At 39.5% G+C, this 60,948-nt stretch overlaps 2 protein-coding genes across 4 annotated transcripts; both read left to right on the top strand.

Moving 5' to 3' along the window:
• Positions 1-17,608: 17,608 nt before the first annotated feature.
• SLC39A10 (solute carrier family 39 member 10) lies at positions 17,609-51,759 on the top strand. 3 transcript variants are annotated; one of them, XM_053982609.1, is made up of 11 exons: positions 17,609-17,675; positions 31,024-32,094; positions 32,984-33,185; positions 37,206-37,375; positions 38,309-38,527; positions 39,794-39,914; positions 41,158-41,526; positions 43,304-43,384; positions 45,145-45,335; positions 48,580-48,748; positions 49,601-51,759. In XM_053982609.1, exons 2-10 carry the CDS (start codon positions 31,033-31,035, stop codon positions 48,736-48,738), a joined length of 2,574 nt encoding a protein of 857 aa, XP_053838584.1. In that variant the 5' UTR covers positions 17,609-17,675; positions 31,024-31,032; the 3' UTR covers positions 48,739-48,748; positions 49,601-51,759. The 3 variants fall into 3 exon arrangements, with proteins under 3 accessions (XP_053838584.1, XP_053838583.1, XP_053838582.1); XM_053982608.1 differs by lacking the exon at positions 17,609-17,675 and adding an exon at positions 17,953-18,059; XM_053982607.1 differs by lacking the exon at positions 17,609-17,675 and adding an exon at positions 30,741-30,786.
• Positions 51,760-57,622: 5,863 nt separating this feature from the next.
• LOC128810067 (baculoviral IAP repeat-containing protein 5.1-like) lies at positions 57,623-60,217 on the top strand. Its single transcript, XM_053982610.1, has 4 exons — positions 57,623-57,760; positions 58,399-58,508; positions 58,808-58,922; positions 60,029-60,217. Exons 1-4 carry the CDS (start codon positions 57,623-57,625, stop codon positions 60,215-60,217), a joined length of 552 nt encoding a protein of 183 aa, XP_053838585.1.
• Positions 60,218-60,948: the final 731 nt, after the last annotated feature.

Here is a 60,948-nt window from a genome sequence, read left to right on the forward strand (position 1 = left end):
GCAATAAACATGGAAATTCAGGCTCATACTTTTAGATTAAAATTTGTTGAGGGCATAAAATACTCTTCCAGGAAATTGTTTCTCAAATGGGAAACGTGCTATCAGATGTAATAATGATATAGGGGACCACCTCTTGCATGAATTCAAAAGTGCTGTAACTTTTGCAACATCTTCACTTGGGAGGGCTGGGTGCTAAAGCTCTACGCAGAGCTTTATGAGATGAAAGCATGTTACACACTAAATGCACTTAGCAGCTGGATGAACAGCACAAGGCTGGCTCCCAGTATGTGCCATTTACTTTGCAAACAGGGAGCTTGATAAGTAAAGACCTGCTGGATGACTGGAAAAAAAATTGAGTAGGCATGTATGGAATAAGAGAAGAATATAGCTGGATCAGCTGTATTGTGTTTGAGCAGTAACAAATGAGAGAAATATTCTATCAGTGTGTTCATCACCAGCCTTTAATGACACACCATGACTATTTTCACGTCATTCATGTATAGAGTGTTAATGGCATGTGCTCAGAAGCAGCTCCAAAAGAAACAAGCAAACTACATCACTTCCTCTTGAACAGCTCTCTAGGGTTGGTTTAGACACTAAATAAATTAGCAGTAATGTGAAAGTGGTGGAGCAGAAGGTTACATAGTTGTCAAAATGGACTCATCAAACACCTGCATTTAAAAAGGTTTATTATAAATTGGTTACATTCTTATGAGGAAAGGAATGTTTTTAAGTGTGCATAAAAGTGATTTTTTTCTTCTTTTTTTTTTTTGTTAGATTAAAAAATGTGTTATGTAATTAAAAATTGAATTTGCCAGTGATGCATCATCTGTAGCTAAAATCAAGCAAAGGTAAGGGCTTCCACCTCAAGTCAGATGCCAAATCTAGGAATGTCAATATCATAGTGTCCCCCAAAAACAACTTTTGGAGAGAAAGGGTTCAGAGAGCAGAAGAGATTGTCTTCACAAATGCACTTCTACAAAATGCAGCGTTTGATTTCATGTAAGGTCTGATCTTGGATAAACTGCAGGTAAACTGAGTATGCAATTAAATCAGACTGGCAGGTTGCATATGCACATGAAGTACCAGGTTGCATGACAAGCTGTGTGAAAACAGTGTCAGACTGGCTCTTGAATTGCTCGAAAAGAAAGGGTATTTTACATCACAGCAGGTTAAAACTTTAGCTGGGCTTCTGGAGCACCATCAGTATAATCTGATTACTCTCCAGGCAGGTGATGGCTGCTCCTGGATAAGCCTAAAGGAAACGAACATTTAAAGCATAAAGAAGTGCTCAGTGGAAGGGAGGAGGAATTCTGAAGTAATTTAGGACTGAATGAATACTACAAAATAATCAATGCTGATAAATTTTAAGTGTCTTGCTTGTTCAGATTTCTTAAGGCTTTAAGTACTGCTTAACCTTTCACTCTATCCAACTTGTTCTTATAGCCATTGCCCTTATGATTTCTTACTTGGCCCAAGAGATGTATTTGAGGGAGGTGCTGTGGTGGGGGGAGCTCTGTATTGGGTTGGTTGGTTTGGGGTTTTTTTAGTATTTCTGATTATTATGTTCTCTCACATCACATCTCACATTTAATATGTTCTCATTATTCCCTCAAACTAACTCTATTAAGCTCCCATTTGGACACTAATATATCATTCCAGGTGTTAAAGTACTGGCTATTAAATTCTTTCAAAGAAAAGCCATGAATGAGTTGTACTCCTTCCTTCTAAAGGAAATTATGATTTACTGGCAGAGAGCCAGGGTGAAACTGACTGTCAAAAACCCTATATTATGTTTCCAGTTGTGCATCTCTCCTGGTGTGTAACTTACTGGGATTTTCTTGTGCTTTTAATTTCAAGCTCCAAGCTTAGGCATTGCAATGCTTATCTTAATTCTTGCAAGCATGGTCAAATTATTTGCATTCATTTACAAGCCTTGTTCCTAAGACCAATAGAAATTATATTGCTAATTAATTGTGTCTAACTGAAACACTAAGTGGGCTTTTAGGTCCATACAGGAAAACTAATAAAAACCAAAGACATTAAATTTTTTGAATACCAGATACATTAAATGGCTTCTAGGTTTTGCATTTCTCATCACTGGTTTTAAGTCACTTTTAGTCCCTCTGCATAGGGTTTGAGTAGCACCAGAAATGACAGTGTGCCGTTCCTTTTTTTATGTCATAATTTCTAATACAGTTAATGTTAAATTGAAAAAGTTAATGTTCAGAACATGATCTTTTAGACATCACTGAAAGAGGGCTCTAGAAGAATATTTTTCCTTTATGTCCCTGTCAGTTAAGGCTCAGTTTTCCATTCTGATTAAGGGGCAAAGACAACATCTCTGAGGTTTTATGCAGGTTGAAGGGCCTGTCTGCAGACAGCTATGACTTTGCAAAGGCACCCTTTTCTGTGTATATAATAAATGTGACACATATAGGGAACATCAACTTCCTGCATGTAAGCTGCAGGAAACTACCACATATTTCCAGATAAAAACTAATCCTGCATGAAAACCCTTGTACACTACACAAATCTGCATGTGAGGAATCTGAAGGCTTTCACTAAGAATGGGACCAATATGCCAAAGCACTCATTCTCTCAAGAAAAGATTCTATCCAGGACCTGAAGATTCCTGGGAAGCACAAAAGTATCACTGGCCAGATCATCTCAAACCAGTAGATATTCATGGGAATCTCCATGTATGTCACACTTGAAGTTTAAGACTGTTAGAGAGTTTGTCACTGCTGAGGTAATTCTCCATTCCTAAAGGAACTTGTTAGACTTTTCCTCAGAGATCTACCAGTGAGAGAAATCTGGATCTGAAATCTTAATCTACTCAAAGCCCGAATGTGGGAAGAATGGCTTGTGAATGATAAATAGTTAGAACTGCTTTCCAAGAGATTCAGGGTCAGTACTATACAGCCTGGAAATTGCTGAAACTGAGGATAGAAAAAATCTCTCATAACCTGTGTCCCTTGGAAAATTGGTTAAGTATGTCAGAAGAGATACTTTAATGTTCTCAAATGCTTCCTTTCAGGCATTCTTCCAGGCCAGCAATGGCATTTGAATTTTCCCTACAATACAACTTCAGTACATTGGCCATCCACCTGTGCAAAGGGGAAGTTGGGAGCAGAAAGCTTCTTGACACTGCCAATTCCTTTAGGAACCTGACTCAAGTGACACGTGTATATTGCAGATTAGTTTCCATTTCAGGTCAAACCTTTTATTTTCTTCTATTAAAGCACTGAACATATAATTATGAGTATTTTCTACCTCTTTAATTTTGTCTGAAACTGATCCTGACCCTTCTGCTTTTAATTTAACCCTGAGATGATCTTGAACTACATTTTAAAACCCTCTGTGAAGCAGACCCATGATGTACATCTTAACTGTATTTTTCAATGTGAGGACTCCTGCTGTCCAGTCTTCAGCTATATTTGAACTGCATCCCAAATTTGAGGTTTGTAGTTAACACACACCCACACTTACACCTCCCACCCCCACCAAGCCTTTCTCTAGAGCAGTACCTCCAATCAATCAGAACCCAGCTCTAGTTCAGGTGTGGAGTAGCTGGTAGAGCGATCCCTTCAATCCTCTCAGGAGAGAATTAAGGGCAAGGCAGTGCATCTGGTTAGGAACATTAGTTGTTCACTTTGTGCCTTTCTTTTATTCTGACTTTTAAAAGTGTACTCATCAGTGTAAACAGATGGGGCTCAAAAGAGCAATTAGATTAGCAGAATTTCAAAACCCATGGCTTTTTATGACTGTATCTGTCTTGTCTTGGCCAAGGAAAATCATTATTATAATTCCATCTGCATAAAAGATGCTTACCACCTCCTCAACAATTTGTTCACTGTTATCTCTATTGGTATGCACTCCCAAAGCCTTCTCTGATTTCTTATCACTGGTTGCTAACTCTGAGAAAACAGCAAGAGGCAGGACTAACAGGAGAATTAAATTAGCCCACTTTCACACTTCACCTCCAGTAAATCTGCACGTGAATAAAAGTCTTCAGTAACCAGAAGAGATAATAGAAGAAAAACTAGAGCTCAAGAGAAGCAAATCTCTGGCTGATTTCTCTGATGAAGGACTTTGCAGGTGTTCCCTGCAATGCTGTTCTAAGTTCATATCCTCTTCTTATAGACCTAATACTACTCAATCCATATAGCTTTGGTATAATTATTGGCTTAACCTTAAACCGTCCTCTCTCACAGAAAACAGAAAACACCTTGCCTCTGCACAGGTGAGGTGTCAACTCTCCACAGCAAAGCACTACTCCTGTTACTGCAAGGAGAAACCTCATGCAGATAAGTGGAATTAAGCTGGTCTAAAAATATATCCAGCATCTTCTCTCTAACAGAGAATGACAGATCACTGCTGGGATTAAAAATGCAGCTTTACTGCCTGAAAGGGTTTTTCTTATTCCTGTATTTCATTCTGTGTCCAAAAATGTGCCTGGAAAACTCTAAGCTTAGAGTTGATTGAACAAATAAATGTTCTGAATAAGGAAATAGAAGAAAATATCATCATTAATTTTATCTAACATGAGGAATCCTAAAACAAACCAGTTACTCCCACAACACATATCACACTCTGGAAAGAATATGGTAATTTATGCTTGACAACACAAAGCACAATGCATGTATTTTCCAGATTTATACCAGGTAAATAATGAACCTGTCATTTCTTTTCAACTTATTGATCATTACAATCATCTGGTAACCCCACAACCTTCTAATAAAAAACAGCCTGATCATAAAAGAAGTGTCAATCATTGGAGACAGAGTCTATGAACAGGCTGAGTGCTGTGTACCTAATTAGGTTTGGCTGAGCTAACTGCACTCTGAGCATATCTTCCCCTGCTTCAGCTACAAAACCATCCTCAAGGCACAGCTAGTTTTCTATTCCCACTGTGCTGCCTTAATCTAGTAAACTTCCACCTCTGACCTCAATAAATATTTTATTTTCTTAATAGCAAGATGCTTGCTTCATTCCTCTGCAAGACCACTTACCCTGATTCCATCTCTGCATTAAATGTTTTTAGATTTGGGCTATCTATGAAGATAGAGACACAGATATAGACTAGATAGATATAGATATATATATGTGAACATATGATATATGTAGGATTATATCATATGAACATAAGCAAAAGAAGGTAAAGCAAAGAGACAATGCAGCAAGGCAGACAGCATAATTTCTGGAATAGCAATGCTGCAGACTTTTCTGCAACAGCTTCTGGCATTTGGAAGAAATCAAACACAAACACCTTGCTGCTTACAACAAAATCAGAAATATTCTGTGATGGCTTCAAGAAACTAAAAACGAAAACAATTTTCATGAGGGGGTGAGGGGGAAGGGAAGCTTTCTTCCTGTGCAAAGATTTCTATGTGAAAGAAAGCAAGCCATGACTTTTAATGATAGCTGAGCATTACTGCTTCATTGTAAATGTTAGGCTTACCTTTAATGTTTTTCTCTGTCATTTTCATCTAAAAAAAGTCTCTATTGAAACTGAACCTTGAGAACCAAAACTAACATTGAAGTTTATTTCAGAGCTGACTGAAGCAAGCATATTGATTTTCAGAGATTTTGTATCAGCTTCTTGGTATACTACATTTCTCATTCAGCCATGTAATATTTGGGATAATATTTCTCTGCATAACAGAGGGTCCTAAATGTTTCTATCAAATAGAGAAGCAAACACTGTCATCTTGGTCCATACTGAATTGAGTGTGTATGAAGCCTTTCCTTAACAAAGCAGATTTGTTATGTTGGTGGTTGTTATGGTGTCACATACCTGGCAGAAATCAAAATGCTGTTTTGGTTTGTTTGTTTTTAGGGTTTTTTAGTGTGTATGTAGTGTAGCTAAAGAAATAACATGGCTTTCAAAATGCCTGGATTCTAGCATCTAGGATTTTTCTGGAAATGGCAGAATTTGCTAAATATCTAAATGCTTAGTAGTCTCACAGCTGAAAACATTCATCATCCCTCTTCTCCTACCCCACCAGCACACACCAGCCTGATGTCACGGTATGTTCTACCTTCCATAACAAATTCAGTGGATGGTCACAACCACATTTTTCAGTAATGACTGTGACATGCAAAGGACATGATTCAGCAAGACTAAAGCACACACTAATAGCACATTTACATTCCTATTGATTTGAAAGGAGCTCCTAAGCAACTGAGTGAGGTAAATACTTTCTTGTCTGTGTAAAGCCAGCAAAATGCTTTAAACTCTTGAATCAGAGCCTGATAAAGGGTAAGTACCGTGTTCCTTTGTAAACTTGTTTGATCATCGTTTTCAGGGAAAAAAATTAAACCAAGTGGACTTCCTTTGGGTTCATTAGGTGTCTACTGAAAATGGTTGTTTCAGGGTAATCGAAACCTTTAGAAATCTTTTTTCCACATTCTCTTGGAACTTCACCAGCCACAAGCACAATGGGAGGCGGAGGGAGGAAAGTCTTACATCCCATTGTCTCTACAGGACTCCCTGTTCCCTACTGAACACCAGTGTCAATTTTTCCGAACAGCTTTGTCTTGCTGCCAAAGATAATGGACATGTTTGGAGTGCGTGGGTAAAGATTAAAAGCTTGTCACTCACATATGGCTCGCTTGCTTTTTAGGTATTTCAGTAATCATTCCTTCCCTGTCGTTTGTGGATGCTTTGTAGTACTTAAGACTAAATTGTACTAAATCCTAGTTTCAAACATCTCAATGAAGTAGTAGAGCTATAGGTATCAAAATGGTGTACATCACACTTTATAATTTATTTTTAAAAATTAATGTGGAATTAAGTTCTCTAAAAAGCTCTGACAGCTTTTTCTTTTTTTTTTTTTTTTTTTTTTTTTTTTTTTTTTTTTTTTTTTTTTTTTTTTTGGTGGGAGGCTTCTGGTGTGCAGTTTTGCTCCTCCTAGAACGTGACAAAGTGAAACTAAAGGAAAATAATTTCTGCCTCCTTTCTGAACTTAACAACATAATTTTTTCCAAAAACAGAAGAGAGTTCAAGACCATAAAAATATTATTGCTAAATTTTAATCCCCTGAAAATAAGCTCAGGCTAAAGCAAATAAAGTCCATTGAGGAGAAGTTGTTTTTATTAAGGCATTAACTTCAGTGGTGCTGTGAAAGCCTGCTCCGGTGTAGGTGCACTATGCAAATGTCAAATAGGAATGTGTTCTCAAGGTCTCTCCCTGCATGGTAATTGAAGGATAAAACTTAATTCTGGGAAGATTATTCCTCACCAGTATCTCAGGACCAAATGCATACATATAGCATGTCCTCTGTGTCACCAGGGCTTGGCTGGCTGAGAGACACTGTGTGATAGCAGTCAGTGGTGAGAGACTTCAAGGTCTGCAGTGAGAAGAGTGACTGGGCAGTGAGAAGAAATAGTTACCTGAAGTCTCATATTTGAGCCCTTATCAGCAACAGATTTTTCTTATTCATCTCTCTGTACCTGTTACTATTCAGTTACAATTCCACCTTGGCAAGCGTTGCCACAGAGGAACCATCAGCACTAGTTTAGGTACTGTGTTTCCTGTCCTTCAAACAACCTTGCACTTGGCCTTGCTGAGCCTCATGAAGTTCACATGGGCCAAGCTGTCCAGCCTGTCCAGGTCCCTCTGGATGGCATCCCTTCCCTCCAATGTGCAAAGTGCACCACACAGCTCGGTGTTGTTGGCAAATTTGCTGAGGGTGCACTCAACCCCACTGTCTGTCTCACTGATGTTAAAAAGTGCCAATCCCAACATCAGCCCCTGAGGAGCATCACTCATCTCTGGTCTCCACCTGGACATTGACCTGTTGGCTCTGAGGCTGACCATCTAACCAATCCATTACCCACCAAGTATCCATCCACCAAATCCATGTCTTCCCACTTCAGGGACAAGATGTCGCTGTGAGGGACAGTGTCAAGTGCTTTGCACAGCTCCAGGCAGATGCTGTCAGCTGCTCTTCTCTCATCCATCACCATGTGACCCCATCTCAGCAAGCCACCATATTCATCAGGCATGACTTGCCCTTAGTGAAGTCATGTCCTCAGGCTGTCATCACTCTCCTTATTTTCCACAATGCCTTAGCATAGTTCCCAGGAGAATCTGCTCCATGATCTTGCAAGGCACTCAGGTGAGACTGACTGACAGGTAGATTGTGTTCTTTTGAAGAATACACTGTCAGAAAAGGACATGGAAATACTGCCCTCAGAAGAAGTAGAACTGCTGGCCTGGTCTCCTACAACTGGAAGCCAGAATGTCCCTTTGGGGCCTCTACCCAGGAGAGACCGTGCACTTAAGTCATGTTAGGAAAAACGAGGTTGGTTGCTTTTGAAGATTCTTGAAAATACAAACTGCCTTATAAAGACTGCATCAGCTCATGGTTAGTGGTACTAAAAGGTTGATGGTTGGACTGGATGATCTCAAAGGCCTCTTCCAACCTTGATGATTCTATGATTCTGCCATCTCTGAAAAGCTTTCTGTGGCAATTCTCACTGTATCTGTCACACTTCAGGAAAGCAGATTTTCTGAGGACAAGAGAGCAGAGTTGTGTGTTGTCTTTAGACAGCATTATAACCTATAATCCAAGGTAGCTGGGTGACTTCACTGGTGGCTCCAGCCAAAGGGCTAAACAAGAGCCATACCAAGACAGAAAGCTCTGGGATATGTCAGGAAGACACAAGTGTTATGGTGCAATGAATAGACAGAGATGTTTGGGGGGGCAATTTCATCTGCCTCTGCTAACTCTTTGAAGCCCTATTCTTTCCTCCTCACTCAGCTTTCTCAATGATTGCTGATCAGGCTATATTAAAGCTAAGAGTGGACTTACACAGTCCTTAACAAAGGACTGTCCTTTGGCCTCAGGAGATCACTGATTTTTGAAAAGAACAAATTTCTGTGCTGTTTTGCTGTACAACACAAGTGGCATTAAAAATGGAAAGCATTGCAGTAATATTGATCCACCAAACCCTCCCCTAAAAAGTCACTTTTTTCTATGTTTTAGACTACAGTTAAACTACCAGCAATAACCTCTGAAAAACTGTCTATTGCTGCTTGGCTGTTCACAATAGCTGGGGCTTGTACACTGCAAACCTCTCAGTGTTCAACTGTCAAAGGTTTTGTGCAGCAATTTGAAGTATCCTCTTGTGAAAACAGCAGCTCTGTTTTATAACTAGAGCACTACCATAACATTGTTTTTACTAGCTCAAGGTTCAATTTCAATACAATAATAAATAACAAAACCCTCTTCAAACAGCTCCTAAAAAATACAGTAATTTAAAAAAGAAACTGCATAGACAGCAACTCTTCCTGTTTAGGGAAATGGCTAAAGGCCATGCAGTCTCTCCCTCCTGTAAAGGAGGAAGAGGAGAAAGACAGAAATGACAAGAATCAGACACTGCTGTCCTGAATGATGGAGCTGGCACCCACCATCGTGTAAGTGGCCTGATCTGATCTGTAGTGTGTGCATGCTGCTCTCAAGAAGGGGATGCCTGCAGGACTTTGAGGCGCTGGCAGTTCATTTTCTGATTCACTGTTTTTAGAAGCTGCTTACCCAGTCTATTTTTCATCTAATTAGTGATAGCTGTGATATTGTTAATGTCTTCTGAGACAATGGGGCCAAAATTTGTATACTTCTCTGAGAGTAAGAAAAGCACATTACCTTAAAACCAAAGCCCCTTGGAAAAACAGGAACAAATATTGGTCATTCTTATGGTATGAATTTGACACATCCCGTAATATAAATAATGTTATCCCAGAACCACAATGTCCAAAATCAGTGCTTTTCTGTCATCTGAGATAAACTTAAGTAAAACTCTGTGATCTGGTTTTGGGTTATGAATTTCCTAGAATCTGGCAATGAGCCAGCCCAACTTAGGTTCATGTGAGCTCAAGAGCCCCAAGCAGTCTCTCTTCAAGTACCTGGCTTAACTAAAATATTCTCATTTCAAGCTTCTTTGCAAATCATTAGCAAGTATTGACTTTAGTTTTAGTTTCTGTTTATCTTTAAGAAGCAATGTCTTGAAGCTCCAGTGTACCAATTCTTTCGTTTCATTATGTGTATTGATTTGCCAAAGGATATTATGTTGTGCTTTGGAGCCTCATTCTCAGAATTTTAGTAAACTGGAAATCTGACAGATTATAGGCTTTCAAATTTAAGATTGCACTTGCAATTAATCCAGTGGATTTCTCTTATACATCTAACAATTAATAGAAAATTAATTTGAAAATGTAAATTATATTATAATGCTTACCCAGCTACAAAGATTTATACTAAACTGCCCGCAAAAAATAGAGAATGGTGACTCTCTGAAGTAAATACTGTTCCAAGTGAGGTTATGATTCTATGAATTGTTTAAAGGTACTGGATGTAGGTAACTACATAAGTGGCCTGACAGCCAAAAGCTGCTGTGAGTTTGCTTTCAGTAAGAGCCACCACCCAGTTACTTTAATGGATTAACAGGGTCAAGCACCTTCATGGGTAATTTTTTTTTCTTCTGAGAAATACTAACAAACCTGAGCAGGAGAGAAAAACTCTTCAGAAATCATACAGATATACTCTTCATATGTTTAAAGAAAGCCACCAGTTGGAAGCAGTTCCATGAGCAGACAGTTGTTGAGAGATGGCACCATGGTTAAATGAAAAAATAAGTTAGAGTTCACTCACAAGTCCTTTAATTTTGCCCCATCTGTCCAAAAGGCAGTAGTATTTGGGGTTTTTTTCGATTAATATTTAGCCTTGAATTACACCACTGCATGCTTGTGGTGCATTTTGGTATACATTCAATAATGTAAATCTGTTATAAAGAACAAACTGCATTTGCTGTTCAACATTTTATTTCGAACATTCTTGGGATGCTCTCCTTAACCAAGAAAAGGCATATACTTGTGTTTTTCTTGGAGAAGTGCACAATAATTTCATTAGAGGTACTATAGAAGATCATTAAGAGTTTACCCTTTGTGTGTATGGGAATGATTATTCATTTGTATTTATGAAGAGAGGGGTAAGAAATACAAGGCAAGGTTATCTGAGAGGAGTAGAAAGACACTAACAGTGCAAGTGAAATCAAGCATTTTCAAACGTAACACTTTCTTTCTTTCTTTCTTTCTTTCTTTCTTTCTTTCTTTCTTTCTTTCTTTCTTTCTTTCTTTCTTTCTTTCTTTCTTTCTTTCTTTCTTTCTTTCTTTCTTTCTTTCTTTCTTTCTTTCTTTCTTTCTTTCTTTCTTTCTTTCTTTCTTTCTTTCTTTCTTTCTTTCTTTCTTTCTTTCTTTTCAATTTCACTGTTGACAAAATTGGCATCAAGTTTTGTCTCAGAGTGATTTTCTTTCCCTGAGCTTGTGAGTTCATTTTCTTGCATTACATATCCATGGATGGACAGACTGGATGTCAGCCCAACACCTCAGCAAAATTAGTCCAGCCCAATCATTGCAGAAATGCTTTATTTTCTCTCTGTTTGCTTACTGGCTTACTGGCATTGCCACCCTTGAGTCCCCTCAGGGCTCTCAAATGCTCTGACACATGAAATGCATCACCTGATGGGTCAGCAAAGACACATGACCACATCCCCTCTGTCACGAGCAGTCTCCTTAGTCCCGTGCTTGAGAAAATGCTTCAAAACGTCTCTTCCTTTCTAAGCAATAACAGGAAGTATTCATCACCGTGAGAGTCTCTCCTGCTGCTGTTGCTGTACTAGCTCTCAGAGGAGTTTACTGGTTTACAGAAGGGGGTACAAAGTGAGGTTGCTAAGTCATGCAGATCAGAAATAGTTATGTATCAGGCCTCTCCATTTCCCCGTTCTCTTCCCAGTTCTACTGTCCCACATCCCCATGATCTGTGTCTCCCTGTAATTCCACTGATACTCATCTCTGGTTTTTACATTTCTTGTCATTTAGACCATATTTAGGTGTCTCCATGATTCTTCTTATTGTGTATCAGCTGAAGTTTACTCCCTTCTTCATAGAAGGGAGTTTACTCCATTCCTTATGCTTAAATTCACACTTCTTGCATCATTAAAACCAAAAGTTATCATCCAACTGTGCAAAGGATCAGGGCAGCAACATGGAAAATAAAGCTGCAACACCCAAAAGTACTGTCAAATGGTTGTACTTAAAGGTTTGGAAATTGGGGTGTTCCCTAAAGTCATTCACACTCTTCCTGCTGTCTCCTTATTTTCTCTAGAAATCATGAAATACAGGTGTAAAAATTTACATCATTTACAAAAGTAAATGATGGGGGGAAATTATCAAACTTTAGGTGCATACCAGCATTTCAAATCAAAGGCCACATAGTTTTAATACTGCCCTAATGGCCAGGAGCCTACTGGTCCTTTCAGATGACCTTAAGTTAATTCTTTCCCTAAACTGTGGGCCAGCCTTTGATAATTTTGATTTTGAGAGCCTTTCTCTTGATTTTAGATTTTGTTACTGGTACAGTTTATTTAAAGAAAAGCAAACAAAACACCCATTTCATAATTTGTTTTATTTCTGCAAACAATATCTTTGTTTTCCCTGCCACTGCATGTTCTTGTCACACTTGTTCTCTGTAGGTGTCTCTGAGGTTTTGGATCTGTGCAAAAGATGGGATGAGGCTGTATGACATCCCTGCCCATTCATTCAAGCTCATATTGGCTTCCCTTTCCACTGCCAAAATTTCACAGATGAGCAATGGCCCAGAGATGCCCCAAACAGGCAGCCAGCAGCTTAAGGATGTTTTGGCTTCCTGATTCTTCCTGCTGATAATGCTAGAATTTCAGGAGTTCAAAATTTTTCATTTCCACTTCCATGCGTAACAGAGGTGAAAGAAATGGGGAACTTCACCCCAGCTGCCTACTAAAATCCAGCTTTAGAGGAGCTATGCTTCCATTACTCAGCTAAGTATAGGTCATATATAAAAAATGCCAATTCACCAAATTAGTGGTTAAAATTTGACAGGGACTGACAATTAAAAGATGCTGACCTTTGATTTCTTATTTTAAGCTCCTCATTGATTTCTTCAAATAATATCAGGGCCAGTCTCATTAATTAATTTTTTCCATTCTGTTTGAGAAGAGGGTGTAAAACAAATTCCTCAGCTTGTAAAGAGATTACATTAAAGCCAATATTTTCTCTTTGGTCAGGTGAGTCAGTTTTGGAATCAGTCGTTTGCTTTTATAAGTGAAAGCCTTTAGAGGAATTCCTACCCCACCCAGGCAGCTAGCACAGCTTTGTTTAATGTTTTGAACCCTGCCTGGCTCCAACAGATAATATCCATATTTATTGATACAGAGGTCTTGTGTGAACATGACCAGAAATTCTTTGTGCTCTGCAATCTCACCCCACTCGTGCTGCAGGAAGCAGCTGACTGGCCTTTCCCACCCACCACATCCTTTGGAATGAAGATGATATCTCCCCATAACCACTGCCTACAGACAAGATGCCACAAGCAAACAGGTGTTTTCAGCAGGCAGGCAGGAAGGGAGAAAAATAAATAAACCTGAGTCTGCAAGAGAGGAAGAAGGTTGTGACACACTTTCTAATATCCTCCACATCAAATTTTATCCCAGACCTGCATCCAGCAAATCCTGCCTGTCTCAGATCCAATGAAAGGGCTTTTGACTGCTTTAGAGAGCAGGACTAGATGTTTAAAACAAATAATAACAAAACAAAAGGAGAGTCATTTAACAAAGTCAAGTTTGCCAGCAAGCTTTCCTGTGGATAAGTATACCAGTGTTTGCTAGCCTTGCAAAATTAGCCAAAGGTCATATTGGCTGTTTCCCAAATTGCAGACAAACCTTTGAGTGCACCAAAGACTTCAGTTGCTGCTGCAGCATCACACCCTTCTGCTTATGTCCTTTAATGTTTATGTAACCTTAAGCCTCGAGCCAATGAAAAAGGGTTTATATTTTTTCTAAAAATGTCAGCCCATGTTTAAAAACAAAACAAAAAGCCCAGCCCTTCCCCACAAAGAGACCAGTTCAAAAACTTCTAAAACAAAGACCTTTAAAACCTATATCTTGTTTTGGCATGTTAAAAAAAAATAAAAAAATTCCTAGATTTCTGTTTGAACTGACTTCCCCTTGGTACTTACACTGATACCGTATTTAAAATTGTGCAGATGGTATCCTTGATTTTGATACTTTTGCTTCAAAACCTATACAAATACTCATACATGTTTAGATACTGTCTGAACAGAGGGGTATCTACATGTTGTAAGAGAAGGAGGATCAGAATGGTTTCTAGAAACAAAACAAAAAAGCTCACATGGATTTCCCTTTTCTTCCCCTTGCCTTAATTTCTCATTAAATCTTGGACAAGATGATTTAAAATAAAAGGAGGAAGTTGATGTTTCAAGCCATTACCATGGCTTTTTAATGAAACATCAGTACTTCAAAAGTAAGAAAATTAAGTAGGGCTCTTTAACCAAAAAAAAAGCTGAATTTGCCAACAAGTTCATTTTGGCAACAAGTAGTGACATTTTCCTCCCACTTACATACCAAGATTTGTGTACACCTTCAACTACCAGCTTTCTACGTTAATTTCTCCCAGTTAAAATATTTTTCAGTATTACTGTTCTAGTTCTCCAATGAATACTCACAAGACTCTTACTTCTGTTTACAGTCAGAGGCACTATCAGGATATAAGAAGTAATGTGCAGAATTACTGAGTAGCTTTGGGTTTTGGTTGGGGTTTTTGGGTTTGGTTTTTTTTTTAATAATTTGTCTAAACAAACTACTTTCTTTTGTATACATACACATGTCAACCTTCTACTCCCTCACCTGCAATTGGGTTGTTGCAAGGGGGGGACAGGAAATCAGTGTGTGAGATCTGTGTAATTCCCTTCCTCAGCCCAAAATATGAGCGTGTACTCTGCAGTCCTACTCAGCAAGGAAGTGGCCTGTGAGAGGAGAGGGGGAAAAAACCCAAACCAGTTCTGTTCTAAAAGTATGGTAACATATTCCTTTTGAAGCTTGAAAAGTCAGTCTGGATTTGTTGCATACATTTGTGTTTTCTCAAGCTCTCGGCACTCTTGCAGTGCTGGCTGCCCTGCTCTGCTGTTCCAGCTTCCCTGCAGCACAGAAAGTTGTTCCACGGGCTTCACAGGGCAACACACTCCTCAGCTTTTTTTCATGCTAAATGCCTGATCTAACAATTTTTGGTTTGGGTTTCTGAACCTATGTTATAGAAAGTCCTACTTTCTTTTCCTCAAATACTGATGTGAAATTCTGGCACTAAAATGTATGGTTAAAAGTACTGAGAGAAAGCCTAAATGCAAGATACAATGTACAACTACAGGGAAAATATTCTAGATACAAGTAGGCTTTTCAATGTGTCAGGAGAAAGCCAGGAGCAGACTGACTGGGAAGGCTCTAACCTAACTCAAACTACAAATGAGACTCATTTGTTAGCAGGAAATGTTAGCAGAGTGCTGGCAGGCCTGCTAATGGGCCCTTCTGGATTTAAAATGAACGGATACATTGTAGAGTGGGTAACAGCTGGAGGGGAGGAGAGCCCACCAACAGAGTATTCATTGGTACACCTTGGCTGGGTGAGTTTCTGGAAAGTCTGTGTAGCATCAGTATTTCATTTTATTAGAGTTCTTGATTTGTTTTTAAGGAGATTTTGCATTACTTGAATTTTACTCAGAAAAGCTAACAAACCCCATATGCTCTATTTATTACTGAGTACAATTCCCTGAATAAACTCTAATGGAAAAAATAAAATTTAATTTTAAAATTTCTTTTTCCACTCAGTGGATCTGTTTCTAGAGCAAGCAGCAATACAAATCAGTCACTTCTAGTGATCAATAGTGGCATTGTGATAAACGTCTAATAACCACTGTCATAATCAGATCTGTGTTTTATTTGCTGTGCTAAAATTCTGAGAGACAAGGGACCTGCTTCAAGGTAAAAATCATTCAAATCAACATACAAAATGATCTGGTGCAACAGTTTGGTATACTACCTCATAATCACTTTATAACAGTCCCCAAAACTTGATGTGAGCTACTGACTTTGGACTAGTATGGTTTATGTTCTAGTGGTGGATTTGGTAAGACACGTAGCAAAAAAATGAGGGAGAGATTATGTTAATTTTTTTCCTCAAAAATAAATACAAAATAGAGAAAAATATGTTGGAGGAGATACGAAATTATAAATTCTGTCACTGAGACATGAACCTCATGGGTAAATAACAGAAAAATCAGAAAAGTTCAGAAATGATGCAGCATCACACACCAAAAAATTGGTGTAGTGTAATGCACACAGCTGATGTGCTCTTAGGTCATTTGAGAGGTCTACATGTCTTTGTCTGTTTGCTACAGTAGCTGCATTAGATTGGACATTTATCATATCTAGAAAAGTTTACTCTGGTTTTCTCTTGCATAAGCAGCTTAATGCCTATGTGGTTTTTGGTCTCTTACAGGTAACAACTTTCATTTTGGTTGCTAAACAAACAGAAGTAATCCTTTACACATCACCAAGGAAAAATTGTGTAACTTTGGGAGGCTTTTGGGGTGGATAACCATGGGTATGCCCTGGACTTCAGACACCACTAGGATAAGATAGGACAGGACTCTGGCTCTGCCAGGCCAGACTTAAGGTAGCGCCAGTGTGAATCATCCGGTTTAACAAAGGAACATTTTTAGAAATAATTAGGTTAGTTTGATTCAGTAATACAAGAATCTAAAAGCAAAATGTGTGCATCCTTAACAAATAGAGGGAAGGTCGGTTTGCTTCTAGATACATTCTAGATACATTGCAGGCTTCTACTTGACGCCTGCAATGGGAACACTAGTTATTTTTTGGAGGAAAATGTCATGAAAATTGTATGCAAATTTCTCCAAGAGAAAAATGAAACGGCCTAAAACTTATCTGAAACGTTCCTATTTATGTGCTTCAGCCTTTGAACGTGCTTTCTATAAATAACCATTACAAAACACGCTGGTCTATTTTAAAATATGATTTGTTGTGAAAGACTCCACTATATTGTAGGTCTTATGCTAAAAACCAAAATGTCCCCTGATCCTCGGCGCTGAGCTAGTGAGGGTTTTGATTTACCTACGGTTTGGTTTGGGGGCTTTATTTAGCTCTGTAGTTGTTGTCTAGGAATGAAGCGTGTCGTGACGAGGGGCTCCACCTCGGCATGGGGAGACGTTTATTGCCTGAACAGGCTTTGGTGGCATGAGCGAGCCTGACAGGAGTTTCTGGAGTTAAATAAACGGGGGTTAGTGCCCACCTCGGCCTCGAAAGGTACCCCGATAGGAAGGTACGAATACCCCGTTGTCGCTGACGGACCCTCTCCCCAGGCGGCTGCAGAAGCGGCAGCTCGGCCCCGGCCCCGGCCCCGGCCCCGCGGGCCCGGCGCCCCTCGAGCCGCCCAGCCCGGGCTCCCTCGGCCGGGCGCGGCCGCGCTGCCCCGGGCCCGCGGAGCTGCCTCCGGCGCTGCCCGGGCCCCGCGGCCATGGCCGGGCCGTGCGCGGAGCCGCCGCAGCGAGGGGCGGGCGGGCAGGGCCGCTACGCCACTTTCGTAGCGCTGGAGGAAATGGCTGCGCATTGGGCAGCGCGGGCTGCGGGGCCGCGCGTGCAGGGCGAGCGCGGCGTAGCCGGGTCTGTGAATAGCGCCGGCGGAGCGGCAGGAGGAGGAGGAGGAGGCGCCGCGGCGGTTTGGTACCGAGCGGAGAGGGAGATGCACACGGCACTCGAGTGAGGTAGCTATAAAACCCCATTTGTTTACATGCCCTCCCCCACAGCCGCCCGGCGCCGCGGAGCGGGTGGCGGCCGGCCCGGGCCGCGCCGGGGCGGGGGGGGGCGGCGGTGCGGGCGAGGAGCCGCAGCGGGGACCGAGCGGCGGTAGCGGACAGCGGCTCGCCCGCGATGCGGAGCGGCGACAGGGGCGCGCGGCGGCGCGGCCGCCTCATCACGTGGCGGCGGGGCGCGAGGCCGCGGGGTGCGCGCGGGGGGCCGGGGGGCGGCGGGCGGGGGGGCCGCGCCCGGGCTCCCCCCGAGGCGGCGGAGCACGAGGCGCCGCCGCGGCCCTGGCGCATCCCCCCCACCCCCTTTCTTCCTCTGCTCGTGAGGCGACCATGCGGCAGGTAAATCCTCCCCGCCCCCGCGCCCGGAACGGGGGGCCCGGGACGCGGCGGCGGGGCTGCGGCTGCCTCGGCTGCTCGGGCGGAGAGAGAACGGGGGGCGGCAGGGCGCGGCGGGGCTCGGGGGGGCGCGGCGGGCCCCCGTGGCCCGGCGGGTTCGAGCAGCACGGAGCTGCCCGGTGCCCGCTCTCCCACTTCCCTCTGGCCGCCTTCCTGCCGGGAGTGCGGCTTTGGGCGCGCCCCGGCCCTGCCGAGCTCGCTCGCTCTCGGTGCGGCCACGTGGAGGCCGCGGGTGCGGGTGGAAGGAGCCGGCCCTGCCCGCCCGGCGTGGGCGCTGCGGGTGTGCGGGGCGGGAGCGGCCGTGCGGGGTCCGTGCGGATCCCCGCAGGACTTGGCGGTATTTGGGGGCAGTACCGGGACGGTGGATGATGAACAAGCCAGGCAATTAAATTTTGCAGGGTTTACAGTTGGGATTTAGTGCTAACAGCTGCGGAAAAATCACTCGGGCTGTAACTTGCACGTAACCTTAAATAAGGGTAAGGGCGGAAGGGTCAGGAGGCTTTGTCGCTGTACTGTACGGACACAGAAGTGATGAGCGAAAACCATTGATTTCCTGTTCTCAGCCATCTCTGCTGCTTATGCTGCATCCTTTGGAAGTACACGCTTAACTTTGAAACTGCAGAATAAAATTGCTCTTTAAAATCTCTAGCTATCTTTGTCGTTTTTGGGCCTCTTTGTAGAAGTGTTCATGCCTGCTAGTTGTTAAAACTCTCTGAACAAGAGTTGTCTGAGTAGAAATACTTCTGGTTTCTAGCACTCCTAACGCTGTATGTGTGTAAGTAGCAATCATAATGTGTTTTTTTTCTGTTAAGGTAGGATCTTGTACCATAACACCAAGGGAGCCTGTGATAACCTCGAGCCTGATACAGAATTGAGAAATGCACACTGGAAGACCTGGTTAGTTTTCAGATGAGTGGAAGCAGTTGTCATCTAGTTGACAAAAGTAATTCCTGGCATGTTCCAGTGGGTATGTTCTTGTAGCCCTTTGGGTAGTAGTAACTGACACAGTGACATAAAAATAGAAAATTTTCTATATTGAAAAGGTATCATACGAGTTTTTTTTAATTGGACTTTAACAGAGAATGCACTCTGATTTCCTTCGCTGAATAATCTGCTTTGCTTCAGATGTGCAGGGAAATAGGAATTTGGACTGAGGCACACTCTGCAGCTCCACAGTGAGGGACTAATGGTTACTCCATAGGCTAATAGTCTATAATGTAATGTAATGTAAGACAATAACTGGAAAAAACTCTGGTCCTCAAGAACACTGACCAGTGTCACTATACTTTACTAGCTAAATTCTTGTGCTAAATTAATGGTTAAAGTAAAATTAGTGGTGGTGTCCTGCAGCATTTTTATTTTAGACTGCTTTTAACTCATACTTTAGAGTAAAAAAAAGTATGCAGCCTATTTCTAAAGGAGAATAGGGTCTAGATAGATAGACAGACTTGTGAATTAATTGTGTGTGTTTGAGATTAATGGTGGCAGTTCCATATTGGCATTACATTAGTGTCCATGGGTGGCTGTAGAGGAGTTATACACTGTTACCTATCTGGAATAGACAATGTGACTGGAGATTCTGGCTACAGAAAAGAAAATTCTCGAAAAAATGAGCTTTGTTTCAATTTATATCTATGTAGGTCTTTGTGCTTTCCAGGTTGGCTTACATAAAAGCCAGGTATTAACTTTGCAGCATATATCCAGTCAGTCATAAAATGTGCAGTTACAGCAGAGCTGTTGTTTGAAGTTATTCAAATATGCTCATAGGCTTTGTCTTAATGGATGTTTTTCCCATTGCAAGAAAATAATTAAATTGGATCATCAGGGTAATTAAGACATGTTCTAGAAAGTTTACTTGATGGGAAAAAGCACATGCTGGCCATCATTACTTTGACTTGCACAAGTGAGATATATATATATATATATATATATATATATATATATATATATATATATATATGGCAAAATGAATATATCCAACATGGCATAGGTCTCCTTCCTGGTCTTCACTAAGTAAGTCAACCAACTGTAATTTACATTTTCTATTGTTAATACATTTTCTGTAAAGCAATGGCCGATTCAAGTCTGAAGAGACTTTTTAAGTAGTGCCCAGAACAAATGGACTTCAAGCATGTATATAGTCCTAAAGGAAGTGTGTTTGGACTTGTTTGCCTTTGCTGTCTAGTTTCAGTGTCGTTTGATCATGACTGTGCCTATTGTGAAGACTTATTCCCATCTCTGTCACAGTTTTTACAGAAGTGGAAGTTTGTTTTGAATGTGTGATAGGCACTTGATAAATCAGTGATAAAGTAAATCAATTTGAGAACATTTACGTGTTTTCATCAGATAGAACTGCTGATTAAAATTACAAAAGCTACTTAAAAACCAAACTCCATTAAAGTTTTTCTGTAAGTTACAATTTGGTCCTTTACTGTAGTGAAACTTGGTGGAAGGATGGTGGCATCTGTGCAAAACTGATGGACAGACATAACTGCATGTGTCAGCAATGAAAATGATACCAGAATGAGAAAATCTCATTCCATTTTCTTCTCAGTTTGATGATCAACGAAGTCAGAACACTTGGTATTTCATAGCATATTATTTTTTAGGATGTTTTCAGAATTGTCAAATGTACCTTAACTTTTTGTAACACATTAAAAAATGTCACTAGAAGTTTCAGAGAAGGAAAGTTTAATGGCAGTTCTGTTCCTTGGGCAGGTATGCTTTTCACAGGATTGAGCTTTAGGTGCAGGGTGAGTTCCTTGAATACTGAGAATTTATGCCTTTCGGGAAGCAATTTCTATTCTAATCTGAAGAAAACCTGTATAACTTCCTGGTTTACTGTGGGAGTCTAACTTAATTTAGATAGCAATTATTTAAAACAATTTTATCACCTAAAAAGTATTATCTTTGGGGGTGGGCTACTGAAGTTATCTTAAATGAAACTAGTAATTTTATCTTGCTGATAAAGGCCTGAAGTAACACTTAATGCAGAAAGAATTAAAACTGCTCTTACATCATTCTTTAATTACAGCTGAGCTATTACTTGAAATACACCTAATAAGGTCTGGTAAGGAAATGTGTACCAATTAGGCAAAGCTAATAACACCTTTTTTCCCCCTAAATTTCAAAAACTGATTGAAATGCTGGAAACCATATCCTGCCACGGTGTAACCTCCTAAAGGAGAGAAAGGTATGTGCTGTGTCAGTCCCCCTATTCATACATAATCTTTTAGTGCTCTTGAGTCAGTGCCATTGCTCCAGGCTTTTTGGATGTAATAAAAATCTGAGGAGTAAAGAAGTTAAAGAATAATTGTTTGAAGTCACTTTTGTTACCTCTTGTGATATTGCAGTCTGTACAGGTTTTAATGCCCAGAAAGCTGGAAAGCAGCATAAAAGACTTGGAAGATGATGGTTTGCTGATGTCAGTCTCAAAAGCTTCTGAGAAGAAGGGGATGTTGGAATTACATGTAGGGTGTTGTACCCATGCTGGGGGACATGATTCATTAGACTGGAAATGTTCTGCTATCACATTGTGCTGCCTCATCACTCTTTCTTGGCTGCTTTTTCCATTGCTGCAGAGGAGGAATGACTCAGCTGTTGTCCTTTCTCTCTCAGTGACCCAGGAGCTTCTTCTCATCTGGCTGTCACCTTCTCTGTACCTCATGAAGTTTGTCAGAGAAACCTGCCCCTCTTTGCAGTCACAAGCCAGTATTATACAAAGTAGCACATCTATACAAAATATGGAATGTTAACAGAGGACTTAAAACTCCAGAGAGAAAGTTTCTAGACTGTTAAGAGGTACAGAAAATTGTATAAGCATTCCATTTTGTGCTTAAGTGATAAGCACAGTTTTGAATAAGAGTGAATAAGTCTGAATAATATCTTAATTGATAAAGACACAGTTCTGAAGTCACCGAAGTAGCTAAACCAATCTAGATTTGGGAGAAAGTCTTTGTAATACTGGAAGTTGCTGTATAACTGATCATGTCTGAAAGTCATCAATCTGCCTTGTGGTTGGTTAGATAAGATAAAATGCATATGTGACATAAAATGCTCTTCAGGTTAAGAATATGTGAAAGAAGTTTTATGCAGAATTTGCATAAAATTGTAAATACAATTAACAGAGTTTCTGCAGTGTTTCTGCATGTAGGTTATAAATGCTTTAGAAATAGTTACCAATCACAGCCCCTAGTAAAGACCTCTATAATCCAGCATGAATTCTAGGCAGAGGTTGTCATACAAATTATATATAAAGATGCAGATTTCTAGATTACCTGACTTGCACTATATTCATAAATAGCTCCTTAGGGTGATGATTATTACTGGACAAAAATAATACCTTTAATTCTCAAAGATAACCATAAATGATAAATTATTTACACCTGGTGATTTGATAACTATAAATAGTTACTCTTTAACCAAGCTAAGTGCTGATAATAGCATGCAACCATACTGAGATTGGAGCATCGAAGAAAAATAAAGGAAAAATGTATGTAATCCTGAAGGTAGTCTCAGTAGACATTGTTCAACATGATTATTTTTATGGGGTTTTTTTGAGTAATATCTTTGTTAATATTGATATGCATTTAAATAGGATTGAGTAGCACTGAATTCCATCTAGGATTGTTCATGATAGCCATATGTCATTTGTACAGCTGGCAGTTGAGTTCAATTCCTCTTGCAGAATAACTAGTAATGCCCCAAGTGAGTGTTCCTGCAAGGGGGAGCAGTGAGCCAGGGCTGCTTTTCAGTCCTGCTTCATTCATATCTTGTGCAGAGCAGCCCAGAAAAGCTGCTTCACTGTCAAGTGGCAGATTGCACTCTGTTTCACATGATGGTTGCATTACTTCTCGGGGCTCTTTGCAATTTCTGTAACCGTTCCTGTCAAGGAAGGCCTCTTTCCACCAGGGCTCCACTACCCTTTCATTCCATAAAATGCAAAAAGCACTTTCATTCCATAAAATGCAAACAGTATCATACAGGCCATATATATTGTCTGGTGCTGTTTGCAGAATATAGCAGCATTTTTTTGTGCTGACCTGAACATCTATCTCTAGAAGACAGTATCTCAGCCAAAAAGTACAAATTGTATTAACATACATTAAGACTTCAGAAATGCTACTTGGCTGCAGTCCAAATAATGTGGTCACCTTGCAATACTAAGTTTTAATGCTAAATATAAAATATTCCTATTTATTTGATGTCTGCTACAATACATAAACAGGATAGATTTCCATCCTTGCTGTTCTGAACTGTGCTTTGAGGCAATTGTTCAGCAGAGGCATTGCATTATATTAACAGGGTCCACTTGCTCCCAGACCATACGTTCAGTAAATAAATACTCAGTAGCTGCAGCAGGATGTATATACAAAAATTTGCTTTTCATTGTAGTATGTCCATAACTAGTTATTTTTTCATTGAGTTGCTGTCTTTGTACTCCAGATAAGAGATTGAGTTTTGTAAAGTGTGTAGCATGTGCAGGCAAAAATTCTTACACTGGGTTTTGCTAACTATGTATGTTCAGTAGTAGGGACAGGAATGTGAGGGGTTAATGCTGACTCCTAAAAGAACAGATGAAGATGAGATGCTGTAATAACAATGCAGCAAGTATAGCAAACTATTACTGTTTCCCTTGTGTCAAGCTTTGTCATTCAAATTGATGCCAGTAAACACTTAGGCTGAGTGATGTAAAATACTTTCCCAGTCTTTGAAGACAATACTTTGCCTTGTATTGTACTATTGTCGAGTTCTTAAAACAGAAATAAAGTTGAAAAAGGCAAATTGCCACTTAGTTCTGGAAAATCCCAAGAGTTTCTATAAATAAACTAATTTACTGAAATTTTCTCCATTACTGTAGTTTAATTGTTAGCAGTAAATTCGCAAATACAAAGGATTAATTATATTTTATAAACAAAATGTTCTCAAAGTGAAACACCGAAATGAGTACATTGTTCTACGCATAAAAGGAATGTATATCAACAATGGGAAAACCCCACATCTTTTGCTGAGTTTTGCCCATATCCTATGAAAACTGTCATACAGGAGTTCCTTGTATTCAATCAAGCAGTGATTGAATAGGAGTGAAATACCAAAATGATGCCTCACATACTCTACGGTTTTTTATTCTGGACATGCAGTTACAGTTTGCTTCGGTTTTACTTCCCTTGACAATAAGCAATGCCAGACCCTTAACATTTCTTCCTCACATATTACCAGTAATATTGTGCTTCCTTGCCCCTCTTCTGTCTCTAATCTTGCACTAAGAGTAATATGGGGTATTAAATACTACATTTTCATTATTTCACCTTAAACTTGTGTCCCTTCTGAGTTAATACCTTGCTAAGAAAGATTTATTGTTCATGGTGAGTTATTTTTAAAGCCTGTCAGTATTTGTATGTTTGAATGGTTGCCTCCATCACCACACAAACCTGCAATGAGTAGCCAGGTAGATCTTTTAGAATAATCCTGGCTGAAATAAATGGTGGCAGGGAAATGGCATGAATTCTGTTGAGGTCTCACCGGGAATATGAAAATGGCACTAATTGGTTCAGCTGGGTATTTTGTTGGTGGATTTGCCTGTTCAAACATGTACAATTATTTTATGTCCTGTGTCAGTCCTGTGTTACTTCTGAATCTGCCAAAATGTCTTAACAAACTCCTTTGTCTCCCACAATTACTGAACAAAGACACAATTGGGAGCTCACTAATTCAAGATGTCACTGGTTTCAGTAGCTACCTGCTAAGAGTAGCAGTTCTGGTTTGTTCTCTTAGCAAAGCTGCTGAATAGCTTTGCTAAGAAGAATTTGAGTGGCATGTTGGCAGAGCAACTTAGAAAAGTCTGTGATGTTGGTTCATTAACTAAATCCCTTATTTAAAAATACAGATTTTATTCAATAGTATGTAATTTGAAACCTCTTCATTCTAGAAATGGCCTTCACAATCTGGCATTATTTGGCATAGCACATGTAAAAGTATGCTTTACTCCCATGTTTGAGTGGTCTTCCATAATTTACAGCTTTTCTAAATTTATTTTTCTGGTTTTTTTCAAGTGAGATAAGTCATTGGCTTAGCAGTAAGCATGCATAATTCCTTTTTTGATTGTAGCAGTGATGAAGAGAGGTTTATTATAATGAGTATTAAACACTATCAAAGACATGCCTTTTATGCCTTCTAACATACCACAAGTAGTACCATGTAGTGAAAGGATGAAGTAGTTACAGTGGTGTAAATTATAAGAAAATAAAAGTACTGCAGCTGGTTTTAACACTTTATTAGAAATATTGTTATATTCTGTTCTGAAGGAAAGTTGGAGAAATTATTTTCAAATTACTTTCAATAGGAAATAAGTTTCAATGTTATTTTGAGTGCATTTTGAGGTGGCCAATTGTTTTATTTGTGCTCTGTCAAAATGTTCTGTTAGACTGCAGATCAACCAGATCAGTAACTGGTGTTCCCACCTAAAGCTGGGTGGCTTTTTTTTTTGTGTGGACTGTGGTGTTTGTGCAGCTGTACAGTGAGCCAGATAGGAAAAGTAATCTGTCATGAAAATAATCTTTTTTTTTTTCCTTTTTCTAGGCTTTTTTTCGGCAGAATCTAGTTGTACAGCTGCACAGTGAACAGATCAGCAAACAAATGTGCTGGTGTCCAAAAATGGTTTTGTGGGAATGGGAACGAGAGAGTGAAGCAGTGTGGGAGGGCAGCACTGCTACTTTAAGTGCAACACCATCTTAAAATATTTGTTGAACTTCAGCTTTGGTTGTAACCAAAATAATTTGCTTACTTTCAGAAGAAAAATGAAGTATTAAAATGCAGCTGTAACTGGTTCATCTTTTCAAGTATTTCAATCTTACAAGGGCTGGTTGGTGTCTTAATAGGATCTAATGGAACAGTGTATTCAATACAGAATATTGGCACAAAAGCAAATTGGCTTGTTGTAAATTCTGTGCATTAATAGGTGTTTCATGGACTACATCCAATTTATATATGAAAGACTGCAAATTAATTCTTGGTGAGCAGAACTAGTACTTACAGAACTTCCAAGTGTTCTGAAGTTTTTATATTATCTTGAGCTCTGAGAAGGATCCCATACTCAGCAATTTCTTACAAATAACTGACCCTTTGAAGAAGGCTCTCCAGGTTTTTTTATGTTCAGAATAAATGTTCCTTTCTGGATAACTGAGCTGGTAGATTGCTACTGTATTAGTTCAAGATCATTTTATTATGCTTGGGACTAGGCTTTTCAAATACTTCATAGTTCAGTTTTTTAGGAAGTATTCATGGTGTATTCAGTTATGCATAAATGCTTTCTGTACTCTGTAAGTCTTATCTGGTATTAACTTGGCAAACAGGGCTTGGATCAATTAGTTAATGGTCTGTTCCTACAAAGTGCCCCTCCTACTGGGCTATAGGTTTCAAATGAATGAGGTTCACTGAAATCCACAAACCTGTTTCACTGAAATCCACAAACCCGTTTCACTGAAATTGAAGAAGAAAGAAAATAGAAGAAGAAGGAGATGGGTGAGAACTAAAGTTAGAAGTGGTTAATTTTAACTTTATTGATCTGTAACATGTTTTCCTGTTTCCATTAGCAGAAGCTAATGTCGGTTTTAGACTGATAAAACAAAAACAAGTTATTTAGTTAAAATGTGTTTATGGCTTTCTTAAAATGTCTTTCAGTAACAACAATATATTAATTTCACATTAATTTCTAAAAAAAAAACCTTAAAAATGTGTGCTAGATTAATAGGATTTTGTATTCTAGTATTTGCTAAAAATGTAAAATTTAACAAATGTAGAGTAGGTTAATTTGGATTTTCAGATTGCAGCCTTTTTTTTAACTGAATATTTGTATGAAGTATTGCACAGTTCAGGATGGGGGGGGAAGCTGCATACAGCTCCCCTGTATGTACATTGGAGTGAATACCTGCAGTATAGAAAAGCAGTTAAATTTCTAGGACTTGTAAGAAAAACTGTCTTTATGTAGTCAATAATTATTTCTTTTTAAGAAATTGGCATTTCTCATAGAGCTGTTACTCTGAGAAGTTCCTAGTAGAAATGAATTGCACAAGTGCTGAACTTGCAGTGCCTCACAGCGAGACTGCCTTAGTTTGGTAAGAATATTGCTTTGTCCTTACTTTTAGCACCTCTTGTCTCTCTGGGTTCTCTCTTGCCTTAGCTGGAGCATGTGTTTGGTGTGGAACTCGTAGCTGCCCACGAAATCTTGCTAAGGCACTTTCCTCTCTCTGGCATTCAAGCTGAGTAACTTAGAGGAGTCAAAGATGTTTTTCACAGATGAGCAGAACATTCTTCAGAGAAAACAAGGATATGAAAATTGAACAAGGGAGCGAAACTGAAATTACTTGGGAAGGAGCGTGGGAAGAAATCAGTGCATTTATATTACAAATATTTCAGGTTATTAAAATTGTTGGGAGGAGACAACAAAAAGGTTTAGGGGGAAGAAAGCTGGGCACTTAAAATATTCTTGTCAGCATTGTACACAGAAAAAAATGCTGTACTATGTGGGCTGCAAATGCTGGAATAACAGATGTGGCTTTCATTTGAGTTTGAATTTTGTATAATTCAAATAATACATTATTTGAATCCAAGTTTGTTGTTTCAAAGTAAAGCCTAACTCTTGAACTAGTTTTCTAGTCTCAGTGAAACAGTTGGTGATAAAGAAAGATGTCCCCACAAATGATATTCCAGGCTGTAAGGGATAAAGTGAACAGCTAAAATAGATAGTAAGCACTGTGGATAAATTTCAGAAATCCAAGGGAAATTGAATAAAAAAAATATTTTTAAAAGAAACAAAACCAAACCCAACTCTAATCACAGGTGCTTTTGCTTAAGTAGCTGAAACACCCTAGGGAGACAGTGGTTTGCACAGAGATGTGCTGAGTTTTCCATCCAGAGAAGGCAGCTGTGCTTAGGGACTGCCCAGGTGCTTTCACCTGAAGCCTCTGTGTGTGTGGAAGTTCAATCCATTCTCCATTTGCTGGGAATGATCTCTTGCACTGCTGTGTGGGGAGGGGATGGGGTGCCCTGGGCAGCATCGTGTGCCTTTCTGAAATGCCCGCTGCTGGAACACACTTGATCTTTGCCCCCCTGCAAATGTCCACATTCTATTTGTGGAGCTTGGCTTGGGGTGGGCTTGTCCTGCTGCCTGAGGTGTCAGGAAGGGCTCTGCTTGTTCTTGTTGCAGCTCAGGGATGTGCAGCAGGTGCTGTTAGTTCAGCGCTGCCCTTCCCGGGTGCTGCAGTTTCTCACTGCCCACAGCTTGGAGCTGTTTTCCCTCTTGTCTGCCCGGGACCGCATTCCTGCCCCTCAGGAGCTGTGGAGGGCAGGCAGCAGGGAATCAAACGAGGGAACAGAATTAGGCAAAGGCTGATAGCAGAAATAGGCAGAATCTTTTTCAACTTTGGTGTAGCCTTGTCCTCAGGCTGCCCTTGCATATTCTCTTGAGGGGATTTGAGAGTCTTAATGTTCTCTAATGAGATCAGCTGTATACAATTTTGTGCCACTGAAGTGTATAGAACTTGGACTTCAGCTTTCAAGTATTATACACATGAGTACTGCCTGACAGGTTCAACATGACAGCTATTTACAGTTGCCTAGAGAATAATCAAGCTCATTTAAAAAGAAAGAAGGAATTAATTCTTTCTGGTTGTTCTTTTGGAAACTTTTTATTATGTGTACATTTGTTTTTAAGTATCTGTTCCGTAATAAGATTTGCAATGGAAGATACAGAATATTGTACAATAGGTCAAAAATACTGTGCTAAGGTTATTACTGTTTTAGCTGAAAACAGACAAGTAATTGATTTTGAAACTGGTCGGAGACTGCTCAGCTCTTGTTTTTCAGCAATGAATCACAGTCATAGGTTACAAACTATTTTAACCACTAGGGCATAGAGAAAAGGTACCATTCAAAGCTAAACACCACAATTAGGGATGCATGACTAAAGTTTCCAACTAATGTATTAGTAGTATTGTATGAGACAGTCACATGGAAAAGATCATGAGGTTGTGAAAAGGATTATGAGCATGCTTTAGTCATGAATTTCCTGGTAGAGATATTTTAGTCTGGATCATGCTTGTTTAAATGAGAATAATTTAACTTTGCTTGTTCTGATTGTATTACCATTATGTGGCAAAGGGGGAGAAAAAGTGTCTTACCTACAAAAGTAGCATTACTTTATATATATATTAATATATGAAAATAATATTTCAGTAAATTTTGGAGATGAACTTACCATACTGAACTACTTGAAAAAGTTTATCACAGCGCTGAAATCAGTAACTGGAATGTAGGGGACTGAACTGGAGATAAACTATGGTTATTCCAGAGTGATGATCGAACAGTTGTTTATAAAAATAAACCACTAATGTACAATGAGTAGCCATTGACCTATCTGATGTCCATGGAATCAGTTTTGATGCAGATGCCTCCGTTTGACAAATATTCCTCTGGGCTTATATTGGGCTTATATTGCAAAAGAGAGTTTTGATTTTTAAAAAAAATTTGTAAGTTTTTGAAGCTCCAATGGAAAGTGAATTTTTGTATTTTGGATTTGTAGATGTTAACAGGAGAAAGTTTTTTCTCCAGTCTTCCGTGTTGACACATTTATTTGTCAAATAAAGTCCTTAGAAGGCAGCTCCTTCCTTTTCTCTGCCAACCTGTTACAAGTATAGGAGCTTCCAATAGATATTTTGGGAAAGTAAGATGGACTTCAAATGTTTATGGTTTGCTGCGGAGCACTTTCCTGGCTGGTTTCACAAAGCACATTTTAGTGAGCAGCTGTGGGGGGCTTGAGAAGGACAACCAAATTTCTCCTGTCTCATGTGAGAGTCAGTGGCACTTTAGGATGCGCTGAGCAGGTCACTTGTGCCTGGGAATGTAGGGCCAGCAGCAGCTCGAGTCAAGGTGCACATCAGGAAATAAAACCACTGGCAGTGGTAAGAGCTTAAAGCACAGCTGGCCTGTGTCCTGTCCCCTTACATCCTTGCATTTGCTGCCGTGGGAAGTGGTGACTTGTTTGCAATTCTGAACACAAGCTTTTGCAGTGTCTCCTTCATAACCTGGTGTTGAATTGTAAGTTTTTTACATGCAACACTAAATTGAAAACCACATTGTCTCAATGATATAATTTCTAAAAATCAGCATTAACTGCTTTCAGCTCAACAGTTGTCAGCATTAACAGTATTTTTTGAGTTGTAATAGCAGATGTTTTCCATATAACCCTACTTTTAAATGGATGTCCACATAGATCTTTGAGTCAGTAAACCAATGTAAGTGAAAAGTACTAAAAAGATGGACATTTAAGCAATACATTGAAGTTAGTTAATGACAACTTATTTGTACATTGATAATGGGCAATTTCAAAATAGGGAACTGTGCAGTGTGTGTTTAGTGGAGGCACTTTAGCAGCACAGAAGAGAGCAAATGGTGCGTGGGTTTTCAGCTGTATTACCTGCCTGTCACCCCTGTGAACAGAAAAATACAGCATTGTTATTTTAAAATAATTTTCATTCTTTTGTAGCTTGTGTTTTATCAAGACTTTCAATATTATAGGTTACCATAAGTATAGATGCCTCTGAAAATATGCGCAAAAATATTCTAATATGACTGACTGTAGATGTTGTTAATCTTTTTCTTATCATCACCTCCTGTAAGTATGGTTTGTAAAATCACATCTCTAAAATACACAGTCTGTCTTACTGTTGGATAAGAAAAGTACATTAATACAATTTCTGCAGTAAAAGTACTGCAATTGCTATTCTTGTATTGCCAATATCTAAAAAGCTTTGCGAGTGATTCGGTTGGTGTAAGTACCAAACTGATACGCAATATAAATTGACATTGAGATTGCTTTACAGCTAAGTGGTTCCCTTTGTGTTTCTTGTAGGAAACAGAGATGAAGGTACACATGCACACAAAATTTTGCATCATTTGTTTGCTGACATTTATTTTTCATCAGTGCAATCATTGCCATGGAGATGGACACAACAATGGTCCCAAAAAGGATCGTGTACACGACCATAATGACTATCAGATCTCAAATGAATCATACTTCCAGAATGGAGGAACAGAATCTATGCCCAGTAAATTTTCAACGTTGGAAGCAGAAAATGAACAAAAATACTACATTGAAAAGATTTTTGATCGTTATGGTGAAAATGGAAGATTATCGTTTTTTGGCCTAGAAAAACTGTTAATAAGCCTTGGTTTGGGAGAGGTAAAAGTAGTGATGATAAATCATGATGATATTGGCCATGATCATGTTTCTCACTTGTATGCTTTGGAAGTACAGGAAGGAAAGCATTTTCATCCTCATAACCATGCTCACAGCCACTCAGATTCAGAAAACCAGACCACTGTTGGTGCATCTGCAAAGAGAAATCATAAATGTGACACTGAGAGAGACACGGCGGTGCCCTCAGTGAAGGAGGACGGCAAACACATTCATAACCAAAGCCGCCGTCACCACCACCACCACTCGCGCCCGCACCGGCACGAGCACAACAGCACGCGCCACTCGCGCAACGAGTCCGTCAGTCACAGCGACCACGCGGAGCAGAGCCACGAGCCTTCCACAGAGACAAACACCACTCAGGATCAGCCGGAACGGAAACAGCGCAAACAGAAGAAGAAGCAGAAGAAGATCAGCGAGACGTCGGGAGACGCTACCTGGGATTATGCCCCGGAGCACGATCCCGGCGATCAGTACGAGCACAACCGTGTTCACAAACACGACCATGTCCACGATGCCTCTCACTTGCACGTGCACCACCACGACCACAGCGGTGACCGCTCTGCCAGCCACGGCCACCAGGACGGCAGTGTGGGCAGTGCCACCGGGCACCGCCACACCAGCAAGCGAGAGGCCTCGCACAAGCAGATCAGTGTGAGGAAACACGCTCTTCCTGCAGCACGTGGCCACAAGGATCATAGTGAAGATGAGCACAAGCATGAAGAGGTGAGTATGAAATGGAGAGCTGGTTAGTTGACTTTCAGTGCTGTCACTTAATAATTGAAGGTGCATACCCACAAATAACAGGCATGTTTGTGACTGTAGCGTAATAGTATATGAATTTGATCCGTAAAGCTTTCGGAGATAGCCTGCTTACAGGGGAAGTTTTTCCCTTATCAATATTCCGAAATACTGCCACCACACCCACTCTTTCTGAATCTGAGATCATTAACATTTTTGAAAACTGCACAGACACTCTTTCCTAAAATATCTGCATCATTTCAGCACCCTTCTGATATCTTTGTTCTAAGAGATTAAGAAGCGATTGCAGGTGTAGCTTCAATAGTACTGTGCTCGGTGGAAGCTCTTCTGTTTTGTCCTTCTGCATCCATTATTTCTGCCAGCACCATAAATCCCTTCCCCTTACAGTTAACTACAGATGCAGGACCTTGTAAAGTCATAATTTTAAACTGGAAGGATGGAGGGAGTGCCGAGTTCAAGGTTTCAAACTGTATTAAAAAGTAAAACTCAAAACACAGAAGGTTGGTAGGTAAACAGAAGTGTTGAAAAACCTATTTTGGATTTACGTTTTTCCACTCTTCACCTGTTGCTTTTTCTTCTTTGCTTGTACTGTGTCAAGAATATGGAAACTGCTTTTCATTGACATTTATCAAATGTTACATAGGTGTTGGGAGACTCAAGGGTGTGGTGCAGATATTTTTACTGTTTCTTTCTCTCATAAACCACTTTGATCAGTTTGAGCAGTGTTTTAGCACTGGTGGAACATTTGGAGCAAAGTTTCTGCTTTGTTTGTGTTCTCAAATAATATGTTGCATTTTCCATATGTGGAAATGGATACCTTTATATTTAATTTGTTTGTACAATTTGCTTGCAGTGCTTAAATGCTACACAGCTGCTACGGTACTATGGTCTGGAAGCCAGCTCCCTAATATCTCCTGAGCTCTTTGTGTACATGTGTCCTGCTTTGCTCTATCAGATTGAGAGAAGGCTTTGTATTGTACATTATGATGAGCTGGAAGATTTTACAAGAAATAAAAATGCAACAATTGAGAATAAAGATAAAACAGGTGCATCAGGTGGGTGTCTTTTTTTCTTAGTGGGACTGAGGTGGGCCATGTGTTTATCTCAAAGTTGGAAAGTTGAAGTTACTTTGGCACTAAATTTCTTAATAAATTTGATCTGGACGTATTAATTCAGGAATAGAGAACAACACTATCATCACAGTTCATTCACTGGAAAATAAGATTTTAGGTCTTACTAGTTTTATGTTTTAGCAGTGATATAGGTCTGTAGAATTGACGTGCATAATTTTTGGTGAACTTAAAAATAGGTATAAGCAAGTACAAGAGCACAATTTAAATTGTCATTTCTGATGCTTCCCTTTTCTGACTATTTCTCTCTAAGCACATGAGAAGTGTTCAATCAAAATCTGCTGTTGCCAGTTTTAATTTTTTTTTGTGTGTACCTTGAGTAAAACTGAGTAGACTTCTTATCACCATAGTTCTAAGTTAAAATATTTTTACTACTTTTAAAGCAGTTACTTTAAGGGTAGAATCCATTGTTGTTATTTCATAACTGAATGTACTTTTCAAATATAAGTTTGCCACTGCTATCTTTCATTAATTATAATGGAACTGTTGATGTTTAGTTGCATTAAAATACTAAAAATCTAAAAAATCTTGGATATAATGTCTGTATTTTGAAAATGAAAATATTGGTAATGTGAGTATTGATTAGTGCATAGGTGCATATTAGCATCATTAGAAATAAAGCCTGAAATAACTGCAGTCTCATAGATGTTAATAACTGTTGGGAAGAATGCATTGCTGGTAATCTTTCTTAACAGCTGCAGAGTCATTAAAATAATTAACTTCTTATAGATAAACCTTCTCTAGTGACATATCTGCTGTCTTGTTAGCTGCTCAGAGATTGCTGTAGAGCAGATACAGTGGGTGTTTTGTATGACAGCAAATTGCTTTGTGGTGTGGTCTCAGTGTAGTAAGAGCTGACCCCTGCCTTATTACCAAGAGCATTGCTAGAGCAACTCTAAGCATTTTCTGCCAATTAAAATGTTGAAACCCTATACAAAACTGTCATGTTGCACATGCTTTGAACCAGTTTAATTAGGATGCTTCTGCAGATGAGTGCTTCTTTTTAAAAGATTGCATTTTATTTCTGTCATGAGAAAGGGAGTTCATTAATAACTCATCTTGAGGACCCTTAATGTTTTTAAGAGACTTAATCTGCAAAATTAGTGAAGCTTATTGTGAACATTTAACATGTTTTATGACATCTGATACCTTGAGTATAAATAACACCTTTGCCAGTTAGTTGTAAAAATTTGGGTTCTAACTCATTGATTTGGCTCTCAAACAGTCAGATTAGATAATGATAAATCATTCTTCATAACAATTTCCTGTATTCTCTTGTATTAATTACAGCAAGATTTCAGTTGATATAATAATAATTGTTCCTTGTTATATAAGGAAGTGAATAAAAAAAATAACAAATCCTATTTGGAATATGGGGACTGTGAGAGGTGTAGGGCAGATGTCAGTCACAGAGTAACTTAACCTATAGCTTGTAGGACTGTACTGAAATGAAAGCATGTGCCCACCTGAGCTAATGTAAACATTTTTAGAGAAGTATTCACCAAAGTTAGGAGGATGCAGTCACTTTTAAACATGAGCTTTCTGTGGTTTACTTTAGTTTTAGTTAAAGTTTCCAAACAATCTTAACAGGCTAGTGTTGCTTCTGTTCATTGATACCAGCCTGTGAGGTTTCCATTACCTCTGCTAACTGTGGTTTTCTAAAGCAAAATAATTTCATTAACTGATGGCCAAAAACTTACGAAGCCATGTTGGGTTTTCCTCCTGTAATTTACAGATAGTTCTGTGACATCTTGTAATGGAGGATTTTCAAGGGCTTTTCCATAGAACTGAGCTTTCACAGTGTACCTGTTGGAAAAGGGGGCATTGTCACCATTGAGCCCCCATAACAACTGAAAAGGAAAGGCACACCCTGCTAATGAATGAAGCCAGTAGAAGTCCCACATAAACAGGGAGCATTTTGTTTAAAGCTGGAGATCGCCTAGAGCTGTTGATGAGAAGTGTCTCAGATCAGATACAAGTTGTAATTCTGCCTGTGCAGATGCCAGTGCTCCCTGGGGCTCAATCCGAGAGGGGCACAGATTCCATGTTCTAATCCCATGTGCCTTAGCTTAATCATGATGCCATGTTTAGGTCCTGTATCATCCACAGGAGTATTCCAGCCCCTCAGAGGTGTATCTGCCAAACCTGCTGTGATAGATGAAACTTCAGCCTTTCCATTTTTCTCCATGTAAGGCTGTTGATCATCTACCCCGGCACTGAACACCAGAGTGTGTCCACCTTGGGGCAGTGTCCTGCCCAAAGGCTGTGTCATTTTTATCTGGGCTGCTTGTGCATGTGTGCCTGATTGAGCATTGAGGGACAGCTCCATGTATGCTGGGTTTTTGGCACAGCCTCTGTCGGTCCAGGGCACGGAGTTGAAGTGCTCTGGGCATCAGTCTGGGGACCTGTGGCGGTATTTTGGTCATCATGGTCCTGCTTCAACTTTAGACCTGCTTTTGTATTCCTGTTTTCCAACCTTAGTTTTTCAGTTCCTCATCTGACAGCAGACTTTGCCTTATCACTGACTCTCTTTTCTATGGTCTCAGTACTCGTGTCTGTCAGTGCACACCTCATACTGTCTAAAGCGTTTTCCAGTCATTTTCTCCCAGTGGATGTGGTCTTGTACCCCTTGCATTTCAGCTGGATTGTTTCCTTTTATGCAATGTTGTGGAATGACAGCCACAGACTTAGTAAGAATGAATATCCCAAAATAAAATTTAAAGCATCAGATGTTTTGAGCTTTGGTGTTGAACCAGACTGAGCCTGCAGCAGCCACACTTCTGTTGGCAAAGTCGTATAAATCTGCTCCAGAGTGGGTTTGGTACAGACAGAATTCTTGAGGTGTTTCACCCTGATGTTGACACTGAGCAGCTACAACACATTTGTTCCTCTTTTCTTCTCCTCTCCCCCATACCCTGCCCCATTTTCCAGGATGTTTTCCCCTACTTGTGGACCCTCACAGATGGAAGGAAAGTAAAATTGTGCTCTGAAATGTGGAAATGTTAGGGATTCTGAGTCAGGAGTTGTAACTTAACTTAAAGTTGTCAAATCGTGGTAGACATACATTTTTGATAAAAAGTGGAGCGAGGAAAAACACTGTGGAAGAAAATCAAAGCTTTTGTACTAAAACTTAAAGAAAATACTTTATTAGAGTGAGATGCTGACTGAAAGAGCCATGTCTCTTTGTTTATAGGATCTGTTTCTTCTGTAATTCCTTCTTTTCAACATCATGTAGAAATTTTCACATCTTCCCTCATTAACAGGAATATGTTGGGTGTACCACAACCCATTATAACTTCTTCTTCTAACGGCAACAGTAAAGATTCTCAGAAAAAAAGAAATGCTGCTATTTGGTGGTCGCAAGTTGCTTTCAGTTTTCAAGGTCTTATTGTAGCATTCGATTTTAGAGTTCCTTTGCCAAAGGTTGAGTCTTCTCATGAATAAAGGTGTATGTTTCAAAGCTCCAGGTGAAATAAATAGTGCCAAACTAAACATGGGGAGAAATACAGAATCCAGAAAAATTTTGCATCAGAACCATATTAAAAGCAACTGTTACATACACGTTAGTGCTTGTAGAGTCCTTGTAAGTTAAGTGGCAGAGATGGTTTTGTCCCAGTATGAAACCTTTTGCTTTTTGTTTCATGGAGGGCTACAAAGCTAAGCCTGGAACTAACAATCAGGAAGAATTGCTGGGCTCTTTCTAGCTAATTGTCTTCTGATGTCTCACTATATTATACTGTGCTGTGAATAAGCCTGTGTGTTTTTGGTTTTGCTGTGCACTTCAGTACTGCCTTTATATTTTTCAACACCTTTTCAATGAACAATCACACAACTTAGGTTGAAGGAAAGTCACTTTCTTAAGAGATAATTGAAAGTCATTAATCAGGCTTAAACGTTTTCCAGGTGTTGTTCTGATAACCTTTCTGTGTTCATTTCTTCCCACAGCCTGGTTTTGTGGTATCATCTCTATCACCGTCATTAGCCTGCTTTCCTTGCTAGGTGTGATCTTGGTTCCCATCATTAACCAATGGTGCTTCAAATTTCTTCTAACTTTCTTGGTAGCTCTGGCTGTAGGAACAATGAGTGGAGATGCACTGCTCCATCTCTTGCCACATGTAAGTATGGTCTCCTTACCTTTTATTCTTAATTGTAAATGAGTCTGGAATTTTTGAGGAATTGTTTGATAGTGTCAGTAAAAAAAAGTTCACTGATGCACCTGTAGATTGACTTGACTGTGAGGGACACCAACACTTCTGGAGACTTTCTGCTGACAGAAAGGAAGGAAATTTGTTTCTCTGAACAAAAGGTGGGGAAAAGTAGTTGCATATTCATTGTTGAAGTGATGTCACGCTGTTGTAAAACACTCAGGAGCCCAACAAGACTATTTTAAATTCAGCAGTCTCTTGTTTACTGATAGTTGTGTATCAGTACCTGAATTATTTCCTGGGGATTAACCTGCCTGGTTAATATATTTGAGGGAGAAAGTATTGTGTACTGAATCAAGCAATTGCCTAAGGAAGGTGAGCAGCTTTTAATACATGGTGGTGTACTGTAATTCTTAAAAGGGGGAGTGTTTTCTAAAATTTGTTACCTCAGTTGTTTAGCACAAAAGACTAATATTTTCATGTTTTCTTTGTATAATTCTAATACACATTTTTGGTTGTGGTTTTAGGGTTTTTTTTAAGTTCATATTTCAGATCAGAATTTAGGCTGTAATTGACTAATAGTTTAAAAAGTCATAAGGCTTGGTTGCTAATGGGAGAGTAAGAATGATAATTCCTTGTGATATTTCTGAGTGTTAGTCTCATTTTCAGGATCGTGAGAGAAAAGCTGAAGCTAAATTATCTACCCCCTCAAAAAAAAAATTCCCAGAGGAATTTTTTTTACTGATCAGGATAATGAATAATCTATTTAAAAAGTGACGTAGCAAAATGTGTTAGTGTGAAGAAAAGGCAGAAACAGGTGGGGGTTTCTGTTGTTTCTTGTGGCCCAGTGCCATTTCAGTGTCATGGTTGCCCCAGTGGTGTCACTGTTGTCTCTCCCACCAGTCCCATGGAGGCCACAACCACAGCCACCACCACGGCCAAGGCCACGTGCACGAGCACAGGCACTCGCACCGGCACGGCCACGCGCACGCAGTGCACGCTGAGGGCTTTCTGGAGGAAAATGATCCCGTGCTCAAAGGGCTCTTGGCACTTGGAGGCATTTATGTTCTCTTCATCATTGAGCATTGTATAAGAATGTACAAACATTACAATAAACAAAAGGTAGGTGCTGAAATTGTTTGCTGTTTAAAATGCGTTCCCTAAAGCTACCTTGTGAGTGCTGAGGAATTGTGTTTACCCTGAACAAGTGCTGCTGCTGCTCTGTATTCTGTCTGATGCTATGTGAGGGATCCCTTTCCCAAAGAAGTTGCTTTTCTCAACAAGGTAACTTGGGAACACAGTGTAGAAATCTGATGGAGGAAACTGCAGCTCTTCCTCTAAAGTTTCCTGGGTTTTTTTGCAAAAACAGGAGGAAGCATTATGTAAGAAAGATCTGCTTATAGAACCAGCAATTGTCAGACAATTGACAAGAAATTTAGCAGTATGCTCTTAGCTGACAATGCCAGTGTAATAGAGGTATCCCGGTTTTCAACATCAGAAAAATGCTAACATTTTCAGACCTCCTGCTTTCTGTAAACTGCCAGTCAGATTTTAACTTGTTTCTCAAAAAATGATTGGGAGCACTCTGTATTTATGATAGGAGTATAAAAGGAGAGCAAGTACCCTGGAGAGTGTGAGTGTGGATGGAAATTCAGTTTTAGCCTTCGCCTTTGTCACTCAATTTTGAGGAGAAAATTATTTTGGTGAAACTCCAACTTGCTTCTCCCAGAATGACTGTGAAAACTTTTCAGCTTCTCTGTTTTCATGTCATACTTGCTGTCTGAGCTGGACAGGCAGCAAAAGATTTTCTGTGTTGGAGGAGCATTTCTTAGATCTTCTGATAAAAGGATGAAAACTGTTACATTGTGCAATTCTTGAGATTAATTAAATAATTAAATCCCCTAGGCTGCTTTGGCAAATCCTTGGGATCTGCTCTATGGGCTGCAGATACAGAAGAGCCTCTTGCTTTCTTAAAGGGAAGTATAAGGAAGTTATAGGAATATAAAACAAAAAAATAGTTGAACAAATTAGAGGAGCTGTTCTTGCTGCAAGTTTGCTTTCTTGAACAAATCTAATAGCTGCATGGAAGTACTCCTGGGCTATAAGAGCAATCCTTGTCAGAATATCCCCTCTTACTAAAGTGAAATATATCTCTGTGTAAGTGTTTGGGAGTGAGATTCCATGGAAAGTAGCTAAGAACTTTTGCTGGAATAGGGATTGTCACTGAGCCTTATAAAGATAAATATTGTGAAGTAACATATTTCTGTCATACATGGTAAAAGACAGTAGCTTGGTCTATTTAGAAGAGATTTTTGGACAGCATTTCAGTTCCTGTTATTTCCATCAATGTCCTGTCACAAACTAGACGTTACCTGTTTTCTGTTGCAGAGTAAGCAGAAATGGTGCAAAAAAACCCAGACTGAAGAATCACCAATTGGAAGGAAACTTTCTGATCACAAATTAAATAACAGACCAGATGCTGACTGGCTTCAGCTGAAACCCCTTGCAGGTGGGCAGTTACTGTCAGAATTCTCTGACTGGGAGATCCAGAGTAGGAGCAGGTTACTGGGGCATGGTGTGTAGCATGTAACCTCTTGTACAGTTTTGCTGCTGTTATGCAAATCATTGTTAATAAGACTTAATAGGCTTTTCCCTATTAAATCTTTTTTATTTTGTTTTCTTTAGATCTGAGAGCACTCTGAACATTTCCTAATATGCCGTAGAGATGGTTCTCAGACTTCTGAAGCAGTCATGTTTTGGGTGGCTGTGGGTCTTTGTTTGTTTGTTTGTTTCAGGGTGTTTTTGGTGTTTTGGTTAAGCTATTCCTGACTAGCTCAGCCCTGGCAAAAATTAGATCAAAAACGAACACCCACACAATGAATGGGGATATCTTCCACTTTGAAGATTCCAGCATGTGACACAGTTACAGATAAACAAAATCTGTTTCTTTCCATAAATACAACCGAGTATCCTGAATACTCCTCAAGTATCCCAAACAGCTTTTGCACACTGTTCCTTCATGACAGCCTGTGAATGCTCATTTTGTGTGTACCCAGAAGAAATGCTCTATCCCCCTTCTCACAGGGGAGAGAAGGGCAAAGACTTTGCTTCATAACCTTCTGAATCTGTTGCCTGCTTGGCTGCAGAATTAATTTGTTGCTGAAGAACCTATACAAATTTGTATTTGCACAAATTAGATTTATTTAATTTGATTGGTTTGTAGAGGAGAGGGTTAGCAGCCTCCTCCACTCAAACAATCTCAAATGAGATTTGGGGCACCGACACAGAACATGGAAAGTTTTCAGCAGTGCAGGGGTTTGAACATATATTTGAAATGTCTGCATGGCAGTGGAGGCTGAGCTCTGTGGGCATGTGCAGGCAGAGCCAGGTAGGGCTTCCTAAACCATTCAGATCCCATCTACAGCTCTAAGACATTATCATCATTCCGACAACTCTCCTTTGCCAGTGTTGAACCATAAACTTTGTCATTAGCAAAATTATAGGCAGGAGCGTAGGCTGGGCTAAAACTGGCTTTGAGTGCTATGGATGCAGTGGAGAATTTTATATATTGTACATGCACATTTGTGGAAAAACATCTCAATGACAGACTTAGTTTTTGGATTGAATGCTGACAACAAGTGTTAAAATACTTGTTTTGCTTTCCCAGAGCAGTTAACCCTTAGGTCAAGGGTGCAGTGGCCGCTGGTTAAACAGGAATTAACTCAATGTCTCTCCCAACTGATTGGATGCAGGAGCAGATGACTCAGTTTTGTCTGAAGATCGACTGAATGAAACTGAACTCACTGACTTGGATGGGCAGCTGGAGCCCCCTGCCAAAAACTACCTGTCTGTAGAAGAGGACAACAACGTGCGCCACTCTCACAATGACGTCTCCCACACCGCCCAAGAGCATGAGCTGCACGATTCCGAGTATGACAGCCATGGCGAAGATAAAATGATAGCTAGAAAACACAGTCACCACTGGCATCACAAACATTCCCATCATTCCCATGGCCACTGTCATTCTGGAAAAGACCTGAAAGATACTGGGATAGCTAATATTGCTTGGATGGTAATTATGGGAGATGGCATTCACAACTTTAGTGATGGCTTAGCAATCGGTAAGCAAAAGCACTGAGTATTTCTCAACAGTTTCTCCTTACCTTTAGTAACTCTGCTAATATTTGACTTATCAGTGATCACAGGTAAGGCTTCCAGTTAGTACCTGTGGTTACTGCTGTTGTTCAGTCTCCTGCAGAGCAGAAATTGAAAGGCTGTCAATTGTAAAAGTTTCCCTTTTGTTAATATTCTGTGCTATTTGCACTAAAATTAATATATCAGTAGCAATGACGGTCACAGTCTCTGCCAAAGTGCAGACAAACCTTGGGATTTATGGAGCACAGTAACCCACGTTTCTTGTTTGGGTCTCAGTTGCTTTAGCATTATAAATAAATGCCTTTCAGTCTTACTTAGAATGATATTTACTAACGATAATAGTAATACTATTTCTATTATTGTTAATACATAGAATTACACAGTACGTGCAAATTAAGATACACTGTAAGTCAGGTTACGGAAATAATATTTTAAAAGTACTACTTAGGATAATTTAATTTTTATTTAATCAAAATATTATTTTGGCTCACGGTCAGTATAGATTTATTTCTAGCCAAGTGCAAAAGAAAGTGAAGTACCAAACAGATTTTATTTGATTTATTAAATCAACCTGGAGTCACACAATGCTCTAAATGTGATTTGAATTGTGAAGTTAATTTGGATATACAAGTCAGGATGATGGTGAAAGGACTGAAGTGCACACTTTTGATTCTTTACAAAGTAGCTGCTTAAGAGTATGCAGGGTTCTGAACTAATGGCAGAAGGGACACACCCATTTTGAAGGATGGGGCATAAGCATTTGTCAGGGTCTCTTGTTAACAGTGGAATCTACTAATTTTCTCCACTTCCTTCTGACAACTGCTAAAGAAACGAAACTCTAAAAATTAACTTGTTGCTTCATTTTCACATTAAACAGGTAAGACATTTAGACAGTAGGTTCTAAGGCCAAAAACAATTGCCACACCTTCTGTTGAGAACTTCACAGTATTGAAATGCCATTTCTAAATATTCCTGGGTTAAGCCCAAACAGCTGAATCTGTGATAAATTGTAGATTTTAGAAAAGCATGCTCATCTTTTTAATATATCAAGCTATGAGGAATCCAGAGGAAAGTTAAATTCCCCCTCTGTCTTCAGATTGTGTCTTCTCTTTCCGATTTATGCTGCCTGTTTAGACTGCTCACTGCAGGCTCTTTTTCTGCTTTTCAATGCCAGTTTTCTCATCTCAGAATTATTTAAGGTAATGAACTTAAAGCTGATTGAATTCAATTAGCTTATGCAAAAGTAATGAAAGATATTTATGGCAATGTTTTTACCCTTATTATTTTCCAGGTCTGGCTTACTAATATTGCTGATATGTTCTCTAAAAATAAGTAGAAAGGAGCTGGAGAGGTTTTGGGTTAAATATTTCCAAGCTGGAAAGGAGAGAGACAGACTCTTGCTCATGTACATTTCTAACTGTCCTCATGTACTTGAGAGCTCCTAAAAGTGTAAAAGTGGTGTTATTTATTAGCGTGTTGCCTTTATGTTTTATTTTTAGCCAGTTGTGTTCTCTCCAGGGTTTGTCTGTCAGATAAATGAGTCATAAAGCCTGCAGTGGTAATGCACATCCAGAATGCTTCCAGTATTTCCCATTTATATACAGACAGGACACAGACATACTGAAAAATATTAATGTGCATTCTAACAGAAGAGTGTCAGCTCTGCAAAGTCGATTGATTTTCTGACCTGAAAATAGTGAAATAGCATTTTAATTTTTTTTCTTTCTTTTTTTTTTTTTCTAGGAGCAGCTTTTAGTGCTGGACTGACAGGGGGAATTAGTACATCTATAGCAGTATTTTGTCACGAGCTTCCCCATGAATTAGGTAACTAAGTGTAGAAATTGTGCTCCATCTGGACAAAATCCTTATCTAAAAGCTGTTGTAACACTGTGCTAAGCACAATGCAGTGCAGAAGCTGCAGTGGTGACCAGAACTTCAGAGGGTGAGGGAGAAATATTACTTCAGAGTAGGTACTGCTACAGGATTGTGTTGGTAGTGTCGAGTTACAGAACTTGTGTAAAGCTTTTCGAGCATGTTTTAAAACTGTTCTCAGGAGCATCCATTTTACATAGCTCTGCATTTTACAGAGTTTCACACTACTCTATGTGGCATTGTCTTACACAAAGTTAAGCTGCATAGGTTTACATAAGTAAGCTGCACACAGGTTTACATAAGTAAAATTCCATGTGGGGATCTTCAGATGAGGCTTTGTTCCAACTGTGGCCAAGTTCAGCAGGTGTGGCCATTTAGGGTAAAGCCTGTAGGGCACTGTTGCCAGTGCCATTGATTCTTTCCCCCCTAATTGAAGCATTTCTTCTGGAGGTAGCTAACCATGATGAAACCTGTTGTTTTCACATTGCATGAAAATTTACTGCACCCTGAGAGTTTAAAAAGAGCAGCCAGAGAGAGGAGGAGTTTTCTGTTTTATCACTGATGTGAAGTTGTGCTAGATTGACCTATATCTGTTCTCACAGCTTGCTCACTTGAAGAGCTGCTGGGTCTGAATGATCAAAAGTGAGGTAAAACAAGCACTTCAAAAACCTTAGAGGTGATGAGGGAAATCATTTTATATAGGCAGCTCCTGAGCTATAGGTAAATCATGGGCATAGGGGGGAAATAATAGAGCAGATGTTTGTGGTTTGACACCTATGCTATACAACCATTAGTTAAGTGAAGCTACTGCAGTATATAAAGGATTGCAGTGTATATTACAGTGCTTAGAACTTGACAGCATAGCATGATCAAATGAACCTTGTATAAGGGGTGAGTAGTTTATACCTATTTTTTTATTTTTTAAAATTTTGATATGTTTTGATTCTAATGTTTTATTCTAGATTAGGCAAATAATTACAGGCATGGGTATAAGAACATTACAAAAGAATATTACTTTAATTGCCCTCATGTCTGTACATCATCGTACGCTTCTCATGATCACAAGAATTCAGTTTGAATGGAGTAAAACTATTAGAGCTGATTACAAGACTGAAGTCTAGATTTTTATAGAATATCTACTTTAAGCACCTAATTTAGCAGTGCTGCCCTGAATTCAGAATAAAACACATTACCCTGGCATGCCTTCACCCAGAAAACTGATTCAGTGTGGATGTGAAGTCATTCTTTGTGAATGTAACTCTTCCTGGTGCTCAAATTCAAATTCTTTGTCATCTTCTGTGGGGACAAATGCCTCATTATTCTCTTCCTGGATTTGCATTATGAGGTGTGTATAGCTAAGAGGAATTTTCACAGGTATTGATCTTAAGCCTCTGGTTTTGTGTACAGTGAAGAACTTCTGAGAAAGATGAGTATGTTCACACAGGTGTGTTCTCTGTGGGAAAAGCAGACCTAGACTCCTCCATTCACTCTTCACAATTAATCACTGCTACCTTTCTGACAATCAGCATGATGAACAGGCACCTTTAAATCGTATTTGAATCAGGGGATGGCTGTGCATAAGTACAGTTCTCCCAAGGTGGTCGGTTCCTGTGGCTCGGGCTGCCGCGAGCCGCTGCAGCTCGTTCTTTGGTGAGGGGGTTTCTGTGGTCGCTGGAAGCGGCGCTGACGCCCAGCCCGTGTTGTCCCCGCAGGTGACTTTGCGGTGCTGCTGAAGGCAGGGATGACAGTGAAGCAGGCCATCGTGTACAACCTGCTGTCGGCCATGATGGCCTACATCGGGATGCTGATCGGCACGGCCGTGGGGCAGTACGCCAACAACATCACGCTCTGGATCTTCGCCGTCACCGCCGGCATGTTCCTCTACGTGGCCCTGGTCGACATGGTACGGCTGGCTGGGGCTCTGGGGCCTTCTGGGCGGGAACCTGGGGCTTCTGTGAGTGCTGCACTGCAGTCAGGTTTATTCTTCACTGAGATTGTACCGTCATATATTCAGTTCTGGAAAGTTTAGTCTGAGCTTTTACTATTAGCAGCTGGTAATCTAGAGCTGTTGCGGTGAGTAGCTTTTAAAAAAATTACCTGGTGGAAAAATGCTGCTGCTTCAAGGAACACACAGGTGCTTTATCCTTAGTGTGTGTACACCATAGATCAGACCCTTCCGGCAGCAATACTGCTGTGCACATGTTACCAGCCCGTATTCAGTCCTGATTTCTCACCTCTAAGCTGCTTCAGAGCTTCATTCAAATAAGGCAATTTTCTCACTTTGTAGCCCAAAGGTGATGAGATCATTTTTCACTTTTGGGGTACTTTGTAATGCCATCCACTTCATTATGGAGACTTTAATTTGTAAATATACTGTTGTTATAAAATCACTCGAATCTATTAATAGGTGAATAAATCCTTTCTGGGCCTGCTAAATTGTTAAATAGAATGTCTGGGTAGAGTGATCCTTCTTGCAACTTTAGATAAAGTAGTAGCCTATAATGCCTGAAATACCACTTCCTTGTAAGCTCTGTGTCTGATATTCAATTCCTGTACTTTGAAGATGTCATGGATAAAGGAAAGGAAGGCAGTACTTTCATTCCTTCATTCCCTTTTCTCTCCCTCATCTACCATCTTAGTAGTAACCAAATAGTCAAAATCCCATAGACTGACTCAACAACAGCAGGAAATCTTCTGCAAGAGACACTTGAAACTGAACCAGTTTTGTCTTGGTGTTTGCATAATCAGCCTCCTTTTCAAAGAGGAGATAATAAGAGTAGATTTTGATTGCTCCCCAGCTGTGAGCAGAGGTTCACAGAGGTGCAGTTTTCTATCCATTCCTTACACCAGCCCATTGAGAATGAGCTTTTTGGTATTTTTGCATTTGACTCTCCTGAAGTTTATCTAATTACGTGGGTTTCAGTGATAAGGATATTCCTCTCCAGGTGTTTCACCTAAACTCAGGCGTTTCAAAATCCTCCAGGTTTTCCATGTTCTTTCATGAAACTTCATTTTGTGATAACTTAGAGTAATCATAATATCCTCCTTCCTGACACACTTGTTTTGGTTTGAAGGGGTACCTTGTATAGTCCAACTTGAATATTTTCATCTTACTGGGAAACAAATTTATCTGTTGCAGTTTTTGTTCCTTTAATCTCTAGTACTGACACCATAAGCTTTCAACTTCGAAAGGGTGTTTTCTTTAATTGACTGGACCATTCTTTATATGGTCCCTGAAACCGGTCACATCAGCATTTATTATCAATAAAGCAAAATGTTTAGTCATCTTTAGATGTGCTGTCAAAGTAAATATCCAGACTGTTAAAGCCCATTACAGTAATGCAAAGGTGAAGCCCTTTATTCTTAATGACCTTACAGCACTTTGTAATTTCCAGCTTGCTCTGGAGCTGCCTGGTCCTAGTGTATATGTGATAACCATTTAAACATTTTTCACACCAATTGCGGGGGCTTTTGGATTTTGTTTTTTGATGAATTGGTGGGGGTTTTTTTGTTTGTTTTTTGGGTTTTTTTAATATTTAAATACTCAGTGGGTCAAATTAATTATCAAGTTTTTTTGTATCTTTTAGAAATACAGTAATACAAGACAAGATGGGTAATATATTTGGGGTTTTAGCAGCTTTGATGTCACTGTCTATTGGGCAGTATTCGAGTTCTTGGAATAACCCAAACTGTCATAGCTGATCTAATGAAGAGCAGTAGTTTCCCTTTTCTTCTGTATTATCATTTTCTGTACTAAGTGAGTCTTGAAGGAATTCCTGTAATAATTCCTTCCTTGAAGGAATTACTGTGAGACTTAAAGTGTCTCAAACACTGTTAAATCACCAAAGGACTTTGCCCACTGTAGCAAACTGTGCAAAGAAGCAACTGCTCCTCTGCCACCACGGAATCCCACCCCATTCCCGATGAGTATAGTCCTGACTTAAGGTAACGTTAAGATGGGATTATTGTCCAATTATCTCAGGCCTAAGGAGAAGTAAACAAAGCTGGGGAGAAGGATGCAAAGGCAAACTAGCTCTGCTGAAAATGAGCTCTGGCTGGGCCCAGCAGGGGGAGGCCATAGCCCAGCACTCCAGAGGGAGGCACCGACTTAAAGGAAGAGAGAGAGACTGGGATGGGACTAATTAGCATTGGAAGTGAGGGAATCATTTAACCAGTAGAATAAGAGAACTGCATAGCCAATGAGCATCAAGCCTTTGTTTGCTAAAATGTGTGACAAGTTAGGAGTTCCCTGGCACCAGGGAAGCCAGGGTGATGAGGACCAAGGAGACACTGGCTGGATCCAAAAGTGGTGACTATGTTCTGCTTCATCTTTCTCTCTCACTCTTTCTTTCTCCTCTCCCTCCTCTCTCTTTCCTATTTCCTTCTCTCTCTGCCTCATATTTGCTGTTAAATAAAATCCTGACTCTTGACTTTGGTGTATGGTCTCATTTGCACCTTAATTCAGGCAGAAGCATCTCTCAATAACCATATCTTAACATTTACCTCCTGCTTTCTTGAATTAATTTCCTTGTAAATATTTTACTTCTGTTCTATGTGGATGGCTTTGTAAAACACAAAACTTTATTTTTACATTTCCAAGAGCACTACTATTAGTTGATTTTGTCAGTACTGACTTTTCCTCATAGGTGAGCAATATCCAGAATGTCCAGAACTTCCATAAATTCTTCTAAACGTAAAATTGCTCTTGAATTCTTTGTAGCTGTCATTCCCATATTTAAAAGGGATGTGCATGTGAGTATGTGTAAGCGTCTCAAATGACAAATGACTGGCTACATTAATCAAAGTCACATGTTTACTTGAGCATGACTTGAATTCTTTTAAAATTAAAAGAGCAGAACTTGAAGAATATTGGGCTGCACCCTATCTTGAGGAACTTAATGTTCAATTACATGGATGATCAGGTGAAAGTTCAAGGAAAGGCATTTTTAGTTTGTTTTGTAAATACATCGTGTGATCATGTTTTTATTGAATGTAGTTGTTCAGTAGAGTTTAAGCTGTGCCTTAGTGTATTGGTTTTATATCTGAACCCTGGAGTGTTTATTCTTGACAATATCATCTTGTAAACATGTCTATGGATAAATGGAATAGAGGTGAAATAACTTCTTAAATTGCTTTGTATCTTTTAGCTTCCAGAAATGCTTCATGGAGATGGAGATAATGAAGAGCATGGTTACTGTCCTGTGGGGCAGTTTATTCTTCAGAATCTAGGCCTGCTTCTTGGATTTGCCATCATGCTGGTGATTGCCCTCTATGAAGACAAAATAGTGCTTGACATCCAGTTTTGACCTGATGCTGGTAATCACTGTGGTTCCAATCTGTTGCTGTCTGGCTTTGAGTCTGCACTGTGTGGCTGTGTGCACACTGCTCAGAGGACATGTGGTGCTTGCACTGCTTGCACAAGGACAGGAGATTCCCTTCTGCCTAGTGTAGCTTCTGCTTTTCTCTAATCCCATCAGATGAGCTTACCCAACACAGCTCCTAAACTCGAGTGAGCAATGTTTAGGAAACACTAAATCTGAGAAATAAGGGCCAAGGTCAGGGTGCTGTGTAGGGAGCACTGCTTGCTTAAGAAAGAAAAAGTACAGGGAAAGATCTCGTTTGGGAAAATACCATTCCAATAGTTACAGCTGAAACTCACACCTGTGCAAGGAACCCAAGGAAATTTTTAGTGCCACGTGAATCTTGAGTAGCTCCTAGCTGTCTCTCTGTATGTATAGATCTATATAGATATAGACAGATGTGCAGACATACACTTGTGTGTGTGCACATCTGTATATACACGTATTAATCCTGTGCTGATTTTTCTGCATAGTGGTGACTCAAGTATTCAGTATTACAGCAGGACATGGCTGTAATTTTTTAAAAATAAACCCCAAGCCTAAACACTGTTTAAATTCTTACAAGCTGTGTTAAGCTGCACTCCATCATTGCAAAGCTCCTGTGTAAGAAGGCAGGCTGTTGCCATGTACTCTGCAAAGTGTAACTTCTGTCGAGGGTCAGTTTGATGATGTTTTTCCCCAGCTGAGATTTATTTGATGTTTGTTCCTTGATATTAGTAGGAAAATGCAAAATGCAGTAGAATTAGTGTTAGCTTGGGGAAATCCCTGACCTTGGAGTTATTGAACTGTTTCTGGTTCTTTCTTACAGATGCTAAACATGTATTGTGTGCCACTTGCAGCATAAACTACTGAAGAATTGTGGCTGTGAATTTGTGCAAACTCTTTTAACAAGAGAATCCATGTGGGAATTTCTCCGTTTTCTAAAATTATTATTTTGGACTGTTTTCTCCTCTTCATGTTAAACCAAGGTGCAAGATGCTAGTTCCTGAAGCTAGACACAAGGGTTAAATTATGCTCTGTATATGTTGTACTGGTAGGGTATTTACAATACTGTAACAGCGCATCAAATCTGTTCCTACAATGCCTTGATATCAGACATTGTGACACCAGCCATTTCTGGCAGTAAAGAATATGTAAGAAGATTTCTACTTCCAGTATAAAGGAGTTCATTTCTATGATATTTTTTTACAATTTTGGTATTTAAATTAGATTATTAAAAAGCAGATGTGGTAGAACCATGGTATGTGTCATTTAGAAGAATAGACTGAAAATTTGGGCCTTAACTTGCTGGGACCAGCTGTCCTAGATCAGATTGTGCTGACAGGCATTTATTGCCAACATGAGTTAGTTCTTGTACCCATCTCCTTAAAAACAAAAATAAATTGTGAGTTTGTGGGGAGTGCAAGCTGATTCTGTAGTACCAGTCCTAAGCATGGTAGTAGCTCTTTTTTAAAACACCCAGTTTGTCTCTCTACTGTGTATGCCAGGTAAAAGCTGTACTTTGACTGTGTGCTGTAAGTTTTAAAGTTCCGGTCTGCTTGGTGCCAGTGTAGCTGCTAAAAACACTAATCCTAACGCCTTTAATGAGAGCCAGTGGGTATTTGCATTCCATTTCAAGTTCCCGTGTTTCCTGTGGCCCTTTACTTTGGAAGCTTCATTGGTCAGTTTAGCTTTTACTGAGAGCAGCTCATGTGTTTTAAAGGTATCAGTTGGTTGCCAGTATTTCTTCCTAATGCAGTATCAGGAAACAGTATTAAGGGTCCATTTCAAAGAAGGGTGCAGTTTCTTCAGTGAAGAAGCCAAAAGCCCAGAGTTCAGGCATGCAGCCATTTGATGTTCTGAACTCAGGTTTTCTTTTTTCCTCTTTAAACATGTTTAGTGTAGAATCCTAATTAGCAAACACACTTGTTGTTAGCTTCAGATTGCTGAATTTCGGCAGTGTAAAACTCCTGGATGACATTTTTGCATAGTGCCCATGTTAGGTCAATGAGACAAAACTTCCTGGATACCTTCTAAAGATCTGAGTTTAAACAATCTCTGTTTCTTTTGTATTAAACTGACTGACTTAAGTTTTGGTTTGTTTTGGTTTTTTTTTTCTATTAATTCTGAAATATAAGGGGGTCATTATGCAGCTGATGTTTTGTCAAATGCTTTTTTTAAGATTTATTTCTCTTAATTCTTTTCAAATGAAGATTTCTGTATTTCCAGTAGTATATTTACTGTTGTATTAGTTGGAATGTGGTTATAGCTCAATACACTGCCTCTGTAGGAAAATAGTTAACTTCCTTCCAAGACCATCTTCAGACAAGGGAAAATTGTGGTCCTTGAAGGTAGGTACTGTATTTTTCATGGAACATAGATTTACTTTTATTTTCTAGTATTTATTGCAAGAGTAACAGAGCAGTGTAACAGCTGTGACCTCTCTATGTTTCCACCAGTATTGAATTCCAGATGATTCTAATGTACACTTTTGAGTCATGTTACAGACAATCTGAATTCCACTACATTTCTACTTGGCTTCAACATTCCATTTGGCTTGAATCCAGAGTCTCATTTAACTTGTATTTGTTGGAGAGCATAAATGTTACTTGTATATTTTACAATGCTGTCACTGTGTGACATCCCATGTGAATTCTGATGTAAATCACATTGCACTCAATCCGCTGTGATTATGCTTAGAAAATGTTGTAGTTGCTAGATGCAGTGTGATTATTTTTTTATTTTTTTTTTTCTTTCCTCTCCCCATTAACAACTGAGTCTATGGTTTAAAATGTGATAATGGTCCAATAAGATAACTTGCTGAGCTATTGGGTTTTTTTGTTATAACTAAATCATTTTTTAAAAATTTTATAAAGCTGGAAATTATCAAATGCTGTTTTGTTCATTGTCAACAGTGTTGTGTTCATTTTATGTATGTTCCTTATACATAAGGAGCCTTCAGAAAATAAAAAAAATATTCAAGGAGCAGATATTTCTCTTGAGCTTCTTAAGGTTTGATTACTTTTGTGTTTAGTATTCCTTTCAGTTCAGCAGACATCACTACAAGCCCCTAAAAGAAATTCTGAAAAGGAAGGTGTCAAAATACTTTGCTTAACAGGGTTGCTTAAACAATTAAACACCAACATAAATGTCTAGGGCAGTCAGGTAGGAGCAATACTGAAAACAAGAACAGTGAATTGGGGGATTCCATGGAAAGTTACTGTGATCATCTGGCTGATCCTGTAGTCATTGGACTGCTCAGGGAAAAGGTCCATAGCCTCTTCTGGAGAAAGCTGCCCATCCTGGGAAATTCTCACTCCCATTCTTCAGAAACGTTGTCTGCCCAGAGCATGTCTGAGTTTATTAACTGTAAACCCTCCTCACTGTTCTTGTTTCATTCACTGTGGCACTGCTGCAAGTGCCTTCCTCTAAAGCAGCAGGATTCCTTCTATTACTGCAGTAAAAGTTCCTAGCTTAGAACTAACAAAATCCAGTTGCTTACAGATGTGCCTTTTTTTTTCCTCCAGAACTATGGTGGCACTAGACTGTACCTGGCTTTCAAACTGGACTAGAACTGGCCAAGGGTTGAAAACTGTTAAAAGCTGGAGGAAGTAGGAGATATAGGAACTGACTGTACAGTCACAAAATGTTTCCTCAGGAAGACAGTAAAAAAAAATACAACCCCCCCCCCAAAAAAAAAAAAGCCTTAAAACATTCTTAGGTGGAAAAGTAATTTCACGAGAATGGAGATACAACACAATAAAGTACAGTGAAAACTCAGGAGGGAATGTGAACATACCAACATGGATACACAGTAGAAAATTAAGGTAAGGGTGTGCGGCTTTGCATCATACCTGTGGTAAGAATATCATCAAATAGCAGTTGTGTTCCTGACTGATCCTTGGTAACGGCAGCATTTGCAGTCATTCCAAAGATCTCTGGGAAAGGATTCTGTGTAAGTGTCTTTGTATATTCAGTACAGCTTCAGTACTGAGACAAGGTGGGGAAAAAATACCTCTAGACAAAAAAAAAAAAAGATGCAGAAGCAGCCAACCAGCCCACAAGAGGCCACAAGCTGTACTTCAAAACCACCACAGGCTTTCCTAGAGTGATGAATAAAGTGTGTTAATTAAGATATAAAAGATACAAAGATACAATTCCTGAAAAATTCTGGGAGCTGACGAAAATTCCGTTAAAATGAGATCCCAAGTGTAAGGGGTTGCAGCCCCTCTCTGAGCCCACTGCCTGCCAAGTGCCTGAAGGTGTTTTGCTGATGACTGACACAACTCCTGTGTTAATTAAGCTGATTATTGTGGCCTCTCTGCCTCCAGTAGATATAATGAGCTATTTCTCTTATGCCTATTTTAAAATGCTTTTAACTTCACTGGGCTGTGTTTGTCACTTACTGTCCCCTGAGTGCTGACTCACACAGAGTCAATTTAGATGACAGTAATTGGGTAGTGTTTACATAATATCCCTTTCTTAGAAGTCAGTGAAAAAGGCCTGATAGAAGGTGAGATTAAGCCACCAAGCAAACAATGACTGAGTAAACACTGAGACTCATCAGTTACAGTAAACATACATCTATTAAAAAAAAAAAAAAGCTGTTGGTAATTCTGTTGTTCTGACATACATCTCCTTTAGGAGGGGCAAAATAAACACCACTTGGATCAAGTACATAATTGACATTTGTAATGATTTGCGAGGAAAATAACATCTTCAGAACATTTGCAGAGCCCATCCCAGTGTCAGTGCCTCTGGCACTGTAATTGCATTCCCCAGTCACAGTGAGGAGCATCAGCTGGCAGCTCCTGCAGGAAAACAGGACAGTGATCTGAGCAGCAGCCCAGCACTTCCCTGGGCAGCCCTATCAGTATCACCGTAATTCACTTGGAAGGCAGCCAGAATTCTCACTGCAAAGTTTAAAAGCTGTTAATTACTTCTGCTAGTTCATGCTTGAACCATTTCATCTCCAGCCCTTCAAATACTTTTTAATAATAATCCCTCAAGTCACCCAGCCATTCCTGCTTTTGAAGAATAATAGCACCAAAAATTCCATAGTAATGCAGCTGAAACTCCCTGGATACAAGTTTATGGAAAACTTTTCCAAAATTATCTCTACTTGTTCGACATCTTTCTAAAATAAATGTATGCTATCACAAGGCCATAGCTGTGCTCGTAATTTTTAAAAATTTATTTATTTATTTAGAACATCAAACATGCTTAAATTCTTGAGGTTGGGAGAAGCTGGACATAAAAAGATAAGGTGCATAAAAAGATAAAATTATGAGTGATAAAAAGAAAATTATTTGCAGGAAGGCAAGAGTGGGTGATGCACTGAGAACTGGGATGAAGAAAACCAGTCAAAAAAAGTACCACTAAATGTTTGCTACATACAAATTATCTTTCAGGGCAAAAAAAAAGGGTTCCCTCCCTGCCAGGAACTGTATTTGTAATTTGTTCAGAACCTTTGGTCATGTAATAGGAGGATATCTCCCTCACAACCCCCCTTACCCCCACTGTCCTTCAGGAAAGAAACACCTCGGTGAAGTTGCTTGAGTCACTTGCCTGTTAATCACATTATTGCTTGAATTTACCCGTTAGCCATGTTAATAACCAAAATCACTGCAGGCTGACAGTGAAAGGGACACCCCCGTTCCTGCCCATCCATAACTTTTTAACAGACTTTGGCCATGCTGGGCTGCTTAGGAAGTTGGAACATGAAGAAGTGCCATGTATTGCTGGCAAATTCCCAAGAGGCTTGCATGGCAAACACCCACCTGTGCGGGCAGGGAAGGAAACGCCCTGTGCCAGAGTTCCTCAGCTGCATCCCGGCTGGTTTCACTCTGCAGCAGCCCAGGGGCTGGCCTTGTCCCTGGCACTGAATAAATCACAGCCAGCCATCAGGGGTGGCAGTAGGATATTTTACACCTTGCAGGAGTAGTTCATTTTTTTCTCCTGTCCTGCACAGCAGAGCTGAGCCACTCTGAGCCCAGCTTCTTCTGCTCGCACACTTTGTGAGGCAGGGGAAGCCTCTTCTTGACAACCCAAGGCCTTCAGCAGGAAGTCTTTAAATGGTCATGAGCAGCATTTCCTGAGTCTCTTAAAATCTCAAAGCAATTTTATTTTTTTAAAGCTATTTATTTGTGTACATTTAAATATATACCTTACATACAACTGTATGTATGAGACCATGCACCTGTACATTTTTTAACACCGCTGTATTATAAAATATTGTTCATACAATATTTTAGCTTTTTTTTTTATCCTTACCAAGTTCGATTTCCGGCCTTTACATAAAGACATCAGGTAGAAATGTTTGATTTGGTTTTCAATTGAGACCATTTAGGTAAATATTCAATCTCATTTAGATAAGCTACATTAATTAGAGACAAATAATGGAAAATAATGTAAAATATGATTGCAAAGACACATCCAATTATTAAAACAGTGGACAGGTTTTCCCAGTCTTACCTTTTTAAAAAAAACACCTAGAGAGCTGTATTATTAATGCCATAGCAATATTAGTTTCAATTGATGAAGTATGAGACAAGCAATAAAATAAAAAATAAATTTACTCCACTATTGGCAGTAATTGAAACTGCTTTCCTGGCAGTGGAACACAACTATTTCATTTCTGAGGCCTTCTCCCCCCAGATCACAGATACCCGTTCATTAGGTCGGCTTTAACTGATTTACAAAGTTGCACCATTACTCACAGGTTTTCTGCACTTATTGTAAAAGTCGGGATCAGACAGTGGGTAACAGATATTTAATGTACTGTATAGTTTAAAATGCAATTTAAATATTTTCTTTCATGTCATGCCACATCTTGTGTATCTTTCAGTGAAAAGCTCCAACTACCCATCCATTTAATCTGGACCTATGAAATTCTGACAGTTTCAGAACACTTCTGCAAACAATATTTGCTTGAAGGATGTAGACAACCTACTATAAAATGCAGAATACCTTTACAGCTTGGTGGCCGAAGACTTGAAATGTACCTGTCATTCTCAACAGCACAGAATTCTGACCGAATTATAGGCAGGCAATGCAAGAAATACATTTTATAATGTGTTATAACATGTATAATCTTACTTTCTAGTATTCTAGCAGTACTTTTCTACATAAGAACTAATTTGAGCTGTTGGGAATTTTTTGTTTGTTTGTTTTAAATGCATAACAACAATCATAGCAAAAAAACCCCAACAAAATGCATATTTCAATTCTGATGTATAAATACCACCCAGGACTCCAAGGTCCCATATTACTGTGGTGGTTTTGATTAAATAATACCTTACACATACTGGGAAAAAATAGCATTTTCGGATAAGAGTGCTTACAAGAACCATTTAAACTATTATGGTTTTGTTCCATTTTTGCATTTTTCATTTGAAATGACACAAATTAATTATTTATATAGGTCATGACATCACAAGATGATAAACTATTTATCCTACAGTTTCTTTTAAACAACAGACAAATTATTCATTCCTGAAAACAATCCATATGCATGAATTAGTGTCTTGTGTTAAAGAAAAGCATGTGATCAATTTTACCATGTTTTTGGGCAGTTAAAAACAGGTTTTGGGTTTGGTTTGGCATTTCAACTTTTAGTTAAACTAAATTCCTTGCTTCATACAAATACACTCACACATGTACACACATACACACACAAACATCAACTACAGTAAAAAAGAGATTAAGATACCTGATCATCAGCAGACTTAAGAAGGGCTGCCATGGAGTCAGCACCAGGAGAAACTATTAATATCAGTGCTTGGAGGGCCCAGGTTATGAATGATAAATTCTTCCACCATTGGTATTATCTGGAAAAAGGAAAAAAAAATCTGAATATAAATTTCAAGGACAGTATTCCTGCATATAAAATAGACATCAGTACAGTCCCAGAGGAATCAATGATGTAGCATTTGTAAATCTAGGAAAAACAATGCCCTAAGAGCTGACATTGGAAGTCCCATACAAATGTTCTTTTATCTAATTTCTGTCACCACATCTGGACAGAATAATGGGCTGGATGATTTTCTGCACTTACTCCATTTGTATTTCAGAGAAGATTTAAATTTTCAAGTCTCACAATGCAACATCCTTCAGAGGTGTTAAGATCATGGCTTAGAAAGCTGCTGCATGCAGTAGTCTTAAAGACACTGATGTTTAAACTTCTACTGAATTTAACTGGACTCTGTACCAAAATAAGAGACAGTTTATACAATGACAGCTTAATGCTTTGATACTGTAAACCCTTACAAATATACACCTTTAAAATATTTTCATCCAGCATCTGGCCATGCTCTATATTTTAAAATAGAACTGAATACTTATAAAATAACCACCTCCTCTTTAAAGAAATGCAACACTATTTGCAAAGACAATCCTAAGAATTAATCTCTGAATATGAAATTCAAGGAACACTGAAGGATTCAAATAGCAGTGTCAATTCAACCCCTTTAGTTGCAATCAGGATAGTATTTTTAAAACTTTATATGCAAGGTTTCTGTATTTGTAACTAGAGTTTTTAACTTGCAGTTTTTGACATTTCAATTGTAAAATCTGCAATTACCATAGGTGCTTTCAGTTAAAAAATATACAGTGTGACCAAGGACATAGACTGTGACACAAGAAGAAGAAATTCCAGCAGCTTCATTTCCCTTGGTTGTCCTGCCCATAAACTCACCTGTGTTTGGAAGGGTCTGAGGCTCCTTTAGGAAGGGACGAAGGCTCCGTTAGGCCTTCCCCTGCTCTGCAGGTGCAAAGTGTCACCTATTAGCAAAGGCCTTAAATGTGAGAGCAGGAGGGAGGCTCTGCCTTACACTGACTGCAGGCTTCATAGATGGAGACCCTGCTGCAAGAGCTTAGCTCAGCTTCCAAGCTCTTAACTGACTTTAAGGACATGTATGAATATGAGACCCGTTTAAAAACCTTCACCAAGTGGCCCTTCCAGAAAAACTGCAAGTGCACTCCAGAGAATGTAAGTCTGAAAATGGTTGTTTTGCCTCTGCCTTAATTTATATGTGCTATGTCTGAATGTGAAGTCATTGTTAAGTATATTCAGGTTCAAGAGGAGTCCACTAAGCCTGAAGATGAAATGTTAGATACTCAGCTTTCCTCTGTTCCCTTGTTCCCTGCTCAGAAATACTGCACTGGGATTGACTGTTTTTTCTGTGTTCAGTCCACAGTCTGCTTACAGATTTTAATAGTTACTGTTCTTGTTCCTTTTTTTTTTTTTGTTTGTTTCTGTCATTCAAAAATTAATTTCTTGTATTACATAGTCTAATTGCAAATTTCTATTCGTGACAAAGCAGCCTACATTAAACAAGTACGGATCCGTCAGGAAGGATAAAGTAGTGGAATGATCACTACTTCAAATTCAGAATGGAAATTATTTACATAAAAAAATCCATCCAACTTCTACTTTGGTACATACATGACACTGCCAGCCTGAATCTCAGATCAATCATACTGCTAGTGTTACCTGAGAAGGTGTTCGGTTACTGAAACAAATGTAATTTTTGGTGTCATGACTAGATATGATTCTGAAGCGTCAGGAAACATGTGTAGTGTGTGTGTGTGGGATAATGCTGTAAACTTCTAAACTGTTCCCTGCAGATGGCAAAGGCTGGCTTCATCCATTGTCCAAGTGCAAATGAACCAGATGTGGCAAAATGTTTCTTTTGCTTGTTAGAACTGGTGGGCTGGGAGCCAAATGATGACCCATGGTAAGCACAGACATAACAATGCTCTTGAGAAGTATCTCTCCAAATTTCTTTTGTAATTTTACAATGAGTTCATATCCCTGCTGGTATCCACTATGAGAGTTCACAAAACTGGAAGCTTACCTTGCCCAATAACTGTGAAATTGTTCAACTAAAATCTATTTCATCTTTTCTGTATGATACTATTTTTGCTGATAGACAGCACAAGTACTAAAGAGACCTGCCTGTACAGATCTCTTCCTCTTCTGAAATGAAACTTCTATGGGTTTAACATCTGTTCTTACTCTGGGTTTACATTGCAGGGAGGAACACACCAAACGTCACACCTGTGACTTTTTATCCCTTCCCAAGCACTTTGATGAGCTGACAATGGAGGAGTACTACATGCTGGAGATGACACGGCTGAGGACCTTCATTGTAAGTGATAACCACATCATCTGAAATTCAGAGCTAGAATATAAACAACAACTTCTCCCACTAAGATTTCCAAGCATCAACAAGGAATGATTGTCTAAGGCTAGAACATGACTTATTCTGAAGTAACAATTTATGTGCGTTATTGGCTAAGAAATCTGCACCTAAGCACTTCCCAGTGTAATTTATTGTCTGGCTTTTGAATGTAAACCTGTTTCCTTTAGAAGTGTTTTTCCAACAACTCATTACAGCAGGAAAAAAAATATATAGGGTGCAATAACCAATGCACAAAACTCAACAACGAGCAGCTCTACCATTATCAGGAGGGATGAACAACACATATGAAAAGAAAAAATTTGACCAGATTATTGCTTCACATGTCCAGTTTAACATATAAATCTGCCTAATTAAACTTTAAAGCTCATTTCAAATATTTTACTCCTCCCCGCTTCTGGGGTTTCATGCCACAGTGTTGGCATGTAACAGAAGCACACAGATGAGCTGCTCAGTTGATCAAGATCAGCTGATATATGAGCCCTAATCCTACGGATAGTAAGAATCAAGTGAACCAAGTTCCCTGATGAGGAACAGTAAAAGGTTCTGCATATTACTTACCAGTGGGTTTGCACAAATAAGATCTCTGCCTTGCTAATAATGTTCTGTATTAAATATATACCTGGTGGATGTCAAGGTTAAGCATTTAAGGTCATCGTACAACAGATTAAAGTACAAAAAAATAGGATCACGTGGCACAGTGATATCTTAGAAGGTGGACTAAGAGTGAGAAAGTGGTATTACCTAACTTGAACTGTGAATGATTTAGAGCAATGTTTCAAGGTACAAAAGGGGTCTTGGCTATAATATAACTTTATTTCTAAGTAGAGTGTATAAAAATATCAGAAGCAGCAGCTTCAGGTGGAGACACTTAGCCCCAAGGCTAGTCACCGATAGCTGTGCAGGGAGGGCTGTGCTCTGGGCTGACCAGGGTAGGATTGCTATCGTGAAGCACTGATACCTGAATGCAGCCTGAGGAGGAGGGCTTGGAATTTGTCTGAACTACACAGTTAAACTGCTCAGCTGAAAGGCTCAATCTCTCGCTTTGATTCAAGTGCAAAGTTGGCAGCCGCACAATAAACTCTTTTCAAGAAGAAGTCGCGGTGACGAGGCAGAGGCTCGTGAATTACTTTGGCTCCAGACCCTCGCTGCCGGCACCGCTGCCTCCCGGGGATGAGCCTTCAGCCCAGCAGCCAGGAGGCTCAGCTGCCGGGCAAAAGGAGCCCGGGACAAGTGAGCTGTGACGTCTGACTCTACACGTGTCTTCATTTGGTGCCAACAGCCCTCTCTTTGAGTGCGAATCTAAAGCTGAACAGGTGTGTGAGGAAGTGTATGTAGAGAGCTGCTCCTGGATCAGAGGAGTGAGTACAGACAGGTATGGCCTGTCTCTCACAGTGTGCTTTCTTAGTGTGGCTGTAGAGAATTCCACTATGCCAGTGTATGAAAAATGTCTAAGCAAATACTTCTAGTCTGGTTTTTAGCAAGCTGACTTTTTTTTTGAATAAAGATTCACAACTGTGAGTACTTTCTGTGATCTGTGTTAAAACCTTATAGCTAGACTCAAATCAGAACAGTTCTGCTTCAAAACACTTTCCAGGGAACTAAAGGGATCTGTGTGTCTGCAACAATTGGTTAAGCACCTGCATTATCTACACTCCTGCTTTCCTGCTGGTCTTTCCAGATCAGGCAAAATCGACACAGACAATGACATCAGCAAAAATAGCAGGTGTACTAAATAAGGGTAGACACAAGGTGTGTAAGACAGTCTCAAGGAAGAGCTCATTTCCTACAATCTGGTGAAGTGAAGAAGCTAGAACTGTTTAGTTCCTTTAATGCCTTTCATTATCCTCTTTTATGAGCATTTCCAACCAAAAGTCCATTCTTTCTCTCTCTGCATACTTCAGGCTATTTCTTCAATTAAAAAGTATTTCTAAAGCCTTGATATTTAAAATGAAAAAAAATACACAATTGATCC

This window comes from Vidua macroura, chromosome 7 (genome assembly GCF_024509145.1).
Source record: "Vidua macroura isolate BioBank_ID:100142 chromosome 7, ASM2450914v1, whole genome shotgun sequence".
NCBI lineage: Eukaryota > Metazoa > Chordata > Aves > Passeriformes > Viduidae > Vidua > Vidua macroura.

What these genes read in the sequence shown, in the direction of transcription:
- SLC39A10 (XM_053982607.1), top strand. Translation starts at nt 30,754, where the DNA reads ATGTTGTTAATCTTTTTCTTATCATCACCTCCT. An exon ending in TAGTGATGGCTTAGCAATCG is followed by an intron (nt 41,527 to 43,303) that starts GTAAGCAAAAGC and finishes TTTTTTTTCTAG; the next exon opens with GAGCAGCTTTTAGTGCTGGA. An exon ending in ACGTGGCCCTGGTCGACATG is followed by an intron (nt 45,336 to 48,579) that starts GTACGGCTGGCT and finishes TGTATCTTTTAG; the next exon opens with CTTCCAGAAATGCTTCATGG.
- LOC128810067 (XM_053982610.1), top strand. Translation starts at nt 57,623, where the DNA reads ATGGAGACCCTGCTGCAAGAGCTTAGCTCAGCTTCCAAGCTCTTAACT. An exon ending in GAGCCAAATGATGACCCATG is followed by an intron (nt 58,509 to 58,807) that starts GTAAGCACAGAC and finishes TTTACATTGCAG; the next exon opens with GGAGGAACACACCAAACGTC. An exon ending in CACGGCTGAGGACCTTCATT is followed by an intron (nt 58,923 to 60,028) that starts GTAAGTGATAAC and finishes CTTTGATTCAAG; the next exon opens with TGCAAAGTTGGCAGCCGCAC.